Source organism: Rhipicephalus microplus, chromosome 2, assembly GCF_043290135.1.
Source record: "Rhipicephalus microplus isolate Deutch F79 chromosome 2, USDA_Rmic, whole genome shotgun sequence".
Lineage (NCBI taxonomy): Eukaryota > Metazoa > Arthropoda > Arachnida > Ixodida > Ixodidae > Rhipicephalus > Rhipicephalus microplus.
The window spans coordinates 56,966,162-57,038,250 of NC_134701.1; positions in this window are offsets into that span (position 1 = coordinate 56,966,162).

The window sequence follows — 72,089 nt, forward strand, 5'->3', positions numbered from 1 at the left end:
CGATGCTGGTAGTGCCTGTTCAATGAGTTTTCCTTGTTTGAAGAAAGAGAGGTTGGAGCCAAGTCCACTTCCCTCTAATTTGGCCCCTAATCCTTGTAGGTACATCAGGAATAACAAGGGTGACAGAGGACACCCCTGCATAAGCTCCCGTTTCACCTCTGTGGGCTTAGATACCTGTTTTCCCACTTTATAACTACCTTATTACTTTTATATATCTCCTTTAAAAATGAGTGTACATCTTCCACGCCTTTTGTGTCCAGTATTCACCACCAGTACTCTTCAACCACGTTATCGTAAGCTCCCTTGATGTCAAAAATGCTTGCCACAGGGGCCTGTGTTCTTTTTCTGCTATTTCTATGCACTGCGTCAGTGAGAACAGATTGTCTTCCAACCTCCTGTGTTTTCGAAATTCATTCTGCAGTTACCCCAGCACGCCCTCATCCTCTATCTATGCTTGCAATCTTTCCTTCATAATTTGCATTGCCAGCATGTAGACCACTGATGTCACTGTTATTGGACGGTAGTTTTTTATGTCAGCTTTGTCCCCCTTTTCTTTATATATTGTGCTAATCCTGCTAAGTTTCCATCCATCGGGGAATTCCCCATTGATTATTGTTTTGCTCACTGCCTCTCTCAAAGTCTGTTTAGACTTCGAAGCCAATGTCTTTATCAACATAATTGAAATGCCATCTGGGCCTGTTGATGTACTACAAGAAACCATCTTCTCAGCCCTTTGCCACTCTCGTTGTGAAAATGGAGACATTGCGCCGCTTGCTTTATCCATGTCTACTGTGGTGCATAAGGCACTTCTTTGTTGAAATTTTTCTGTCACCCTTGTTCCTATACATTCAATAGCTTCGCCCGTTCTAGCCTAGCACCTTTAGCTGTTGTTATAAACCTCTGCTCGAGGCTCGTCTCATTTCTTAAGGAGTTTAGATGGTTCCGAAATTTCGCAGCTGCCTTTCTATTTTTTTCGCGAACGTCTTCCAGCCACTGATCTCTCTTTTTGTTCTAATCTTTTCATTGATCAGAAGGGATGCTTCCCTTCTAGAGCTTAGAAAGATTTCCCAATTTCTTTCAACATCATAGGTCGGTTCACCCCACTGCTTAGCACGTCTGTGTTCCCAAGGGCTACCTGACGTTTTGCTATGGCTCTCTTAACGTCCTCATTCCACAAACTCTTGGGTTTGTGTTTTTTTCTGGGGTGACTTGTCGCGTGTCTTAGCAAGCTCTCGCTTCATCTAATTAGATTCGTGTATGTCCACACTGTATTATTATCTTCATTGATTATTTTTTCAAATTGTTTAGTACCTATTTCTATTTGCTTTTCTGAATAAATTTTTTCCTGTAGTTGCTCATCTTGTCTCTTTTCATTTTCACTGCTCTTCCAAAACTTACCTTGATACGTTTGTGGCCACTACGCAGACATCTGGAGCCACATTCGTCTATGTGCATTCCCCTGTGCCAATCATACATCATAAGTGACATCAGTGCATAGTCTATCGTCGACTGCAGCCTTCCTACCTCTCAAGTTATTTACCCTTCACACTTCTCAGTACTGTTGCAAATGATCCAATCATGCCTTTCACGCAGAGCCATGATCAATTGGCCTGTTGGGTCAGTATACCCATCTATACCTTGTGTGTGCACATTCATACCTCCTATTATTATTATGTCGCACTCTCCTCTTAATTCCTCAATGCCCTTTGATATACACTAAACCATTGCCTAGCTTTCCTCTCTGTCCTTTGCTCCCGTCCACGAGTACACCAAATTTGAGCGAGCGATCAGAGCCTGTGGACAGCTGCATTTCGGTTTTCTAACCCGTCTACCTTTCCTACACAGGCCACGCTGCTGTATCTACGGGTCGGTTACATAACGCCCTCCTGGTGAACCGACAATCCGGCAACTTCAACACGTGTTTTTCAAGCAACTGGATTCTATCAACTACTGCTATCTGCTGTCTCTGGCACTGGTGTCGCTGCTGTGCCTGTATTCAGGATACTTAAACTGCGCCGTGGGCATCTAGCAGCATAATTTGAGCGAGCGATCAGAGCCTGCGGACTGCTGTATTTCGATCTTCTAATCCGTTTACCTTTCCTACACAGGCCACGCTGCTGTATCTACGGGTGGGTTACATATCGCCCTCCTGGTGAACCAGCAATCCGGCAACTTCAACGCGTGTTTTGCAGGCAACTGGATTCTATCAACTACTGCTATCTGCTGTCTCCGGCACTGGTGTCGCTGCTGTGCTTGTATTCAGGATACTTGAGATGTTCTGTGTCCATCTAGCAGCATCATTTGAGTGAGCGATCAGAGCCTGGAGACTGCTGTATTTCGGTCTTCTAATCCGTCTACCTTTCCTACACAGGTGATTCAAGTGCTTCATTCTTATGTTTTATTTTAGTTTATTTTCCCCCTTGGCTGCAGGGCTCTGATCGCTCGTTTTGATATGGCTCCTACCGTTGCATCGCTTTCTAAAGAGTTTGAAGACTTTAGTGTGTCAATTGAAAAAAAATTAGCTACCGTTCATAACACGTTGGAATCAGTAAAATCTGCAGTAACTGGGTGTCACCCTGAAAGTGTGAACAAACTGCAATCCGAGGTCGATGATATCAGAAAAGCCATGAATTTCATGAGCAGTAAGTTTGAGGCTGGGAAGTCAGAAAACAGCGGCCTCGTGTCTGACAATAAGCACCAAAAAGAAAATAATCAAATGCTTCTGCAAAAGATTACACATTTGGAACAGTACTCTCGCCTCAATAATTTAGATTTAAGAGGTGTTCCAACAACGCAAGGCAAAAACTGCAGAAAGTCGAGCTTCTCGGTGAAAAGGTCGGTTGTCCTATGAAACCTGAGGACATCGATACTGTACACAGAGTACCAACGTGCGACATAAATAACAAAAACATCATTGTGCGCTTCTTCTCGCGCGACATGCGCACAGAGTTTTTGAAGAAGGCTTGGAATTTTCGCCCAAAAACAGACTTGCTCGGTTTTTCGGCAGCGCAAGAAAAGCCAATATACGTTGATGAGCACCTGACGTCTGATAATAAGCCGCTGTTTTCTAAAGCACTCGCACTCAAGAAACAAATGAAGTGGGCTTTTCTTTGGACTGACAATTGTGTATTAAGGCAAGACAAACTCTCGATAGAGTGGTGCACAGAATTGTCAGTGATGTTGATCTACATGTGTTCAACGCATAGGCGTGAAATAACGTAAGCTTAGAAAAAAAGAAAACGTAATGGCTTATTTTCTTCCGGGTGACATTAATAACATATTTTCGCAGAACTGGGGTTTTTCTTAGATTCATTTCAATGCTCGTAGCCTTCCTAAATATCATAACAATATTACCGCTCTACTAGCTTCCCTTAATCATCTGTTCTCGGATATCTGTTGCTCCGAAACTTGGTTATCGCCTGGTCATGTCGACTTGTATGGCTTTCCCGGTTATGTAAGCGAATATGCTCACCGAACTGATACACTTCATGGTGGCTCCGTCATTTTTATATCAAACAACATTCTGTATAAAAGGCGCAATGATTTAAACTTAAATACGGCAAAATGTAAATCTCTTTTGTTGTAAATTGATCTGCCGGGTCTTTTTCAGAATCAACGAAAAACTATTCTTGCTACTGTATATCGATCCCCTTCCAGTGACCCCTCTGCTTTTTGTAATGCACTTCATCACTTGCTTGATAAACTTCCTGCTGAGCGCTAGAATATAATAACTATGGGTGATATGAACTTGGACTTACTAGATTCCTCTAACCATTCTGCTCTCGAGTATAAGACTTGTTCTCATAGTTTTGGCTTTAAATCGCTAATATCTGTACCAACACGCTGTTCTGATAGCGGCTCACGATCATCAATCGATCACATCTTCACAAACATTGATGACGTCAGTCATGCTGGTATCATTGAGAGTGACATCACAGGTCACTTTCCTGTATTCCTATATATTGAACAGGTCATCACTCGTAGCAACACAATACGTCAAAAGTATCGCTTTGATTCAGTGAAGGACTGGAGGCTCGTTGCCGATGAAGCTTGGTCCAGTGTATATGCCGCGAATAATACTGAAGAGGCCTTGACCAGGTTCGACGACGCTATTTATTCAGCAGTTGAGCGTTCAACTACGTTGAAATCATCTAAAAGACGCTACTTCGCCCCATGGTGCCCTTGGTTATCACAATCACTCATACAATCTTTTCGCAAAATAGAAAACCTATATAAAAAGACAAAACGTCAGCCTTTTAATTCATGCTTAAAATCACGCTATAAAACATACTCCAGCACATTAGCTACACTTTTGAGAAAGGTTAAACAAAGTGTTTATGAGTGGGAACTATAAAATTGTGGACATAACTCAGAGAAAAAATGGCCGCTTTTAAAGAATTTTTAAAGTCCACTCAGTCGCGCAGAATAGTGACCTCTATTCGTGTCGACAACGTCACTCTCACTGCGGCCAGTGACGTGGCCAACGCCTTTAATGTACACTTTTCCACTAGCCTTGCAGTCCCCTTCTCCTTAGAATATGTACCTGCATTTTCACACAGTCCTCAGTCGATGTTTCTTTTTCCAACATGTGCTTCAGAAATTTCCTCAAATATTTCTGGATTAAAATCTACCAGAGCTGGGTTAGACAACATCCATTCAAAACACATTAAACTTGTAAGATCTCTCGTAGCGCCTATATTAAGCCACGTTTTTAACCACTGTTTGACGAATGGTGTTTTCCCGAATAAATTAAAAGTTGCGAAGGTAGTGCCAGTATTTAAAAAAGGTGATCCTCTCAGCATGTGCGATTACAAGCCCATATCTCTCCTTTTCTTCTTGTAAAAATTTTTGAAAAAACGAATTGAAGTAATATTATCTGAATATTTGAGCAAATTTTACATACTTTCTTCTTGTCAGTTTGGTTTTAGGGCTGGTCTTTTCACTGATACTGCAATTGCTTGTTTCACTGACAAAATCAGATCATTCATTGATAATGGTAACATTGCAGGATCTGTTTTCGTCGACTTTACAAAAGCAATTGACAGTATTGATCATTTCATCCTATTTCACAAACTCCAGTACTATGGCATAACTGGTCCCGCATTAACTCTATTACAGAGCTTTCTTCTTAAAAGTTTTCACGTGGTCTCGGTCGAAAATTTTACATCCAGTCCCAACCCCATTACAAGAGGTGTTCCGCAAGGTTCCAATTTGGGTTCGTTATTATTTTTATTATTCATAAATGATTTATCACGTCGCCTTAATTATTCTTCTTGTTTACGCCGATGAAACGACTCTCTTTTCTCATCACTTGGATTTAGCGACTCTCGTGTCAAGACTTCAAGCTGACCTTAATTGTCTTGCTGACTGGTGCAACTATATCATATTGTTGATTATTCCTTTCAAAACCTGTTTTATGCTTTTTTTATTCACCAAACAAAAAACTGGCATTCATTCCTTACCTTTATGTGAACTCAGTAGTTATGTCTTCAAGCGATTACATGTCATTTTTAGGAGTTATAATGGACACACATCTGAAATTCAGCAACATATCAATTCTGTTTGTAAAAAGATTTCATACGGTATCAGGGCATGGCTCAAGTCACGAATGTGTTTTAACATCAAAACTCTGAAAGCATTGTATAAGCATTCATACACAGTCATATCAGTTATTGCATTACATTATAGGGTAATTCATATTCGGTGCACATTTGTCCGTTAAAGGTATTGGAAAAACAAGGAATTCTACTCCTAAATTTCGCTTCACGTCAAGTGCCATCACATGCGATTTTTCGCCAGCTTGACGTATTACCCATCTCCCAAATGTACGTTTATAATGTCTGTGTTTTGTTTTTCAAAATTTTCCACTGCACCTTCACTATCGACATATTTCCTACTACCTTGTTGGATAATTCCAATAATACTAGATTCGCGGTCGCCCATACCATGTTGTCACCTAAAGTTTGCTGTAATTATGGAAACATGAGCAATGTTTTTTTCAATTTTATTACGAAATTATTTATCAAATGATGTGAAAGACTTATTGCACATTCATGTTTTTAAGAGAAAATTGAAAAAGGATTTAATAAACGTATAACTGCTAGATTTTGTAAATTTTCGATATCAAGCTTTGTTTGTGAATAAAAAGGTCTAAATGTTCCGTGACTTGCTCTTCCAGTATTCATAATTCAGCTTTTTCATTGTATTAACCTAGCAGGTCCGGCTGCGGTTTACTACCCTGGGACCTTCTCCTGCATACTTACTCACAATGTACATTTCTGATGCTAATGAAGAAGCATTGATTTATTGATTGATTGATAATTTGATTGAAAAACCAAGAAGTGTCATCTGCCCAGCTACTTCTCTTGACCAGAAATGTTCCATGCATCCCTGCTTGACTCTTTGCCAACCCATACTTTTATGTATGAATCCACTAATTCGACCCCCTTTTTGCTGCCTTCTGTTCTATTGCAATAATTCATACGTAGTCCGGATCGCAAGGTGGTTGTTCCATGTCCCAGAGATGTCTCTCCACAACCCCATTTACCATCAGCTCCTCCTGTCTCAAGTGCTCTTCTATCTCTTCCCACTTTAACCTATTCCTGCCACCCTTCATGTTAATATAGCCTAAGTCTGACTTAGCTCAGCTCTTGTGCTTACGTCGATTTCTTCTCTGACGGACACCATGTGGCTTGAATATTTGTGCCCCTAAGAACCGTCTTTGGCCACACTGTTGTCCTCAGGGCTCTGAATTACCCTAAAAGGCTGTGGCTTGATGACCCATTCTATTACCGACGCTCCTGCCCGTCGCACCACTGTAGTGAAGCCCATCCTGTACAAAGGGGTGAACGCCGGACTCGTACACGTCTTGGTTTACTTCCATCACACTGTATCCGAGTTTCCGGCTTATACCCTTGATCATGCAGTTAGCCTCCACTACACTCCTTTCAATCCCACAAGACTACCCCAGACCTCTGGGAATGTAGGTATGGTCACATGCACAATCCCAGGGGCTTTTCAGAGCTTACGCATCCTATCCTCTCTCTCTCTCTGAAGGTTCTGATCCTTGCCCTTCAACACAGCATAGAGCCCATCATGAATAATGACGAGATTTTCGCCCTTCATGCTGTCTTCTACAACCTCCTGAGCTTTGGCCAGTGCTTTCATCATGATCTTTCCTGACTGGGCCTTCGCCCTCACTCTCCCATCTTCTCTCACTGTCGTGAAGACTCCAACCCTAACCTTGGCCACGCTAGAGCCCCCACTATTAGGACCCTTCTACACTCCAATCGCTGGCTTCCTGTTGGTGATGGCGCCCGTGTTTGCTTCATCTGTTTCTCTCTCTGCCGTCTGTCCTGTGTTTCTGCCCGGCTCAGAGACTGCCACGCCACCGAGCTGTATTTTCTCGGAAGCTCCGTGCTGTGGCATGACACTGCGGCCCCCTGACCTTCCTTCTCGCCTGTTCCTTCCCGCCTGACGCCTTCTCCGCTACCCACGCCTTTCGTCTCACATCGCTCGGGGCCGGGGCAAAGCGCCATTAGCTCCTTTACACGCTGTTCGAGCTCGGTCCACCCTTCCCATTCATTTTGTAGGTTACCCTTCGTTTGCTCTAATACACTGGCGATAACATCCTTCCGCTCTCACGACACTCCGAGCTGTTTTTGGAAATGTATCCTCTGCTCCCATTCCGTCCTAAGCTCCCCCTGAAGCCCCTCGATGCTAGCCTTCATGCACTGCAAGACCGCCTTCAGTGCCTCGTACAGTCTGCACACGAAGCTCGCATTCTGCGCGTCGGCCAAACTAGAGAATTCTGTCTCGTGCAAGTAGCACCAGTGCTTTCATCCTTCGCACTGCACCAGCTCACTCTCGACCGTGGTTTTCCTAGCCTCCTTAGCCATCGCCCGCCCGACCATCGGAGCAAGCACCCGACAGCCCTAAGCTCAACCCTAATTCCGCTATCCAGCCTCCTCCGCTGACTCTCCAACCTCCACAACTGTTAGAAGCTGCCGCCTACACCGCAAACACGTGTTCAATTTCCCTAGGGGCCTCTCTGTAGGTCGCCTTCCTTTTTAGCTGTAGCTGTTTAACAACTAACCGGGTGCCTCAAACTTTTTTGAAAGAGCCGCCTGTCCTGTTCACGTGGTCAACGTCAATGCGACGTTGCCCGTGTCCCACACCTGCAGTACTCGCAACGCAAGTTATTGATTGCGACAGAAAAAATAACAATGGTGTTCACAAACACAAATCAATAAAGAAAAACTTATCTCTCGTTGCGCGCTGTGCCTGCGCCAACCGACCTGCTCGACCTTGCATGACCTGAGCAATGTTCATATACTGTCACGCTGCTTAGCGGAATTCAGGAGCATCTTCTTAAGGATGTTCAGTGGGCAGACTCTCCAATTGCTGCCTTTTCGGCAGTGCTAGCCGCAGTGCTAAAGCATTAGCAAGAAACCAACACAAACCACTTTGTATGTTTCGTGCATCAGTGAATATATCGGACCACGAATATACAGTGGCACGCGAAATCTGGTTCGTTCAAGCGAGACGCAATGTTTTCGTTTAAATACGTGGTAACTCGCGCTTTCAATTACAACCCGCAGTGTACACATACCAACTTCACTAGATTTTCTGCAGCGACTTTAGATAGTTCAATGTTAACGTCGGACCATTTCAGTTAAAACGTGCCTTGTTTTACGTGTGTTTAGCTTTCATCAGTGCTGGAATCACATAACATTCATTTTACGCGGAATGTAGCGCAGGCGCGCTGTTTGCGCTTCCAAAACATGGCCTACGCTACGCCGTTTGCTTTTTACGTACGTTGACAGATGGCTGCAGACTTCAAGTGGTTCTTTTTTTTTTGCCGCGTATCGAAGCGAAATAACCTCCACCCTCCCCCTCCCCAGTTATGCGTGGTGAGTGACACCGTGTTGGTGTTGTGCGTGCTGAATGACGCTTTGTTTGCTTTCGATGTCTTTTGGCGGAAAGTATTCCTCAGATTACTTTCAGCAGTGATGTTCAAAGAAACTGTCTTAACGACGAGGATTTTTTACTGGACGTAGACGGTTGTCAACGCGCTGAGATTGACAGTGACGATGAACGATCAGCTGCTAGCTCACAAGTAGGAATGCACTTCACGTTCCGTCGTGAGTTAATATATTGTGACGCTCGTAAATCACTTTGATTGTAAGTATTGTATATTATTTTTCAGCGAGCTCAAAATGAAAGCATAAATTTCTTGTTCATTGATTGTTTTGCGATTGAGGTGAATATTACAAAACGCTGCATGCCGCCAACACGCTCGAGATCAACAAGCGAAGGGAATTTGTTAGATGAATGAAATATGCAGTTATGACTACAGTCCACGCTAGCGTCTGCTGTACTTCTCTGCTGCCGTCTGAACGATGTCTGTTTGACTAATTTTCGCAGTTGTGATGTTGCGAAAAGCGTACGCCTGTCGATATTCTTGTTTCGTTTGCGCTATTACAACCTGCAACATCAGAGTGAGCGGAATTGCACACTGTTAGAGTCTGATCATGGCTGTGACTCAAGCGCTACCTAATAGGAAGGTAAATGTTTGTGTTCTGTTGAAGAAGCAGCTGCATAACGCTCATCGCGCAAGTAATGACGTCGGCGTAATAAATTTGCAAACAATTGCTACGTTCCACATTGGCTGCTGTGCAGTGGCGATGGCACGCTACTCGCTAGTGGCATACTACTGCGGCAACTCTGCCAGGCAGGCTCGGCACCAATGATCTCGGAGTGGCGTTCAATTCATACGTGAATTCTAGTTCGCGCAGTTTTCTGTAGCGCGCACATAATTACGCAAAACATTGTTGATTATGGTCGATCAGCTGACACCACACCATTTGCACTGTGGGGAGAAATGACGTAATAAACATTCAGCAGTTCCTATTGGTTAGAAAAGTACTTTGGCTGGATATAGATTCCTGTGACGATCAAGTTCATCCGGTTCAAGCGGCACGAGGAGTATGTCTGTGCGTCCTATCTTTTTTAATGCGAGTTCATGAGTTGATGATACGTTCGTAGCCATCTTGGATTGCACGGTGCACCACCTATAGGCCATGGGCAGTGCGTATGCTGGCTAGGAAATTTCGAGGTTTCCTCAGGTCAACTAATCAAGATGGAACTTCAGGCTGCAGGAGTATAACATTACTGTAGTATACAAACTTGGGAAAAAACACAGCGATGCTGACAGCCTGCACGCGCCCCCGTCAATACAAATGTATCTGAAAAGGAAGACTTTCTGTTTCTAGGCATTGTCGACGCATCCGAAATCGCTCAACAACAACGATATGACCCGGATTTGCTGGCATCTATACAGCACCTGCCGGGTCTCGACGTTCAAATCCCTCGTTTTTTCTCCAGAGGGATCTCCACGTTCTGCCTTCGAGGAAGTGTCCTTCATAAGAAGGACTTCGAGCCCTAATGGTTAAATGTTTTTACTATTCGTACCTGCAGCAACGCAAAAGGAAACTCTGCATGTCATGACGAGCCAACATCTTGACAGATGGGTATGAGCAGAACACTTGCCAGGACTCGTCTGAAATGCTATCAGAGCACGTTACTGCATCACTGCAGTGCTGTGCAAAAACTTTTCAATCTGAAATGCACAAAATTCCAATCGTAATAGCAGCCAGTCTTCTTCAGCCAAAAGATCCTCTGGATGCCACTTTCCAGCAAGTCGGCATGGACATCCTAGGAATTTCTCCGACATCGTGTGCAGGCAAGAAGTCACTTACTCACTCTCACTTTATTTCCTTAAAGTCCCCTCAAGGGGGTATTACATAAGGGGTGGGTATACAGTGTAGCCAGGTGACTACACTCGGTAAGAAAGTTTGTTACATTGTCCAAGAAGTTTGATGGATTAGTTATGGCTGCAAAGGTGTGAAAAACGCCATTCCAATGTGTTGCTGCTCGTGGGAAAATGAAGAGAAAAATGTGAGGGTGCAAGCACGTTGGCATGACACTTGCAATTCATGTCCGCGGCGATGAGGTATGCGCGTATGGTGAACGATGTAACGTGGATGACTGTAATCACTGTAATAAAATTTGTGGAATAAAAATAGTGTGGCGATACGACGACGAAGACAGAGAATAATAAACCAGATTCCGCTTTCAATGATGATACGCTAGCTTGGTAATAATAAATGTTTGGAATGAATCTAGCAGCACGGTTTTGGACTGCTTCCAGGGCAGATGCGAGGTAGTACCAGTGTGGGCTCTAGACAGCGCATGCGTATTCCATATTAGGTCTGATGAGTTATTTGAAGGCTAGTAGGTTTACATGTGAGGGGCATCATGAAGGTGGCGTTTCAGGAACTTTAGTGTTCTATTGCAGATGCTTCGATATAGGTAATAAGAGTGCGCCAATGGTCATTGCATGAGGTTACCGCCAATTATTGAAACGAGTTAACGTTCTCAGTGCGGACACGGGAAAATGAATACGGAAAAAAGGGGAGCAGAACGTCGAGAAAAAGTTACAGATTAACATTTTACTAGGAGTTAGTCGTTAGCCGTTGCTGGCACCAGTCTACGACGTGGTTAAGATCAGTTTGTAAAGCCTGTTGGTTGAGAGGGTCGTTTATAGTTGAATAGACGACGCAGATATCTGTAAATTTTTTGATGTTAGCTGAAACTGTTAAAGGCAAATCAATAATATAAATCAAGAACAGAAGGGACCCAAGTACAGATCTTTGTGGCACACCTGAGGTTACTGGGAGCGGGAAAGATGCCAAAAGATGGGCAAGCAAGAGGCCTTAGGCAGGTTTGACGTAGCACTAATGACACAGGGGGGCTAGAACACGGGTCCACTGGTGCCAGCCCAGTATTCTACTACTGAGCTAGAGTGGTGCTTGTGACTTGTTGTCAAAGTTGCCTTAGACAGGCTTGATGTCGGGAAAGTAATCACGTTAATACGACTTATAAAGCGTTTTAAAACAGCGAAAGGACAACCAGTCGTCGCACAATGCGAATAGCGTTACGAGTGGGCCGTTTAAAGTTCCGACGCATCACAAAAGTTTGTTCTTGTTTCCCTAATAACTGTAGCGCATGCCCACTTCAGTCATAATTCATGAACGTCGTCAGCCACTGAATGAACGATAGGGAAAAAATTTCTTGCCAGTGTTTAGTGGATCCCACGCTTCTCAAACGAATGACGAAAAACAGCATAGCAAAAGCCAGCCTACTACACAATTAAATTTATTAATAATGACCCAGTGGGTATCAAGCAAGTGTGGTTGCAGTAGTTACCCCTTGAGTTTGTTGAGGAACGAGAGACAACACGATGGCGATGAGGCCATGCTGTTGTCTCAGCTTTTACTTGGGACGAGGGCATAGGTGAGTTCACAGCCGCAGCGTGCTGACAGGCCAGGAGTTAGGCGATTCTGCAATTCCTCGTGGCTCGCGCCACATGATCCACGTGGCTCGTTCATTTTCGGCGTTGCCAGCTGGCCAAATCTAGCGAGGTGCCACCCATGCTCCCCCCTAGCACTTTGCGTGATCTAAAACTTATGTACAAACAAAAAAGAGGAAAACAGACTAAATACATGAACGACAGTCCGCCAAGTGTCCGTTTAGGAAGTCCAGGTTGTCAACAGGAAAAACGTTGGGTGTCCAACAGTTCCAGTGGGCGACACTGGGAGCAGCGGAGTGGGCGATGGTTGCGAGGGATAAACCAGCTTGAAGCAAGGGTGGCTGTCCGCATGGGCGGGTAACGCGAGTCAAGTGCCTACGACGTAGGTGTGACTGTCGGCGATGACCTCACGCCAAATGGCGCGTTGCGTGGCATTCATGCTGAAGGCATGCGGACACGGGCCGAAATTTGAAGCAACGTGGCTTAGTAATGCTGCCACAACACCTACCGTATGTGGTGAGCTGCACCTGAAAGGGCTAGGTGGCGTTGGGAATACGGCGTTCATGCTGCTGATGCTGCGCACGACGTCGGTGGCGCAATGCCGACTGCTAATGTATGGAGCACTGATACCAGCCTGTCTTTTGCATTTCACGACATGTGAGAGGGTGCCTTTGGCGTACATCTGCATTCTTGGGGTGGATGCTTGCACATTAGGGTACTTCGGGAGGGCAAGTTGAAAGGTATGGCTATGGGTATGCTGACATCGCCGTGTTTAAATCACAACTCGGCGATGTGCAAGGTCGTGGCCAGGGGTTGGCACATTAGGAGCCAGGGCGCTTGCATTTTCGAGACTGGTCACTGGCATGTGCGGGCCCCGTCCCGGAAGATGTCGCACAGAGAAGGTACAGATCCATGGTAAGACTGGACTTTGGGCCAGTGGCCGTGGTCGCCTGAGAGTCCGGTGACGAGCAGCAAGCGGGCAGGAGAGCATGTTCAATGATTGCTTCCGTGTCTGTTGAGGCAGGCGCGGATGGTTCCAAGTCTGGCTGGCCCGATGCGTTGTACGCTTTCGTCACCGTCTTAATGTGAGGCTTGGCAGTTGTGCCCGAGAAGTCATCAATTGGATCAGCTGGCTAATGTGTCATCGGCAATTCGGGGGTTGTGCAGCAGGACACGATTGTGCTAGGAATCCGATGGAGTGCGATGCTGTAAGTGGCGTCGAATCTATCTAGGAAAAAGGTGAAAGTGGCCCTGAAGGGAGAACCAACACCTCAGAGACAGAAAGCAGAGACAGCGGAGTGGCGGGCATTTCGGTAGATGGGCTGCTTGAAGCGACAGGGTGTTCTCTGTTACCTGTGTAGCCGGCAGTTGTTGGCAAGACGATAGTGTGCACCGGCCATGATGCCGGAGGTGTAGTAGGCGCAGCGGTGTCGCTTTTTTGAACTGCTAATTGCGAAGGTTGGATAGCGGTACATTGCTGTCTTCCGTACTTTGTCGGAGGTGCTTTTTTGCACCGCAAAACTTTAGGACGGTTTCCGTAGCCCGTCGTATTGGCGGGAGCTCTGAGAGAAGTAGTTGAGGTGGCGCTTGAGGTCAGGTGGGAGTACGTACTCGAAGACGTCAAACATATATTCCCGGAGCCTGATGCAGTTGAGCTCCAAGGCAGCTTAGAACACTTGGAACCATGACTCGATGTCGGAAGGCAGGTCAAAGTGTGGCTGCAAGGCTTGAGCTAGCTGGAACATGGTCACGAAGCTCAGTGGCCGCAGTACAGCGCTGGTCGCTTGTCTGTGGGTCTGTGATCCCCATATGTAGAGTAACGAGAGACGAGACGGCGGTGACGAGCCCTTGCCGAGGTCGCAGTTTTTATTAGACACGTGGGCGTAGGCGGAGTCGCCGCTTCTGCGTCCAACTAGGCCGTCAGCAAGGCCATTCTGCAATTCCACGCGGCTCGCTTCTTTTCTGGCGTGGCCAGCTTGCCAAATCTAGCGGAATGCTACAGGTGTTTCGAAAAGACTCTAAAAGACCACTCTTCTAGCTTTCGCTGTGACTTTGCTACGCCTTCTGCACAGGCCTCTTGTTTTTTTGTTTTGTTAAGAGGTGTAAGGAAAATATGTTTGAGACCTTTGTGCTAGAAGGTGCGCGTTCAAAAACCACAGACAGCTGACATTTCCAGTAAGGCGTCTCTCATAAAAATATCATTGTTTCAAAACGTTGAATCCAACCAATTAATATGACAACGTTCAACACACTTCAATTTGCGGTTGCGCGTAGGTGAACAAGGACGTGCTTCACCGCTGTTGGCCATGAGATATAGGGGAATCACCGCCTGGGAAGCAGCTTACTGAAGCGCGCCTATGGTACAATTGCCTCCGAAATGGCGGACGCGCGGAGTGTAGATCGATGTCTGCTTTGCCTTCTAGCTAGGTCGTGTTTTCGTGTGTGAGCACGTAATGCACATTTAAAAAAAATGGTTTGTTCGGTTATGTTAGCGCGAGCTTATAACTGCTCGCACGTAGGCTTGAAACGATGTGCGAAAGAATTTGGCCTTGCTCGGTTGTTAATACAACTTTACCAGAAAAGTGAGTACAGCTTTCCACACCGCTGTGTATTGTTCTGGTACCCTTGATTCACCAGATAATTTCAGTGTGGTTACCGCTTTTTGCTCCAAGAACATCCTAATATACCAGTACTTGTTATCGCCCAAACATGAAGGGTAACTATTAGCTGGTGTATAAATGCATCGTTTATTCGCTCGGTTGTAAACGAAAACGAGGCTCTAGGCTGCGCACTCACGTGTTGTTGTTAGGTGCATAACTACGTCACTGTAGTTTATCGAATATACGATGAGTTTTGTTGGGCTTATTTGGCCATAGTACCACTACAGAAAAATATTACTATGAAGTAAGTGTGACATTTTGGTGCCTAAACTGTACTTAAAACAGCGTTGTGGTGCGCAATTTTAGGTTGTTGTGCAATTTACGCAGAAACACTTGTTAACTAACATTTAATGCAGATGACGTGCGCTATATTTATGTTGTGTAATTTTAGACAAATTCTTCCCTTTTTTTACCTTGTGTTGAATATTTGTGTGACAATGTCTGTAACAGCAGGAAGGAAGCGGTCATGTTTTTTAAAAAAAACTTGCTCATTCCATAAATAGCCCGAACCTATTGTATCACTGTCATGCACGTAATCGATCAATAGAATCTATCTAATCAGCCTTTATTTTAAGATTTTAAAGTTTTACTGGCACAAGAACATGTGCGTACTTGGTAAACGTTAGCGTAGGGCAAAGGGCTGCCTGCCACTCAGCTCTCCTGACTAGCCTTTGACGGCCCACATTTAATGAACAACAAATTAAGAAATAAATGACCCCACCTTGTGAGGAATTGCGAATGCATAGCGTACCCTGTTAGCGGTGTTTCGCACGGGAGGACCCAGCGTTATACTCGGCGGCAACTTATTTTATCGAAGACCATAGAGCTAAATTTCTTGAGTAACCGTAGCTTCACAATATCGCGTGCATTTTCAACGTAAAATACAAAAGTTATCCCTGAATTTTCTACGTGTAGCTTGTTGAGACAGAACGCAGCTCACATCAGTAAAATGTTTGTATTTATTTTAATTTATTTGTTGTGACTTCTTGTTTTTGAACGCGTGAGAAAATGCCGAGAAACGCGGAGCAGCATCTGCGTCTACATGAAACGCTGATGGTACTACCCCGTCACTTTCCAAAGCGTGACGAAACGGGTGCCACATCAGACTGAACTTTATATGCCTTCTTGAGCGAGTCCCTTGTATTACCTATACCCATACGTCAAAAATTTGCCCAGTGTCCTAGATACTTCAATCACAGCTCAAAAGGTCCGCTCCGTTTTAGAAGATATCCGCGAGAATTCAGCGCCGGCTCCTGACCACATCCGGTACACGACACATCGAAACCTCAACGACGCAGATCTTACGTTAGTAGACACGTTTAACGAGCATTGGCGGAACGGCACGCTACCCCAAGCATGGCAACATGCAGAAATTTCTCCTATTTTAAAACCCGGGAAACCCTTCTCCGTCGAAAACTTACTACCGCTTTCCGTCACGTCATGTACAGGCAAGCTCATGGAACATGTTGTCTAGCGGCACTTTCAGCCGTTTCTCGAGAGCCAGTCTTTCTTCTCGCATACGCAATTCGGCTTTCGCTCGCACTTATCCACGCAAGATGTGTTCCTCCAGTTGAAAGAGCAGGGCTGCGTCCATGGCGGGGTATCCCAACTCACGCTTTACTTGCGCTGAACCTTAAGTCGGCCTTTGACTATGTGGAGCATAAATTCATTTTCATTAACCTCGCCTAATCACGCTGCGGCGTTCGCGTTTATAACAACGTCACAGCTTTTCTTCGTGATCGCACTGCAACAATTGGTATCGGCCCGAATCACTAGAGTATCATCCACCTCCCTCGCCGGGCACCTCTCAAGGAGCTGTGGTTTCACCTGCATCATTTAATATTGCTGTCAGGTCTCCCCAAAACAACTTGACTAAATTGAGGACCTGCACCATGCCATTTATGCTGACGATATCACGTTTTGAATGTTTCGTGGTTCCGACGGTGAATTTCTAGATCGGTTTCAACAAGCGGTAGAGGTCGCGTGAGGCTATGCTTGACGGGGTGGCGTCACTTGTGCCCCAAACAAGTCTGAGGTCCTTGTCTTTCGCGGCCGCCGTGAAAATACGCCACCCCACATCAATGTACTCTTTGAAGGAACACCTATCCCACAGGTAGACTTAACATACATCCCTGGACTTTACGTTGATGCAGATTGCAGGGCACGACACACCTTCTCCATACTCTCCCTCCAGATGGAGCAGATCATCGCCATGTTCTGACGTGTAACTAATAGACGCTCGGGACTTGGGGAGCGGCACATGCTTTGACAAGGGGGTGCGTGCATTATAAGCCACTTCACTTATCACTAGCCATTTCTCCAGCTGACGCAAGGACAGCATGAACGTGTAGACACACTCATCCCTAAGGCCATCAAAGTCGCTATGGACTTTCAACACCATACTTCCACACAGTGCATTTTGTCAGGAGGAGTGCACAATACCTTCAATGAAGTACTCGAGGCCCAGTGAATTAGTCAGTGCCAACGCCTTTTTTTCTCACACCGACGGGTTGAGACGAACTCCAAGACCTGGTTCACCCAGCCCCCCAGCACCTACGAAAACGCAAGGTACTTCCATGCCACTCGAGATAGCTCGAGCGCTTCGCGTACATTCTTTGTCACGCAACAAGCACCCTGAGCGTAACATCAGTCGTCGGCGGGCATGGGTGAGATACCAGAACCACACTCTCAATAACGTTGAGGAGAATAGGGTGTACTACATGAACGCGGCTCGCACGACAAACGGACACACAGAGGTGGTTGTTCGCGGCACTCATGAGATCATAATTACGGCCTCAATATCTTCCCCATCTTCAGCCATTTATTCGGGCGAGATCCTGGTGGTTACTTTGACCATACAACACACCTTGTGCTGCTTCCCCGCCAAAACATACTATATACTAACCGATTCGCAAGCAGCATGCCGGGCTTTTCTAACAGGTCGTGGCATTCCTAAATCTCGCATTCTATTTTCTTAGCACATCCAAAGTTGCTTCATACGACAGCCACAATTGTACAACTGCTCTAGATTCCTGGTCATGCCTCCCTCTCGGGTAACGAACTCGCTCTTGTGGCTGCCCCAGAACTCACCCTCCAAGCGGCCCCACGCAGTGAAATGGCCAACACAGAGCCAGGTTCCCCACTTCTCACATATTACGAAGTCAATCAACATTATGTACGCGAACACTACAGCAATACAAACTCCCACCAGACTCCTTCACACACGAGGAGGCTGTCGCACTTCGCCAATTTCAAACCCGAACTTTTCCGAACTTTCATTTCATAGATAAAGTATGCCTGACTCGTTTTACTGACGCCTGTTCAGGCTATGGAACAATCCCCACAACTTTCCACGTTACTGTAGAGTGCTCCGCCACTTACGTTCCTCCCTTCTCTCCCATCCTTAGGTCCACGAGTACCCCAGAGGAGGTTACGCCCAGCGAGTATAACGTAGGAACCATTTCTTGTCTCCTGTGCCTTTTTGAACAGCAAAAAATTTGCGGCGTGCGCATTAACTAAAAGCCGAATTCTCCTGTCTCTCATTCCCCCTTAGCAGCCAGTGGCATGTACATTGAGCACTATCTTTTATTGTTCAACAACGCACGCAGAATTCTCTCACCAACCCCACCTTGGAGGTCAATTTGTTATGCTTGTTACACACTACAACAACGGCTAGAGGGAACAACAAGTGCCGCTATAAAGAGCTTCGCCCCTAAAAACGAGCGCGTGTTTCTGCCATCTCTGATTTCCATGGCGCAATGATCTGTTTATTCATGCGGCTCTTGTTTGCCAAAGTGTTTTATGGAATTATGGCGAGATTTCACAATGAAGTGGGCACTAACTATTTCAGAGGTAAATACCCTATCTTACCTGACATCGTAAAAACGAAGGGCGTATATGAATATAAGTGCTATTACATGCTAAATCACTTACAAGGCACGCCATGGTGAAGTGCTCCGGAAAGTTTCCCCATATATTGTTTTTTACCTTGCGTGCACATCGCACAGTACGCGGTTTACTATCATTTCACCGCCATGGAAATGTGACCCTGCCACCCTTCAATATCAGAGTTTATATACGAAGCAATTTTTTGTGCTTTTTTACTGCACTTCATAAAATGACTACGGCTATCTTTCGATAAAAATTATACTCCACCACTGTGGCCAAGGTTCGAACCCGCGTTCGCTATGTTAGTAGCTGAGCACCGGAATCGCTGTACTGCTGCGGCAGATCGATGTGAACGTCTGCTGCATGGGTAGCCGTAATGAAGATTTCACACAGACCGGAACCATCACACAAATGTGATTTAAGCATACTATGAGGAGCAAAAAGCACTTCAGTAAAAGCAAAGTCGCATGATTAGGGCAGAGATGACGCTAATATTGTTTTATCAAATTCTTCCGTATTTACAGCAAAAGATGACATCGCGAAGAGCATGGCACGCATGGCTCGCACAGTATTTTGTTTTTAAAAGCAAAGCTCCTTAAAGGGGCCCTGCAACACTTTCTGCGCATGGACAGAAAACACTGCTGATCGGCCGTAGAGGCTCCCGACAAAACGCGAGACAAATATTATAGCGCAGCACGCGGACTCGAATTCGCTATAAATTATAACATTCAGCCTAAAATAGCTTTCTATTCTTTGGAAATCACGGAATAAGCCCGAAAATACCTCACAGTAAGCCCATTTACCAGCCATTGGCTGATTTGAACATGGTGCGCTTGGTTGTCCCAGAAGTCACCGCGAGAGGCCGTCACTTGTCCAAGCGTGCGCGCGCGATCGTACTGAGAAGGCCGCGCATTCGAAAAGCGAAAAAGCAGAATGAAAAAAGTGCTTTAGGTCACGAGGCGCGAGTAACGTTTTTTTGTTTGTTTGTTTGCCCCTCTCGTTCCTCCCTGCTCGCCTTCTAGTGCTTGCGTTGGGACGAGAGAATGCGATTGCAGCCTATGACAATTCTTTGTAACTCCGGTCGTACTGGATGAATTCTTAAATCTTTTGCGGCATTGAATTTGTACGGTAATATGCTTTTCTAGTGAATTAATTTTATGGTTACTCAAAAAGTATTTCATGGCCTCTTGAAGGCGTTGGTTGAGCGTTCCGTCGTAATACTATATAGCCACCTCTCGTCAGTTCTTTGACCGGCCGTGAAGGTGTTTCTTTTGCGTATAACGAAATGCATATACGCTGAAAAGTGCAAATGGTACGGTACTAGAGTATGGTACTTGTAAAACGACAAATAATGAAAATTCCAGCATATCTATGGAGTGAATGATAATGAGTGGCGCAAAGCGTTCGTCGTTTCGTCCAAGCTTCCAGCCGCCCATTCGTTCTTAATTCCGTCATTCCGTGCGTCCATCCACCCGTCCATTCGTTCGTTCGTCCATCTGTTCATCCGTGCATCCATCAATTCGCACATTCGTTAATGCGTTCACCCGTCCATGCGTCTGTTCGTACGTCTATCTGTGCGTCCGTCCGTTCACGCGTCCGTCCCTGCGTTCGTCAATGCATCCATTCGTCCATCCGTCGGTACGTGTGCCCATTCGTTTTTGCTTGAAATAGACAAATAGACAGACAATGAATGGACACGGCCATCGGATTATTCACGGTTTGCCGATAAAAAGTATGATACGCGCAAGGCAGCGGCGGCTCGCGCTCGAAAATAGAACACCAATGTGTGTAGAGTGCGAGAAAATAGGAAGGACGTCACATGAAGACGTTGGCGATCACGTGTTCATCGGCGACGCCCTATGCTGAGGGGTGCCGTGTAGTAAAATATAAGCTGTTTTGACGTGCGCGCACACTTGAAAGATCGACCGATGGACAAGGCGGCACAGCGGCGTACGCGCAAGGCGGCGGTGGCTCGCACTCGGAGACGAAACCACAATGTGTGAGCGCGTGAGGCAGAAGCTTCCCTGAAGCTGCGCAGTGGTGATGATTGATTGATTAAAGCTTTATTTTGTTCTTGACAAGACGCAGGGAAGACCCCTCGCCACCCGGTTAATCCCACTTAGGAACCGGCAAGCCGATCTCGGCGGCCTGTTGATAGCCACTCTGGAAGGCCAGGGTTTGATCGTTAAGTTCGGGGCTGCGTAAGAGCACAGCCCACCTGTCCTCACTGAGGGCGGAGCTGATGGATTCACATTCCCACAACACAAGGTTGAATGTTCCTAACAGTCCGCAGGTAGGGCAATTCGCGCTTGGATACCGTTCTGGGCACATGGCATGAAGAGCCGCAGGGCTAGGATACGCATTAGCTTGCAATAGTTTAAGGATAGCTGCCTGCGTCCTGCACAAGGAAGAGGGCCGACAAGATCCTGGCGTAGGAGAACGGGAGGCCAAAGCAGCGTGGCAGCGGCGTGCGGACCCAGCTTCGCTCCACTTTCCATAAGTCAGACCGTGGATATGCTATCATTTTCTTTGGTTACGCCCAGTGACAACTGACATTTGAAACCGACTTGCCTTTTATATCGCTGGTGGCCAGAAGCACTTCATGTGTCTTGTTTGTCTTTCTCTGTAGTTGTCTTGAGCTGTAAACACGGGAGCTAAATACCAATTAGCTCAATTAGCCACCCCAACATTGCTTCGAAAAGGTAGGAAGCTTCTAAAAGCGAAGATCCGCTACGAAGCAAAAGACGTTTCAGGTTTATTTCGGCTTGCTGCAACTCACAATGTAACTGCAAGAGAGCATCGCATGACGTTCAGTTCAACGCAAACACTTTGACTTGCGTTCTGGAACGCCTAAATACATTAAATTTGGACATGCGCACGATACTAAGGACGACGTATACACGCGAGCGATGTATTTTACGATCAGTGGTACAAAGTTTGCTTTGTCAGAAGGCTGAGGCAATGTTCGTTTTAGCAGTTACATTCCTGATACATCTCTCGCATCTTGTGCGTTTAACTGTTAAAGCACGCATCCTAGAATGTTACGTTCAAGTTTGCTTTCGGTTTGTATATACTGCAAACGGAGATACAAAAGTGTCCAAGTTTTCAGTGTACATTGATAGGCATAACCAAGGCCTCTGAGATGGTAGAACCTGAATGTGGCCACTACCAACATTTCGCAGTTTACCTGCATTATGTACGTGTTAGCATGTGGTAGTTGAAGCCTGAACTTAGAGCGTTCAGAGCCCTACGTGCGCGATGCTGTGTGTTGGCAACAATTTCAGATTATCGGTTGGTGCGGCATGTGCGACGCTTGTCGTGCGCGTCAACCGTCTGCATTTACGACGGTGTGAATAAGGTTGATTGATTGATACGTAGGATTTAACGTCCCTAAACCACCACATGATTATGAAAGACGCCGTAATGGAGTGCTCAGAAATTCTTTACAACCTGGGGTTCTTTAACATGCACCCAAATATGAGCGCATGAGCCTACAACATTTCCGCCTCTGTCGGAAATGCTGCCACCGCGGTGATTCGATCCCGCGACCTGCGGGTCAGCAGCCGAGTACCTTAGCCACCAGACAACTGCGACGGGGCCCGCACCGTGGTCAGAGGCTCTGTGGAGCTTCATATTTGAAGTTATCGCTGTTCTCAGTCAAGGAAACTCAGAGTGATAAATAGACACGTAATTTATCAAACTTTGTTATGCGACTGGCTCTGAAAAACGAAAAGTAATTCACTGACCCAGCAGATTCGCAAGGGTACGTATCCAGAACTCTCACCCCTATACTTCGCGGCAACTACGGAAAGCGGTACGAATGAAGTCCTTTATAGTCGTGGCAATACACAGCCCAACAATAGCATAAATTGACACCTGTCTTGCTTAAGTGAAGAGCTCTTGCGTCCACTCTTGTTTACGCCGTACTTCCGGTGAGTGAACCAGCAAGCACTGCATGGCTTTGCGGTGACACGTTTGACTAGCAAAGATAAATTCGTAGCTCCGTTTGGCAATGTTCAATGTGCAAGCACACCTGAGATTTAGCTGAATCGTTGCTTCACGTACGCTTGATGCACGTGAATGCGCAGCCGACTTTGAAAGGAGTAACGCTTTGCATTGCCAAAAACTCAGCCGACAGGAGAACTACGTGTCTTTAAAACTCTAAAGTATGACGTCTATATCCGATAGATGGTTGCGTCTGTCTGTTTCACGGTACCCTTCTTTTTTGTCTCTTCATTTTGGCCATAGCGACACAATAGTATCTTCCTACAAGTGCTTGCTCGGCAAGCGTTGCTGGATAGCGAAGTGTTTAGAACGCTCGTTGTTGACTCCTTGATAAATTGGTGTGAATCGCACCTCGCCAACAACTTTTGCTTCCTTTCATCTCTACATCTCCCGCTAAAGGGAGCCATGTGTAGATGCGTAGAAACGGTTGCTGAGGCTTTCAATAACGGCTACGTTGAAGCTGGCTCGCATCAAACGAAATGCAAGTAAAGACGTCATTGAGTGAATTCCTAATGTGCGATACAGTGCTTTCACGTTTTCAAGCATTAAGAGCCATAGAGACTCGACAGGAACACTGAGGCAGAAAGACAATAACGTGCATTGTCCTTGTTCTTGTCTCCTAGAAGATCTTGGTTCATACATACAAGGAGGATTGGCCATACTGTATTTTATAATGTAACATCTTTTATGCAATATTTGCTAAAAGAACGAGAAAACAGATAAGAACATTAATAACGTTCCGTAAATAAAGGGGAAAGGGCAAACGGATTCAATAAACCAGAATTAGAAAAAAATTGCGAAAAGAAGGGAGACAAGAATTTAATTCATTTGGCAGTACCCGTAGCAGCGTATCCTTCTGGTTGCCTGAATGAATTTATGTAGCGCTGACAGAATAGCGCTGCGGCCCGCACCCAAATGATTGGCTTGCAACAACAACAGGGTGATTGTATTGGCTGCCCATCTCAGCGTAGCAATCAGCCTTTCAAGAATTATTCAGCGTAGTGAGGCGAAATGGCGCCAAGTGATAAGTAAGAACTAAGATTGGGATGATGAAAGTAAGCCCGATAGTTCAGATGATCACGACAATACGTTGAACAACTGGGCTGCTTGCTCACTTCTAGGCAAGCTTCGGTTTATTACACACTGACTTTTACTTACAAACAAAGGCCGGGGTGGCCACTAAATCAACCGCACAGTAATCACTAGCATGTATTGTTATCAACATCGGCGTTACTTGCCGAGCCCTTCGTATACTGCACACATTGAAACGCACTTCTCGATGTATTATCAAACTTGGATCAGAGTCTGCGCTAAGCACGACCTCTGTCCCCGCTTCCCAATCTCGTTTCCGAGCACCAAGCACCCCTTCTTTCCATTCTCCCGTCTCATCTAAGACAGCCTCGTTGGACGAACCCCTACGCGATATTCCACCAATGGAGCAAACAACTGCCCTTTCCTAAGAGATGGGTCTCCACCTCTGCGTTTCCACACTTTGCTACCCTCCGAGCATCGGCTAAGAAGAAATCCGTCATTTCAACGACGTACAGCTTAAATGATACTTTCGTACGACAACAAGCCTGTCTAGACGGCCGGTCGGCTGGTTGGCATTACTAGACACGATTCTGTCGTATATCCACACATATTGTTACAGCATGGGGCCTCATTATCTTGTCGGGAGCCGTATCGCGTGTAGCGATACGGCTCCCGACAAGATAATGAGCGACCACTTAATTCTCAGTCTGGCTCACCGTGAGACCACTACCACCGTGCGGGAGACTCCCCAGCACAAGGTGCGGTGAACAAAGGCTCACGCGGTTCAACGACAAAACACGCGTTCCAAGGAGAACGGCTTAGTCCGCGTCTGCAGCTGTGTGCAACCTCTTTTCATTGACTTCCCTTTTTGTCGGGCGCCGTCTATCGACTGGCCATCCTTCGCGTGCCCCAAACATAACTCCTTCCAACCCAAGAATATTTTATGCATGCTTGTTGTACATACAACTTCAAGAACCGTATGGGGAAAGGGGGTGTCCTACTAGGTGCACTGCCGGCGCATCGAGTCATGCGTAAACAACATACAAAAGTAACTAAAACAACAACAAAAACATGTTACAAGGGATTCACTATAACGTCAATACACCTTTAAAAAGCACTATCACGCAAGTGTCCTTTCCAAAATTGTTTGTGGTCATCCAAATACACAAAGTCATGCAGAAGACCACGAGGAAAAGCACACACTCGAAAATAAAAAAACATGCAGAGAACCGCACTCCAGTAATCAGACCCGTACACAAGTCGGATCGTAAGTCGCAGGTTGGACGCTGTCCCGTACATTCCTTGGTGCACCATGGCAATTAATTGATTGATATGTGGGGTTTAACGTCCCAAAACCACTATATGATTATGAGAGACGCCGTAGTGGAGGGCTCCGGAAATTTAGACCACCTGGGGTTCTTTAACGTGCACCCAAATCTGAGCACACGGGCCTACAACATTTCCGCCTCCATCGGAAATGCAGCCGCCGCAGCCGGGATTCGAACCCGCGCCTTGCGGGTCAGCAGCCGAGTACCTTAGCCACTAGACCACCGCGGCGGGGCACCATGGCAATTAATTAACATTCAGACATCATGCTCTTGCAACCTGCCTAAATCTAACAAACCTCCATACTGCTATACTTCAAACGTGCCATTTTGTAGTAGTAGTCAAAAAAAAATCCCACCCATCTTCCTAGGCTTACTCTACTGATCCCCACTGTGCAATCGCCACAAGGCATTGGCGCACTTATTAAGAGATCTCTTTATGTGAGAAAATGAGATGTCGTACTTCTGTAATGCCACAGCAGGCGTTTGGTGTGTAGCGACACCACGGACCCGAAATAACTAGGGATTTTGACGCCCTCCCATGCCTAGCCATGCGTATCTTTGCCGTGTCCGGGGAAAAGGGGATCCTGGGGGTTGAGAGGATGATTGAATTGTGGGGTTTAACGTCCCAAAACCACTATTTGATTATGAGAGATGCCGTAGTGGAGGGCTTCAGAAATTTTGACCACCTTGGGTTCTTTAACGTGCAACCAAATCTGAGTACACGGGGCTACAACATTTCCGCCTCCATCGGAAATGCAGCCGCCACAGCCGGGATTTGATCCCGCGATCAGCGGGTAGGTAGCCGAGTATCTTAGCCACTAGACCACCGTGGCGGGGCAGGGGAAGGGTGAGTTGAGAGGACGCCGGGTGATAGGACTTTGAAGGCTCCGCGGCAGGGGCAACACACTCCTTTTGCCCTACCCTCACGCAGATGGAACCCCTGGCCTGACCCACACAGGGGAAATCGGCAGTCCCCTTTTTCTTTTTCTCCCTCCTTGCATCTTCGTCTTTATCTCTCACTTTTGATCTGTCCTGTCTTCTACTCCCTTCTATTTGCTTCCAAACTCCCTGGTGGCTAGGGTTAACCCTGTGCAAATAGCCTACCGTGGCCTAGGCGCATTGATTATAGCAGTGTTGTACGGTGAATGCTGCAAGCTTTCTGCATCTGCAAACTTGCAGCATCCCCTCGTTTGGCTCCTTGGTGGGTGGTTGCCAACGCTGCCGAATGAAAATAAAACCGGCATGCTTAGAGCAATCTCTTTACATACTGATCGTACTGGCTTCAAGCAAATACGCACCGATGACATAAACTTTTTCAACAAGCCAATCGAAACAAATTCTCACTTTCATGCCAATCACTCTGAGAAAACTGGAAAGCAAGCCAGGACCATCTTTTTCTTCGTAGTTGGTAAATGTCTTACCGAAACTCTTTGGGCCGAGTACAAATTTACCAAAATGGCCAGCGGAGACCTCCTCCTCGAAGTTTGAGATGAAAAAAAGTTTGAGAAACTACACAATCTTACAACAATTCGTGACACTTCGATCATTGTAACACCACACAGATCAATGAACACATTTCGTGGAGTAGTATCTGACACTGAACTAATTGAGCTGACCGAGACTGACCTTTTGGAGGGGTGAAAGAGCCAAAATGTGACCAGTGTACAGAGAATTGTCATCAGAAGAAACAATAAGGAAACATCATCAAAACACCTAATACTCACGTTTACGTCTAGTAAATTGCCAGAAACCATTTAAACAGGGTACACGAAGATCTTTTTCAGGCAATACATATCACAGCCCCGTCGTTGCTTCCAGTGTCAGCCTCTAAAAGCTGTCGTGGTCACCAGACCTGTGCACAATGTGGGGCCCTAGTCCACATGCCTGAGAACTGCAAAGAGCAGCCGCACTGTGTAAACTGTGACGGAAGACATGCTGCATGTTCACGTTCGTCTTCATACTGGAAGAAAGAAAAAGAGATAATAACGCTGAAGGTGAAAGAAAGCATTTCTTTTAAGGAAGCAAGGAAAAGGGTCTCACCATTCTATGGCCCAACATATGCTGATGTGGTGTGTCAGGGGGCACCTCTGCACCAGCCCTCGCCACTCCCTCGGCCCGCACATGTCCAACAGGTGGTTGTGGCACCTGCCCCTAAGGCGGCTGTAGTCCAGCCTACTGTGCTTACTCCCGAACAGAGGCCGGAGAGTCCAGGGTCCTCATGTCTCGAGACGTCACCTCACCAGGCGAGGTTCGGAATTCGAACAACCAGCTCGCACGTGTGGGCCCTCAGTGCTTCCGATGAGGCAATGGATACGTCAGAAACTTTAGTGCCGAAAAAGCGGCGTGGCTCCTTAGAGCGCGTTAAAATAACTAAAAAGCCTATAACGGGGCCTGGTGATGGACGTGTTACTTAAAATCAAACTCCCCACCTAAACAGCCGTTTTTTCTTCGTATACACAGCACTACATTACTTTCACCATGAACACTCAAATAATAAAATGAAATGTCAGGGGCCTTCTCAGAAACCTTGACGATATTCAAGAACATTTACGCGAACACTCACCAGAAGTGTTGTGTGTACAAGAAACACACTTCAATCCAAAACACCAACTTTTTACGTAAATACGCTATTTTCTGGAAGGACTGTGATGATGCCGTGACATGATCTGGAGGTGTTGCCGTTATAGTGAATCAAGGAATTGCATGCACACATAATCAACTCCAAACCTCCCTTGGGGGAGTGGCTGTTCGAGTTGTGCTTCTCGACAAACTGATCACAATTTGTACTCTTTATGTAGCTCAGAGCTATCTCCTCCAAAACCATGACTTCCAGTCCCTAATTGATAAACTTCCGGAGCGTTGTGCTTTTCTTGGAGACTTGAATGTGCATAGCAGGCTATGGAGCGAGTCTCGTTGTGACGCCCGAGGCCGAGAGATAGAACAGTTTCTTCTCTCTTCCAGCACGTGTCTCCTGAATCGAAAAGAACCAACATGTTATAACCTCGCTAACAATACCTATTTCTCCATAGACCTCACGATAATATCTCCATCGCTTGTGCCTCTACTTCACTGGAAAGTCATCACTAATCCCTTCGGAAGTGACCATTTTCCCATAGTTTTGAGCAGACCTACACTAACTGAATGCCCGCCACAGGTTCCAAAATGGCTATTTAGCAAAGCCGACGGGGAACAGTTTTATACCATCACTAATTTGAGTTGGCGCGACATATGCACTTTAAGCATTGATGTGGCTCTCAACTACTTCACAGCGTGTCTGATTGATGCAGCAACAAAATGTAACCCACAAACGAATGGACACCCTGCAAAACGACGTGTGCTTTGGTGAAACTCTGTGTGCCGAAATGCGAGCATGCAGCAAAACAAAGCATGGAGGTTGCTTCGGAACTCACCGACAGCCGGAGATCTTGAAATCTTTAAGAAAAGAAAGTCTCAGGCCAGGAGAACGTGTCGGCAGGCCAGAACAAACGTTCGCAGAAGTTTTTATCAGGAATCAACTCATGTACACAGGAGGCAAAAGTCTGGAGCATGGTTGGTAGGGTAGCAGGAAGAGAAGTACACACACTCCCACTTGTAAACACAAAGAGGGACACCTTATAAGATTAGGCGAACTTCCTCAGAGCACACTTCAAACGGGTGACCAGCTCGTCTCATTGTATGTATGCTTTTCAAAAATACAGAACAAAATCAGAAAAGCAAAAACTCGAACACAACTGTACAAAATCCGAGGCGTACAACCAAACTTTCGGCTTAGCTGAGCTTCAAACATCACTGAACTCCTGCAGTGATTAGGCTCCAGGTTATGACCATGTGGTTTACGAAATGGTAAAAAATCTAGAAATCGAAATGCAAAAAAACTTACTTTGTGCAATGCTATCTGGTTCTCTGGCGCTATCCCCACTACCTCGAAAGAGGCTATTGTTATTCACATTTTGAAACAAGGCAAGGACCCTTCTTCAGTTTCGAGTTATAGGTCTATTGTGTTTACAAGCTGCCTGTGCTTTAAAAAATCATAAACTGCAGACATGTACATTTTCTCGAAACAAACAATTTTCTCGGCCAATTCCAGTGCGGGTTTTGAGACGGTAGCTTCACCACCGACCACCTTGTTCGTATTGAGGCACAGATCAGAGAATCTTTCGTCCACAAGCAAATCTTTCTGTGTCCCTCGACATCGAAAAGACTGTGATACAACATGGCGCTTTGTAATAATAACAGACCTGTTTCACCTTAGCGTGAGTGGCAGAATGTTTACTACTATAATGGAAAATTACTTGGCGAACCGGACATTCAACGCTCGAGTGAACAGCGTTCTTTCTCAAACATTTGTCCAAGTAACAGGCGTGCCACAAGACGGTGTACTTAGTTGCACACTTTTTATAAACAAAATGAATTCTTTGCGCTTGTACATTTCTCGCGATATTTTTTGTACATATGTGGATGACGTCCTGTTTGGTTTTAAGTCTTGTAATCTGGCTATGTGTGAGCGGCAGGTTCAGCTTGGTTTGAACAAAGTCTCCAATTAGGCAGAAAAAACGGGTTTGACTGAATGCCCAGAAAAGCACGTGTGTCTTGTTCTCGAAAAAAAGAGGCATTCATTCGGAACCCGATATTCACCTGCACGAGCAACGTCTTTCTGTTAATACTGAACAGAAATTCTTAGGCCTTATATTGGACACTAAGCTAACCTTCATACCACACATCGAAACTTAAAAAAAACACGTGCACAAAAGCCATGACCATTCGAAAAGTGTTGTCACGCTCTACGTGGGGAAGCGACAAGAAGTGTTTAATGAATTTGTATAAACGCCTCATGCGTACCCGCCTTGATTATGGGACATCAGCTTATCAGTCTGCGACACCTACTGCCCTTAAATTGCTGACCTTGTTCATCATCTAGGCATCCGTCTCTCTACGGGTGATTTTCGCACTAGCCCTATGGAAAGCCTGTACGTGGAATCGAACAAATGGTCGCTCCACCTAAAGAGATGATACATGTCTTTAAAATATCGTCTTATTGTAAACGCAGACAAGAATCACCCATCACATTCCACAATTATTAACATGTCAAGCCTTGCTTTGTTTGAGAAACGACCTTTTATGAGACAGCCCTACTCACTCCGTGTGAGGGGCCTTGCGAAGGAAACCGGTGTGCCACTTGAACTCCGTTTGACGGCTCCCGCAGTAGTCTGCCACCATGGCAGTGGCAGGCGATAGATTGTGACATCTCTTTCTTAGAGATTACGAAGCACGCGCCAATCGCAAATATTCAGACCTAGTTCTTAGAACTGCAACACAAATACAAATGTCATGAATTCTTTATGAATGCTTCAAAGTCTGACACTTCTGTCTCGTACGCAGCTGTCGGCCTATAATTTTCGGAAGCTGGCGTTCTGCACTCCCAAACAAGCATTTTCACCGACGAAGCGTATGCGATATTTGCGGCTGTTAAACACAATAAGCAAATAAAACTACAGAAGGCCATAATATATACAGATTTTCTAAGTTTTCTAAAAGCTCTGAAAACACTTAAAAAGCACGAAAACCCTGTCCTTGTCTCGCTTTATTCACTCTTATGCTCAGTGTGCTCATCCAAGCAGCATGTTGTAGCCTGCTTGGTGCGAGGACACCGCGAAATACAAGGCAATGTTATGTTGAACGAGCTATCTTGATCTGCCAACAAAACTTCTACCAAATACATCGATACTAGTTCCTGAACTCGACTTGAAACCTTTTTTAAAATGAAAGCTCAGGCGTTATTGGCAGAGCACCTGGGACACACATACAGGTAATAAATTGCATGTCATCAAGCCGCAACTTGGTCATTGGCTGCCAGTATAAAAATCACGCTTCACAGAAGTAATACATACAAGGTTAAGAACAAGACATACATACACTACAAATTCATTTCTTATGTCTGGTGGCGATTCACCTTTGTGTGATAGATGTGGAGAAGAGCTCACCGTACTCCACGTTCTGATCCAATGCAAAGAATTAGACACGTTAAGAAGACAACACTTTCCACTACCCTACCGACAACAGATACCACTTCATCCAGCAATGTTCGTCCGTCGGTAGGGAACCACTTTTCACACATAAATTATTGTTAGCTTTCATACAAAACGTTCGTACTTTTCATATCATATACCCGGGCATTCCGTAGCACGACCTCTCAAGAGAATTCTCCGCTGTGGGGGCTATACTCAAAAAAGCACTTGCCTCACGGCCCTTGAACGCAAGGGTGTGAACGATCGAGGCACTAGTGCTTATGCCATACATGTTCATCATAGTTTTTTTTATTATCACAAACATTCGCATTCCAATAGCACCAGCTGCTTTCGACCGGGTATATCAAGCCCCATTCCTTCAACTCCAATATCTGTCTTTCTACTTCTCCTATCAGTGCTACCGGCATTTGGTAGGAATCGGACTTCGCCGGCGTCGCGCCTTGGAGCAAAGTGATTCTTTTTTTCCCGACTTTAGATATTCCAGGCTTTTCTGAAAAAAGTTTTTTCATACTTTTCCACTACGTCTTTTGATTCCCGTGCCTGAGATTTCGACTGGTATTAACTTCGCTGGAGTGCTATAATTACACCTTTTTCTGCTTGTCTACGCTGCCGTGCTGTTTTTAACTGACCTACCTCTTCGTCTGTCTCAAATACTGTGTTACTGTGTTATGTACCCCGACATAGTACTTCCTGAGGTGATTGGCGTGAACCCATTTATCAGCACCCTCCAGAAACCTAATGATGTAGCTGTCTTGTCTCACCTGCCGCACTACCTCAGCCGGTCCATTTTATTTGGACTTCATCTTCTCTACGTGTCCTGTCTCAAGGACGAATACTTGCTCCCCCACGTCACACCATTTAGACCTGGCCCGGAGATGGTAGTTCTGAGTATACATCTGCTGTATTAGTTCTGCGCGGCTGTCAGCTGCGCGAGCTGCTTCTGCCATTCGAGCACGTAGCTTCATCAAGTAAGCAGTCGCACATTTAATTGGACCTATTGGAGGTTGCCAATCTCCCGTTCCGCTTTTTCGTAGTATTTTTTAACGGGCCGTGGGCCAAACGACCATACATTAGCTCAAATTGTGACACCCCTGTTATTTCATGAAGGACCTCACGATACGCCCACAGAACCCACAGGTCTCCACTTCTGCGTTCCCACACATTGCTATCCTCCGAGCATCGGCTAAGCAGAAATCCGTCGTTTCAACGTGCAGCCTAAATGATACTTTCGTACGACAACAAGCCTGTCTACACGGCTGGTCGGCTGTGTGGCATTACTAGACACGATTCTGCCGTATATCCACACATATTGTTAAAGCATGGCGCCACATGCTGTGCTGTAACATCTTGTCGGGAGCCGTGTCACGTGTCGCGACAGCTACCACATATTTCTCAGTTTCGCTCTCCTTGAGAGCGCTACCGCCGTGCGGGAGACTCCCCAGCACAAATTTCGTTGAAAAAAGAGTCCCGGGGTTGGACGACAAAAGATGCGTTCCGAGGAGAATGGCTCAGTCCACATCTGGCAGCCTCTTTTCATTACCTTCCTTTTTTTATAGTGCGCTGTCTACCAGCTGGCCATCCTTCGCGTGTCCCACACATAACTTAAGTGATCTTTTGTTTCTGTTCATTGCGAACAGCACATGGATTCGTCAATGAATATCCCGACTAGTGACAATAATAACTAACCGTAGAATTCTGCAGCGCAAGTTTGTGAGGGTCACGTACTTTGTCTTTGTCCTCTTTGCCCTTTCCAGCTGGCCACAGTTTGCCAGCTCACAACACCAGGTGTCCATATTTCCCCTCCCATTCGAGCATAGACTTGATGTTTCTACGCAAGAGGACACCAGGCCCCATAAAAAAGAGCAATACTTGTAAAGCACATGACGTATGCACGTAAATAAATGTAGTGTGTTGCCGGCCATAAGAAAAAAAATCGCAGCATATGTATGGGTAGAATAATGATTAGTGACTAAATGTGTTCGTAAGTCTGCCGGTATGTCCGTTCATCTAGTGAGCACTACAAATACCACTATCTCGCATCTTTTCAAGTTATTCGTAATATATGAGTATAAAAGTGAGGTGGTTACCAACTACTACTACTACTAATCCTACATCAAGGTCGCACGACTCGCGGCTTGAGGAGCTTCACCCCTAAAAAAATTGTTTCAGTTCAGAGTTTTCTGGAGACCCAATGGACATCGTCAAAAAAAAAACTGCTAGCTGCCGGACTCAATAGAGTGAGTATCATTGCATAAAAAAACATGATTTTAGGCGGACGATATGCAGAGTCTGTGCGTGGTGTAGCGCTGCATCGTTGCCGTGCTTTCGTTGAAGATAACTTCATAGTTGACCTCGTTCAACCACCGTAATACTTTGTAGGGTCCAAAGTGCTTGGTCGGAATTCGCTCGCTGAGACCTTGTCGTTTAACAGGAGCCCGAACCCAAGCTTGGTCGTCAGGTTGGCAGGTAACTTCTTTATGGGGGATAATGTACCTTCGGGCGTCTGCACATTGGTGCGAACTTATCCGCACCAGAGCTCGTTGACGCGCTTCCTCTACACACAGAATGTAATCCTCGACATCGAGGGTTGGCTGCTCTTGCTGGTAGATGTCACAAAGAACCATGGTGTCTAGCATGGTGTGCACGTCGCGACAGTAAACGAAGTGGAAGCGGGCGAACTTTGTGGTTTGCTGGCTTGCGGTGTTGTACATTAATAATGAGGTAGGGAACATTCAGTAGTTCCAGTCGTTTCAGAAAGTACTTTGGTCTGGTGTACATTATTTGACTTTTAAGAGTTCATTCAGTGAAAGCGGCATGGGGAGTATGTCCGCGCGTCCTATCTTTTTCTACGAGAATCCACGGGTTCATCATTTCTCAGTCATCTTGAATTTCATAGCGCACCACCTATAAGCCGACGGCACTGTGAAAACGTTTGTCCTGGGATCTAGAAGCTTTTTAGGCACACTGCACAGCGAAAGCTAAGGATGGGTCGAGGCTTTTCGAGAACTCCCCTGACCTATGTCGTTACCAGGGGGTGACTTATGCATTCCTTCTCGGATCTTCCGGTGTTCGCTAGGTGATAGGTGCGAGTAGGTTGGTCAGCGTATAGCTATGACGCTTTTCGATTTGGAGAGGCGGCATGCCCGAGTAGTCCTTTGATGCTTGTTTTTATCTTTTACGCTGGCTTCTAGACCGTCCGAACAACACTGGAGTAAAATAAACGAAATGACTCAAGCAGAGTAATCCCAACCTGAACAAATGGCGTCCGCGGTGGGTTGACGAATTGTAGGAGACTTGTGGACTACAGGTGGCGTCTTGTCACGCAGAAATTCGCGGAACCCTTTCACGTAACGCTTTGCGCAAGCTCCAGGCTTAGGCAAGAAATATAACTGATATACCCTGTCAAGCGTTCCAGAATAGACAAGATGGCCGGGTGTCGGCTCATCGCGGCAGGCTAATAGGACTCTTTCGCGAAGGTATCGGAGAACGACTGGAAAACAAGATATGCTGCCGACACCGGTGTTTTTATATAGTATGATATGCCGTCTTGCATGCAAAATGGCGGACAATGAATGTTGCTGTTCCGCAAAGGCAGTCGCTTAGTTGTTCGTCAGTCCACAGAAATGATATGTCAATACGCGAAAGTCTGATTAGCGGCTCCGCAATCATACAGAAGTTTTCAATAATGTGGCGATAATATGCACGGAGCCTCAAAAATCGTTGAAGATTTTTCTTGACTGTTGGAGCTTGAAAAACGTCTACAGTGGCAGCCGCCTCGCCATCTGTCCGAACGCCTGTAGCACTCACAACACGACTAAGAAACTTTAGTTCTTCGTATACTGAGTGGCATTTTTTACGCTTGAGGGTGAATCTGATAGCTTCAATAACACTCTGAAGGTGACTAAGATGCTCGTCAAACTTTTTCGAGAAGATAACGATATCATTGAGATAGACAAGTCATCTTTATTATATGTGGTCAGCGATAACGGTATCTATCAATTGTCGGAATATGGCCGGAGTGGAAGAGAGGCCAAATTGGAGACCTGGGAATTATTACAGACCATCAGGACTCACAATAGCCATTTTTTGTGGTCCCGTTTCTCGATTTCACTTTGCAACTAACCATTTTCGAGGTCCATTGAGGAAAAGTACTTTGCTCGTCTAAGCCTGTCTAGAAAATTGCCCACTCGAGGCAATGGGTAGATGTATTGTTGGTGACGTTATTCAGCTTCTTGTAATCCACAGAACAGCAAAGTGTACTATTCTTCTTATTTACAAGTATGACTGTCGATGACCATGGAGTGCTCGAGGGCTGTATTACACCGTCTTGAATCATTTACTTTACTTGCATTTGAACCTCGCATCGTTCGGTTGATGAAACGAGGTATGGTTGTTGCCATATAAAGTGCGTGTCGTCATAGGTGGTGATGCGGTGGTTGGTAATCGACTTCAGACGGATTTTCGATGATCGTGCAAAGCAGGCGTATAACTCCACAAACAGGTCGCACAGCCTTCGTTTGTGTTAGTGAGGAAGCTTTGGATTTATGTCAACACCACTGAGGGGCTCCGGCATTGTCGGTTGCCTGCAAATTACTGTCACATTGGCCACTTGGTTGGCGTACACAATGACAGTACCAGAGAAAAGGCGTTAGCGGCCGTAGCAAAAGTTTGTAACAAAAACCTCGCAGTGGCCATCCTGGAGTTACACTAGGCTTCGTGCTTCGCAGACACCTTGAAAAAGGAGAAGGGATCTATTGCTCTCAGTGACCACTTTACTGTGTGCGAATTTGTTACACGCCTCTTGAACCATATCACTTTCGCACGGTAGCATCATCAGGCACCCTCAATTACACGCACACATACTCGATCATGGCTTGAATCATGCGCGTGTGTGTCGTTTTTTGTTGAAAACGTCATGAGGCGCTATCGAATGGCGATGATAGCACCATGCTTACTCAGGAAATCTATGCTAATGATCAAGGTTCGAGAACTCAGAAGGGGTACGCTCGAGCTGACAACAAAGGTAGAACACCCGAAATTGAAATATTCGCTGATGGCACAAGTATAATTTTACGCGCTCCATGACTCGGGAAGTAGAAGCTTCAACAAGTCTAAACCTCTAAAAGCTCTCAAGTTGACTAACAAAAAACAAACTAAAATAAACACGCAGAATACTAAATTTATAATAGTAAGGCCTATAAAACAGCGGATCAATGATAATATAATCGGTTCGTTCGGCGATCAGCGACTCGAACATATCAGTACACGAAAATTCCTCGGAGTCTCGTTTCTCTAGCACCTTTCATGGACGCCTCACGTTCATTGTCTCGTAATAGATCTAGCTCCATCGGTAGGGGGCTTGAGTAAAATTGCTTTCTCCTTCCCTCATTGTTATTTTCTTTGCTGTATCATCGCTTGTTCTACTCCAAACTTTTATATGAAATGTTGGTGTTGGAATCAACAGCTAAAAGAAATTTTGATAGATTATTAGTTTTACAGAAGCGCGCGTTTCGTATTATAAAAAAATATAAAGGTCATTCAAAGTACATAGACACTGAACACCTTTTCCTCAAACACGAAACTCTGCTTGTTAGAAAATTTTATAATTTTAAGCTGATGTAACGAATTCATAAGCAAAAAAGTACAGAACACCTACCCACGAACTATATAATATAAATATGGCATCAGTAATTTTTCCCGCAAAATTAACAAATTACGCAAGAATAACAAAAAGCAGGACAATGTTTACAAAGCAAATCAGTTGCTAAATATTCAGGAATCGAATACAAACTTTACACTGAAATATTGAGCGATTAACTCTCATCTGGAACCACTTATTTTCTCGACTGACGTCACTGTACACACATAGTAATTTACACGTAAGAGTAAATATCCGTTTTGTTTTGGTTTATTTTTATTTTTGTTCAGTGTGATTTTAAAATGGGATTGGTTCCAAAGGTGTTTATATTTTCTCTGAACTGAGTGCATTTTGAATATATATTATGCGGAGCGAAGCGTGTTTTAAAATATGTGCTTTTTGTATATGCCAAAAATGCATGTTCTGAATGTTTGATTACATTTTTTATAAAATATATTATGACATGTCAGTATCGTCTACCAATGAAATATGTAAGTATGTGTGAAATATGTAACAGACGTATATAGAAGTGTTGGTGGTGTGTAAATGTATATGCCATTGATGCAGAATGTTTTGATTTATAGGCGGTGAGACCTCGTCAGTCTTTTAGCGTTTAGTCATTGCCTCCCGTAGAGAAAATCTGTATTTCGTTCCTGCAGATAAGCAATGTTGAATATTGAATTTTGAACTACGAATTCATATTCGTGCCATGGAAACTCCGATTGGCGTTCCAAGACATCATCACTTTGTGCCGGAGGGTGGCCTGCGTTTGCTTGTTATAGAAAAATCAGCACCTATGTACACTAAGGCACTGACTTTGCAAGAGTCGAGCAGCACTAGATTGTCTAATGAGATGTTTGTGGTACCAGCTCGCGTCGTGATCATCAAGAAATAATCGCTTGGCGGAAGCTTCGATGGGAGGCCTTGAGCTTCTCTAGTCTGCGTGGCCTTGCCCTCGAGGGGCTGTGGTTAGTTTTCTCGGTGTGGAATGGGTGACCGACTCTGCACAACGCTCCGATAGGTATGAAGATTAGGAGAAATTGGCCACGTGATGGAGAGCATGATTGGTGCAATAATGACGAAGGTCCATTTTGCTGAGCCACAAGATCTTCAATTTCAGGGGACCGCTGACCAAACCTGGGTGGCGGTGAGTTCGCCGAAAATCCACGTAGTTTAGATTGTCGGTAAGAGCACTGTCGGTACAGATGCACAGCTTGGCCACAATATGAGAAGAGGGGACATCAGTCTGGCGGACGCCAGACGTTTGACTTCGGCAAAGCCAGACGAGGTGCATTGTATTATGGTGCCACTTGGATCATCTTCAGCCTGACTGAGTTCGCAGTGGGATGCAGCATTGCAGGTGTAACCAGTTTCCGCAAAGTTTCAGCATACAATATGCGGGAATTGTTAATGGGGAGTGGTTATTCTGACATAAAACGCACTTCTTTTGAGGCATGTAGGACTTCATCTCGCACAACGCTAGACAACGAGGAGATCGTTGGCAACGAGGGCACAGACAGCTTCGGAAGTTCTTTGCAGATTACTGAGCGTATAAGCTCTCGGAAAATTTATTTCGCCACCGAAAATCTCCCAGGTTGTCCGTAGTTGAGACGTTGACGCACCGTTCATATGACAGGGCCCGGTGCCTAAGAGTGCTTTTGATGGTGTCGGCTTCGGTGAGAAATTCTGACACAGCCTTCAGTGGACTGCGCACAAGCCTACTTTGTCTTGTCTTGTCTCCTTGGAGATCTTGGCTCATACCCACATGGGGGATTGGCCACACTGTCTACCTAAAAGCAGCTCATTCATCTCGTGCATGAGGGACCACATCTTCTTTTCTTCTAGCATACCGGCGTAAGGTCAATGAAAAGAAGCGAGATGTCATCTGCATACATCGGAACCCCTTCCTTTTGCATTTGTATGCGGAACTGAAGATTGCACTGTTCTATCCCGACGGCGGAATATTTCAAAAGAACCCAATATTTGAAGTCTTTCTATTTCGTTAGGACAACTGCCCGCTTCTCATATTGTACACGTGACCCATCCAAAAGACTGAAATAGACGTCCTGCAGTTTTTCGCCGTCATTCTACTGGTTATACGCGGTAACAAACTCGTAGCGAACAAGCCAGTTTTGGCGTCCTCAAGGGCGGTGAAAATAAAAGGTTTTGGCGTTCGCGGTGTCAATAACGTGCAATCAAGTGGCGTTGCGCCGTTCGTACCGGTTGGGTTGGAGTTGGTAGGGCTGATCGGAGCCGCCTTGTTGTCTGGGAGCAGTCCAAACTCGGGTTATCGTCCCGGATTCATATGCTCGCGCGGTGCACAGGAGTGACCCTCAGTACAGCGTTTGAGTTCCGCTATGTGTAGGAGTATGGTGCATAGATTCCTTGCACCTCCATCACTTCGTCACTTACTAAGGGCCGTAAGGACAAAATAGGAACAGCGCAGCACAAAGACACGAACGTGTATTGTAAACAAAGAGCTCAAACACTTTTTGTCTTAGTGCTTTTCACGCTTTCCAGCTCACCAGGGCTTGCAGGATCACAACACCAGGCGGCCAGTGAACGCTTGTGCAGCGTGAGCAGTCAGCTTTTTACCAACAGACGCTCCCTGCTTCGGCCTTGCGAAGCAGGAGAGGAGGAAGGAAGCGACAGTTTTGTTGGTGTCTTCTTGGGCCGGCACGAGACGCGAGCATGCGCACTGTGGGTGCACAGAGGAATAGTGTTACAAAGGCTAGTCAAAGAGCTGCTTCGCATCTAATGGTTGTCATCCTCCTCTCCACACTTTTCCTCTATGCTTCGTTGCTAAAACACGTTGCTATGTCAGGCACCCGGGGAAGTCGGGAGCAGCTGAGCCAGAAGCTTGCTAGAAACATTAGTTTCTGCGAGACTTCTGCCGGATTTTGACGTGGACTCTAGGACCACGCTGATACCATTCTTCTTGACAAGCGGACCCGGCCTCTTCTATTAACATAAGAGGAACATGCCGGCCTGCAGGAGCATGCTGGCCCGCCACGCTAAGCCTACCGGTGGAGTAAAGCCCTGAGCCCCGGCAGCCACCTTCCTCCGCAAGTGCGGGACATCGATTACCGACGTGCCAACGGAAAACAACCCAGCACAGGCCCAGGATACCACAAACAGGGCTGACCAAGGCATTTAAACTCAAGGAACATATATGGCTGACGCTGAAGCAGACTTCCTCTCACCTGACGAGGAGACACGGAGCGTTGACTAGTGATGTCGACGACGAAAAAGACTCAGCAAAGAAAGATGCTACCAACGGCCAGTGGCAACTTGCATTGTCACTGCAAGAGGAAAACGCGTAATAAATCAAAAATAAGCAGCTTCGGATGACAGCGGAGCTCGGAACACTGGAATTATCGACGGCCACAGCAGCTACGCCTGCAGGACAGCAAGCCAACCGCAGGGGGGCATCTAAATGACGTCGGCAGAAAACGCACGCAGTGCCGCTCTCCAGAAACGACATAAAGATCATCGTGCGACCCAAGCCAGGGCTATTTGTGAAAGAACCTAAACCCTACGCTGTTGCGCGAGCAGGAGAACGTGCAATTGTGATGAGCCAGAGACCTCCAAGAGCGATAAATTTCTGCTCCACCTTCGCAACGGGTCAAGCATACTCATAGCAAGTACGCCCTATGAAGAAGTGGCCGAGAAGATCTTCAAGATCAAAAACACTAGAGCCTAATGGTACTAAACACCCGATGAACACTTAAATATCAGCACCTGAAGGATACCTTGAAGTTGTGCTACATGAACTGGAGTGTGGAACTCCTAAACCTAAACACTCAAGGCATCTTCCAGTGCGCACAATAGGTGTATAAATTGTTCAAGCTAGGATGCTCGGCAAGTTTAAAACCGCAGTGATAACGTCCGACGGAGCGATGGTGTCACGCTTCGTGTACTATTACGGCGGCGAGATGCGGTGTGTCTCTTAACTACCCACCCGACAATGCTGCCACGGGCTCGTGACGTGGACCAAGAGAGCAGACTGCAGGTTGGATACTAAACTGTTTATTTGGGCCTAACCTGTCGCCACGTAAATAGAAAGTCAGAATATAGCAAGACGCTCGCACTCATAGCAGCGGGCAGAGCGTCGGACGTCGATCAACTGACAAGCCGCGACGCGCGTTGACAGTTATGCTTTGCCATCGAATGTTCTAGCGTTATCGCTATCGGTGATGTAGGTTCAAGAATAATCTGTAACGTTCACGAGGTGGCAATATTCTGAACTAGACGATCTACTACAGCCTTGAGGCTTTTCGACCATCGTTGGCGTGGTTCGCGCTGAACGTAGTGTAACCGGATCATCACAAAACTTAAGGAAAGGGACGTGGCATTGCTCCCCTCAGAAAAAGGCATCGTGGCAAGGCTTTAACAAAAGACGAAGGTACGATATAGGCCATAAGCAGTAAATGCGAGCATGAAAAACAGTAACAACAACAAAACACAGTCCTAAGTCTCGTGCACGAATCGGCTTGAGGCGTACGACATGGACGACTTCAGGTCGAGCACGGCGCCGTTGAAAGTTCGTAATGCGATCGGGAACAACCTCGTAGTCGAGGGGCCGAGATGTTGAACAACTCTGCACTGCACGGTTTGAAATACCGTTGTAAAAGTTTTTTACTGCGTCTATGTCGGCATATCGGTGTCCATACCCAGAAACGGTCACCAAGCTGGTACTTCATGAAACTTCGTCGATGGTTGTAACTGCGGCTGTCAGCTGCTGATTCTAGGTGGGCTAGTTGACGAGCTTCTTCCGCGCGCTGAGGGTACACGGTGACCCCGAGGTTTTCTTAGTATACCAACTTCATATACCAACCGTATACCAACTTGTACGGCGTCATCTGCGTCGTTTATTGTACGGCCGCGTTATATGCGAAGGTTACGTACAGAAGGATGACATCCCATGTCTTGTGTTCGACGTCGATGTACATGGCCAGCATTTCAGCGATGGTTGTTTAGGCGCTCGGTGCGACCATTGGTCTGTGGGTGGTATGCTGTTGTACGGTGGTAACTTGTCTGGCTGTATGCAAAAATCGCTTTGGTTAGCTTAGCTGTAAGCACCCTACTTCTGTCAATATGTCGACCTCCAAGACGCCGGGCCACAGGACAATGTTTTCGACAAAACATTTCGCTACCTTAGACGCACACATTTCGGCAGGGCTTTTGTCTCAGCGTAGCGGGTAAGGTAGTCGTAAGCTACGATAATCGCCCCGCCGTGGTGGTCTAGTGGCTAAGGTACTCGGCTGCTGACCCACAGGTCGCGGGTTCGATTCCCGGCTGTGGCGGCTGCATTTTCGTTGGAGGCGGAAATGTTGTAGGCCTGTGTACTCAGATTTAGTTGCACGTTAAAGAACCCCAGGTGGTCAAAATTTCCGGAGCCCTCTACTACGGCGTCTCTCATAATCAAATGGTGGTTTCTGGACGTTAAACCCCACAAATCTATCAATCAGCACCGACGATCCATTTGTTTCCCAAAGCCCGCATCAGGAACGGCCCAAGTAAGATAATACCGATTTGCTGGAACGGGCGGCGAGATGATTCAACGGGCTGCAGAAGTCCTGCTGGCCTAATCGGCGGTGTCTTTTGTCGCTGGCAGTCCCGACATGTCCCCACGTAATGAGCGATGTCGGTGACAAAGCGTGGCCAATAGTGTTTCTCTTGTATTCATGCCAGTGTGCGAGAAAAACCAAGATGGCCAGCTGTTGGGTCATCGTGCAGGACCTGCACAATTTTTGTCGCATTCTCGAAGGCACGACCATAAGGTAGCTGGCTTGGGAAGGAGAGAAGTTGTTCTGCACGAGGACGTTGTTCTTAAAACAATGACGCCAGTCCTCGCCTGAAGACTTTAGGAACGACGCTGATTCAGCCCTGGAGGAGGAGGAAGAAACTTTATTCAGAAAAAAAATTGAAATGCAGGCAGTTTGGTCGGGCCCTCAGTCCAGGGCTCCGCTGGCACGAGCGGCTCGCTGGACCTGGTCAAGCAAAGCTATTTGGCTCTGCTTGTCCTCGTCCGCAAGCCATGCCTCCCACTGCCTGTGAAACATGTGTGGTTGCTTCGTGATGTGTAGGCTGTCGATGTGTGTGGGCCTCTGGGTGCACTCCCATGTTATGTGGCTGAGTGTTGGCACTTTTGAACACCACGGACAGGTGTCTTTATATCTTGCGGGATATATTCTACTTAGATGGTACAAATTGGGAAAGCTATTGGTTTGTATGCGTCTCCAATCCCTGCTTTACTGGCTATCCAAGTCCTTATGTGGAAGCCCATATTCCTTTCGTTGCTTCCTTTGTTGCAGGAGGATGTCACGCGAATTGGAAAGAGGTTCAACGTCGTAGCCTGCCGTCGCTCGGTTGGTGATGCCTCGAGCTCTACGGTCTGCCACGACGTTCCCCTCCAAACCTTCGTGAGCAAGACACCATATATTGTGATGGTCTCCTGTTATGGGTTTATTTAAAAATTTATACGCTATTTTAAGTAGCGTTTCTCGGAGAAACATTCGGCATGCCGCCTGTGAACCAGAGAGCACAACCACTGATTCTCCCCTGATTTCTGCGTTGGATATGGCTATGGCTATTGCTGCCGCCTCTGCCACTCGTGTGAAACAAGTTTTAACCGACGCCATTGTGGTGTGATTTTGTGCTACAATTGCCACTACATGTGACCCTCTGCTCGCTTTACTTACGTCTGTAAAGACGGCTTCTGAGCTATTCTGAAATGCTTTGCGTAAGGAGTCTGCTCTCGCTTTCCTCCTTCCTGCGTGATACGTCGGATGCATATTTCTGGGAATAGGCGCCACAGTTGAATGTGTGCGTTTTTCCGCATCTATTAGCACCGTTTCCTCGTCACAATATAAAGGTCGCAATGTATATCCCAACATTTCCAGAATTCTTCTCCCATGATAGCTTGAATTGAGCCTTTCCTTTTGAGATAAAAGCACCGCATTCGCATACTCCTCAAAGGTATTGTATATGCCCAATTTCTCTACCCTCTCGGTTTTGGCATTTTCCGGAATCCCCAATGCTGCTTTGAATGCTTTCCTTATTATTGTGTTTATTTGCTTTGTCTCCTGGTTTGTCATTGTCTGGTACGGTAGCGCGTACGTAACTTGGCTGATCACAAATGCATGAACGAGTGCAATGGTTTCTTTCTCCTCTAGTCCCATTTCGCTATTTGCTATCCGCCTGATCATCCGGGCCACATTCGCCGTGGTTCCCCGTAGCCTTTGTAGTGTGTGTGACGTTCCCGAATTTCCTTGTATCCACATGCCAAGCACGCGTATTACATCTGCCTCCCTGATTTGTCTCCCATCCAGCAGTACTGCTACCGGTATTAAGTCCTTTTTCTTTGCGTATCTTGCCCTAATTCTAACCATTTCAGTTTTTTCCGGCGAGCATTGCATTCCTGCAGCTGTCACGAAAGCTTGTATTTTATCTACTGCCTCCTGGAGGGCGTTTTCTTTGTCCGCATAAGAGCCACCCTTTGTCCATAAGGTGACATCGTCTGCGTAAAGAGCTGCTCCTAGATCTTTTATATTTTCCAGCTCACATGCGAGCTTTCTCAGGCCGATATTAAATAGTATCGGGGATAGCATGGCTCCCTGGGGGGTGCCTTTATTTGGGTAGTCGAAGGTTTCAGATGTAACCGAGCCTAAAGAAATGGTAGCTTTCCTGCTTGTCAGAAATGACCGGACATACTCATATATTCATTGGCCGCAGTTAATCGATTCGAGGCCTTTCATTGTCACCTTGTGTGATATTGTATCGAATGCTTTCTTGATATCTAGTGCTAGTACGAATTCGTCGCTTGAACCTCTGTTTGGGTTCATGACGTCATTTTGCAACAGAAGGAAAACATCCTGGGCCGATACATGTGGTCGGAAACCGAACATATTCACCGGCGGTAGCAGACCCTCTCTCTCTACATAGTCTGTCAATCTAGTCAATATTGTTTTTTCAAAAAGCTTACCCAAGCATGAGGTAAGAGAGATTGGTCGGAGGTTCTTAATATCTCTTGGTTTCCGTGGTTTTGGTATTAACATGATGTTTGAGTCCTTCCATTCTACTGGAAGGTTTCCTCCATCTACCCATACCTTTTCATTAAAGAAATCCGTGATTCATCGAAGGGCCGCATCACTCAAATTTCTAAGCATAGAGTTTGTTATTTTGTCTCGTCCTGGGGCGGTCTTCTTTTTGAAAGACTGGGCCGCCGCATAAACCTCTTCAAATGTTATGGGAGCGCCTAACTCTCGTTGTTCTTTTCCTGCATATTTGCCATGTACCACTTCACATGCGTCTTGTCCGACATATAATTTCTTGACTTCGTAGATAAGTGCGTCATCGTTACCTTTAAATTCATTCTCCAGAATTCTTAAAGCCCTGTTCGTCATTGTTTTTGTTGCCCCTGGATCGATCATACTCCTCAGGATGTGCCAGGTCTATTTGGTTCCTAACGTCCCTCTAAGTGAGTTACTAAATTGCCTCCAGTTACTGTTATTTAGTTGACGTGCGTAGTCATTGGCTTCCTGTGACAACTGAGCTATCCTTATCTTCAATTTGCGATTAAGCTTTTGCTTCCGCCATCGCTTTGTGAGGCTTCTCCGCGCGTCCCACAAATGTAGCAGGTGCTTGTCGACTGCTGGGATTTCCACGCTTGTTTCTATTTCCTTTGTCACTTTCCTGTGTGCCTCCTTTATCTGTGTCACCCAGTTACCTAGATCTATTATTTCCCCTTGGTCTCCTACGTTCTCCCTAAATTTGTTCCAATCAGATATTGTCGCTTTCCCCATTCTTCTTGTCGTGGCGGCATTAATAGTTATTCCGAGAATGTAGTGGTCGCTTCCCAAGTTTTCTCCGAGGTGCGCCCATGAGACGTTTCCTTCAGAATTTGTAAACGTTAAGTCCGGTGACGTGTCTTTTGTTAAGCTATTCCCGACCCGTGTCGGTAGGTCTGGTTGTGTAAGTTGGCAGAGATCATACCGTTCAACAAGGTCTACAAGGAGTTTGCCCTTAGGGCTGTCCTGCTTATATCCCCAATTTCTGTGTGCCACATAAAATCCCCAATGATAACTAACCTGTCTTTCTCTTTCAATAAAGCCATCGCATGTGCTATAATGTTCTCAAAGTCGGCTCGTCTCTCTTTAGGTGGGCTATATATATTGAACCCCACTGTTTTTGGTCCTCCACGTTTTTTGGGCCACACTGTTATTATCTGGTGTTGCACTGCCTCATTGCTCACGTAGCTGCCACTCAATGCTATATCTTTTTTGGTAAATGTCGCCACTTGTGGGTACTTTGGGTTAACATGTTTTATGTACCCTCTCAAATTTATCTGAAATTTGCCTACTTCCTGAAGGCAGATTATATCAGGAGAGATTGGAGATGCTCCAATAAATTGTTTGAACTTTTCAAGTTTTGTTCTCAATGAGCAGCAGTTCCACTGCCATATTTCCGTTTGCTCGGTCTTTTTATTGTTACGGTGTCTAGCCATGATTGGTATTCTCGGAATCTGTTATTCCACTTTCTTTAGGTTGTCTGGTGGGGGCACCCGGGCTCTGACAAGATCTCTTGCGAGGATTCTGCGCCTGACTCAAGTCGCTTATGGTGCGTTCCATCTGGCCTAGTTTGGCAAAAACAACTTGAATTTGTTGAACTAGGAACGCTATCGGCGGTGTTTGTGGTAGTTGCGTTTCCACGGGCTGCGCAACGGGCTGCGAGACAACAGGTGTGCTCGCTGGGCTTTGTGTGTTGCTCGACTGGTTTAGTAGTGACTCCAGGCACACCATTCGAGACTTAACCTCCTGTAGTTCTGTTCTAAGTTGTCTGTTTTCAGCTACTGCCCGCTTGTATTCTGGGTGTTCTGTGATCGTTGGTGTAACGGGTTTATGTTTGGTAGTGGGAGATACGGCTTGCGCATAGCTTACCGCGTCCGCCTGTGGGTTGCTATGTGCAGGACACGCCCCCGGTGGCTTGCTTCTCGGAAGGGCTTGCGCGTTCGGATTGTCTTGGGAGATTGCTCTCGGCGTCGAAGTCGACTTTGGATGCCGCTGTCCTGGTTGTCCTGTCTCCACGGCACGGTTTTTCGACGGCGTGCGGGTTCTGGAACGGCTCTTTTGGGTCCCGCCTCGTCCGTACTCCCATTCTGATTCCTCTTCCTCCGACTGAAACCAGCGAGGGGCTGGCTTGTGTGGTTTTTTGGGTGGTTTCGCTGCTTGAGGCGTTTCAGACAACTGCGGTCTCCAGTGATATGGTTTCCCGTGCAAATTGCGCATGTCGGAGTGCAATTATGGTTTACTTCGGGGTTGCGCATTCCACAGGTATGGCACGCGGGTGAGTCTGGCTGCGGACACACGTCGGTGCGGTGGCCAACCTCCCCCCACGCTCGGCAGAATTGGACGGTGTTACGAAAAGGAATACACTCCTTCTCACCTCCTCTGTAGTAAACATATCTTGGTAGAATGTCCTCGAAGAAAGTCAAGACGGCACTCTGAGAGTCTCCCAACATCCGAGCGTCGACCAGCGTCACGCTCTGGGTGCGAAAACGGATGCTCGCTTTGATGGTCTCAGACGGTGTGTGCGGCTCTATACCGTGAATAACACCTTTTTTGGTTCCTTCACCTGCCGTGACGTAGACGTTGACCGGGTGTGGTCTTCCGTTGATATTCAAAGACGTGACGCCTCTCATCGCCATCGCGACGGTCGTGTCTGGAGTCGACGCTAGCGCAATGTTGGACCCCGGTCGGATGCGGAGAATAAACTGATCCCACCTGACTTTTCCTTGGCAAGCCTCCACTATAGCGTCGGAGATCGCTTGGGTGGTCACATTCTTCAGAGGCAGTCCCTGGTGAGGTCGGAAGACTACTTTCAGATCGTCCTTGGGTAGTGCTGGGGGCCTCCGTCTTGTAGGTCGACCCCGGCGCTTTGGCTGGTTGTCCGTCGTAGGTCTGCTGCCTGCGGAGAAGTCCCCTCCTTGTTGAAATTTCCTCTCCTTCGCCTGTTTCTTCTTCGCTCTGAGCGATTGGGATATTTGCCATCCCTCCTCTGTGCGGTCGGTCTCCATTGGGGCGGAAAAATCTGCGTCGGCGTGCGTGGACGCCGCGTTGCAGTTCCCAGGCAGTGCTGCTTCATCCCGGTTTTGCGCGACAAAGTCCATGACTTCTTCACCCAAACCTGGTTCGGATTGTCGTACGGACGCTGTTTGCGACTTCCCAGTCGAGTCCATAGCCGTCAGCAACCGCGGCAACGCCGTGGTTGTCGTCTTCGGGCGAGCGTCTCCCGGCGTCGTCGCCGCCGCTCCTCTACTGGACGCTAGAGGTAGCGAAGGCTCCACATGGGCGAACGAAGAAGTGGCCGTAAAAACAAGAAAAATGGTCCGATTTCAGTGAAACTGGAGTCCACCAATACCGGAGTATCTCCCCTACACGCCTGTGGCAATTTCTGGACGATTCAAGGGTTGAACCCTACAGAAAAGACAAGAACATACGGAGCTCGATGTGCACGCGTCTGCACTCATCGGCATCCCAGCAGCGTCCTCAGCCCTGGAGGCATTCTACTATCCCTCCCAGTTCCGGCTCACCTCGCTGTCGCTCGCTGAAGTCGTCGGCAGCTATGATGCCGAAGAAGTACTCATCATCCTGGTCGTCCCCTGGTGATGAATCAACTGGGACACGAGACAAGCAGTCGGCTTATGAGTATTTTCTTCCAGACTTGTACACGACGGTAATGTAAAATTTTTGAAGTCTGAGGCTTCATCGTGCGAGGTGACTTGAAACGTCCTTCAAGTTAGCTGGCCCACAAAGGGCGTAGTGGTCGCTCACAACTTTGCAAGGCCTGCCGCAGAGATAAGGGCGCAATTTCGACGCTGCCAAGATGAAGGCAAGGCACTGTTTTTCTGTTGTGGAATAGTTGGCCTTGGCCTTAGATATCGACCGCCTAGAATAACTGATAACCCTTCTCAGGCCGTCCGTCTTTTTTACAAGGACGGCGCCGAGTCCTACGCTGCTTGCATAGGCGGGTCCATCTGTTTCGGCGTATTCGTCATATGCGCAAGTACCGTTTGAGTTGCTGAAGTGTTTAATCTGGGCTGTTTTCTGGGTTGAAGTGTTCAATCTGGGTGGTGAAGTGTTCAATCTGGGCGTGCATGTAGTCATATTGTTACATGACACACATCTCATTAGTATCATGTTTGCACACGTCACATACATTCGTCAACCATTCACGTACCGTGACACCAAAGTTGGTATATGTGATGCTAGCGAAACGGCCACGAGCGCATCATGAGCGTGCATGGCTTATAGTCATGTTGTTACATGACACGCGTATGATGACTTTTATGTTAGTGTCTGCTACTTCTGTTCGCCATGCAATCGTATCATACCATTCCAGTCTTGCAACATGCCACGTAAATGAAACCACCGCAAAAGCTGCAGGACCATGAAAAGTAAATCATGACATTCATGAAATATATATCCTAATTTTTCATGTGATGACTAGTCAAATAAGTTCTTCATACAGTCATGTTATGACATACCAAGTTTGGTGTCGATTCCAATCATGTCTATTGTACGTTGTTGAACAATAAAACATTTGCAGCGTGCGCGCTAACTAAAAGCCGAATGCTCCAGTCTGTCATTCCCCATTAGCAGCCATTGGCATGTACATTGACCATTATCTTTTATCGTTCAACAACGCACAGAATAAATCTCTCACTAGCACCACCTTGGATGTCAAAATGTTACACACTACAACGGCTACGAGAGACGAACGGCTGCGGCTATAAGGAGCTTCGCCCTGAAACCGACTGCTCGCGCTGCACGACCATTCAGTGGCCACAATATATCCCGCGTTCGGATTTCAGTCAAGGGCGTCCTTTCTTGGCTTTCGCTTGACTTTACGTTTTGCTCAAGTCGAGTAGATGCAATGAAAGCAGCAGTATTCTGTTTCCTAAACCAGTAGTGAGGCACAACCCCACATACGCGTTCCACCACTCGTTGTAGGGAGCGCTTCTCCTTCAATAAGTAATCAAGAATAACGAAGACATAATTACAATTGAGTAATCCGAATTTAGACTCAATTACGCAACATTCACGCGTTACCCCCCCCCGTTCTGCGGCACATTTACTCAAGTTCCCCGTGGTGGAAAATTGTGGCCTACTTTTTACATGTGAAGCATTTGTTAGCGAACATCGGCGACTCTGAGCGAATCTATCTATCTATCTATCTATCTATCTATCTATCTATCTATCTATCTTTCTATCTATCTATCTATCTATCTATCTATCTATCTATCTATCTATCTATCTGTTTGTCTAAAACTGCTTACGACGCTTAGCTCTCTTGGCCGTCTCAATATTTTTATTGATACCGAAACTGGTTTGGCTTAGCATGGCTCTATGACGAGCACAATGACCGAATTGTAGGGTTTAGCGTCCCAAAACTACGTTATGTAAATGAGAGACACCGTGGTGGAGGGCTCCGAAAATTTTGACCACCTGGGGTTTTTTTACGTGCCCCAAATCTGACCACACGGGCCTACAACGTTTCCGCCTCCATTGGAATACAGCCACCGCAGCCGGGATTCGATCCCACGACCTGCGAGTCAGTACCCGAGTACCTTAGCCTCTAGTTCACCGCGGCAAGGCATGACGAGCATAACTGATTAGTGATAGCATGAAAATCATTAAATGTATGTCCTGAAGGTCATGATTTACATTTCATGATCTTGCTGCGCTTGAAGTGGTTTCATTCACATTACATTTTCTAAAACTGGTATATCTTAACTGCATAGCCAACGCAAGTGACAGACCCTAACCGGAAAATTATGACATGCATGTGATAATTTTCATGTTATCACTAGTCATGACTACACGCGACGCTCATGGTGCTCTCGCTGTTGTTACACTAGTGTCACATATACCAAATTTGGTATTACAGGACTTGGATGGAGGACGAATGTATGTAAGTGGTGTAAACATCATAATCGTGGCATATCTATCGTGTCATGTAAAACATGGATGGATGGATGGAAAAGATTATTTTAAAAAAGAAAAAATTCTGCAGGGTTAACGGCCCGGGCTCAGGCCACCCCGCCGTTTATTGCAGTGAGGCGTAGCCTTTCCACCGCTGTCCGGGCCCACTGGATTGCCCACTGTCGGTCGTGCAGATCTGAGCTAGTCAGCGCCCTTAGCCAACGCTCCTCGAAAAGGTCCATTTTTTTACTGTCCTCTCGGTATATTACTGTCACCTGTGTCATTGCCATAGAATAAGTGCCATATCGGCGTGTTCGTGCTTACAGAGGATACAGCTTGTTTGCGGGTATTGTCTGGATTTTACTCTGTTCAGGTGTACTGGAAATGAAAAGGTTCTGGTTTGCAATCTCCGCCAATCTGTTTCTTGAGATTTGTCTAGCTGTTTGTGTGGTGGGGGATATTCTTCTCGTTGTCGCTGATAATGTGTCACTAAGTCATCATACGTGACCAGTCTGTCTCTGTCGTCATGTATTGCATATTCATTATTGTCATCACCTCCATCCCCATCACCTCCACCAGAGTCGTCCCCCCTTCTGTGGTCGGTGCGGGTGGCCGGGCCGTCGCTAATCTAGCTGTGATGGGTTAGTTCTCGCACGGCTCGGTGGGCCTTCTCGTTGAGGTTTGGAGAGATGATCGTGTCTTCGTCGTTTAATTCTCCAATGTGCGCCGGGATCCACTTGAGGTATTTGGGTACAATTTCGCCGCTCTAGAAGTCTTCTGCTCCATGGTTCAGGATTTTGGCTGCTTCGGTGGAGACCCATCCCTTTGTGAAATTCCTAATGGCCATCTTGGAGTCACTGATTACTAATCTGTCGTATTTTCGACCATTGACTACGGCAAGTGAATTGGCTATTTCTTCCGCTGCCTCCGACGATCTGGTCCTTACGGAGCCCGCGGTCAAGGTCTTCCCTTTTGTGTCTATGACCGCCATTGCGAAGAAGGAGCCATGCACAACCTATTACTGTTCATATTATTTCGGGAATGCCGGGCGGCGTCTACAAAAAGCGCTCCCACCCGCGTGCCATGGTTTTTAAGGATCATTTTCGTGCGGCATTGTCGTCTCTCAACGTTGTGTGCAGGATGCATATATTTTGGGATGTTTTCCGTAATTACCACAGACCGGACGTCCGGGTGAATCTGCGTATTAGGACCTTTCATTCCATGATAATTAATGGAGATCTTTTCCATAATTTCTCTACCCGCCACGGTTCCAGACAATCGTTCGAGTTGCACTATTCTTTGTGCTTCAGCGATCTCGTCCAGCGTGTTATGTACTCCGAGTTGTAGCAGCTTTTCGTTCTTTGTGTATTGCGGTAGACCGAGCGCAGCTCTGCTCGCTTTTCTAATCAGCGCGTTGACTTTGTCTTTCTCGGCTTTGTTTTAGTGCACGAACGCCGCTACGTACGCGGACAGCTGATCGCGAAGGCCTGGATGAGTCGTACAACGTTTCTTTTTTTAATGCCCCTGCTTTTATTGAATACTCTATGTATTAGCCTAACAGCTGCCTTGACTTTCTTTTCCAGGCACGTTTTAGTTTCACCGTTCGTTTCGCTGGCTTCGATACAGGGACCCAGGACTCTGATCTTCTGAACCAAGGGTATCGCCGTGCCATTTCTAGTGGTTATCCTGATTCTTTTGTGTAATTCTGCTGTGTTGCTGCAATATATGCCTAATCGTTTGGGGTGGTATAGTAGCAGTTCTGATTTGCCCGGTGAGCATTTCAATCCGGTACCATGCAAATGACTCTCGACTGCATCCACTGCCTCTTGAAGTCTATTCTACATTTCGCAGTCACTGGTGTCTTGCGTGGTCCAAATCGTGATGTCTCCATAATTTGTGTGATTGATGCTTTCGGTTCGCTCTAATTTTTCTGATAGTTCAATCATGACGAGGTTAAACAGCATCGGTGACACGACGGACCCTTGCGGTGTGCCAGTGCTGCTCATGCCCACTTGGATGCTCTCCTCCTCGTCCAGTCTAACCATGGCAGTTCTTTCCGTAAGAAAATTTCTGATGTACTTGTACGTGCGCTCGCCTAGGCTGAGTTGCGCGATTCGTTTTAGAATGGCGGCGTGCTCGACCATGTCGAAGGCCTTCCTTAGATCTAGCCCGATTATTGTCATGCCTCGTCCAATGGGATCTATGACTTGCTCGTTTAGTTGTATCATGGCATCTTGTATGGAGAGCCCTCTTCTGAAGCCGATCATGTTGCTGCGCGATACGTTGTTAGCCTCAAGGTAGCCGTTAAGCCTGTTCAGGCAAGCATGCTCCATTACTTTCCCGACGCAAGAAGTGAGGGACATGGGCCACATGTTCTGGATTTCTAGGGGTGTACCCGGCTTAGGAATGAAAATCACGTCGGATTTCTTCCATTCGTCGGTATCTCCCCGTTTCCCCTGCACTCGTTGATGAAGTGTGTCAAACGACTCGTTCCCTGGTAATCCAGGTTCCGGAGCATCTTGTTGGACACTTTGTTGGGACCTAGAGCTGACTTTGTCTTGATAGTCTCCAGGACTGCCCTGAGTTCTTGCTGTGAAAAGTCTCTGTCAAGATCTTCGTTGGGAGAGCCCGAGTATTCCGAGTGTTCGACTGCCGGGGGTCTGCCGAGGTAGAGCTTGACGATTTCATTACCCATCTGATGGATGTTCCCTTCATACCTGTGTCTTATCTTGGTCATTTCTACTTTCACCGCCGTTTCGGTGGCCGACGGCTCCAGCAGGTGCTTGAGAATTTTCCATGTCTTGCCTGTGTTTAGGTTGCCGTCCATGGCGCCACACACTTCGTCCCATTCCTGATGGCATAGCTTGGTACAGTGTGTTTCGATGTGCTTGTTTAGCTCGGCGAGTTTTCTCCTTTTCTATTGTGGTTTTGCCTATGCAACCGTTTCTGAATATAATTTTTGGCTTCGACAAGGTGTGCGAGCCTGCTGTCCATCCGCATTGAGAGGGTTCCGTCACACTCATCTTCCTCTTCTCATCGAGTCAACCAGTCATCCCACTCCATTTTGGTTGTGGCTTTTTCTACGTCTTGTAGAAGCTCACTGCTCCATTCTTCTATGCTTTCAATGGGAACCTGTCTTTCTTGTTTCTGCTTTTGAGGAATTAGTAATAATCTACGCACCTGACTGTCCGTTTGCAATTCCTGGTAGGAGGATTGCCTAGGGTGATTCAGAGGATCCTGTGATCACTTCCCAGGTCTTCAATGGTGTTTTTTACGTGATTCGCCCGATCTTCTTGCAGAGGGTCAAGTCCGGCGTGGTGTCCCTGGGAGGACCTACACCGATTCTGGTGTGCAAGGCTGGCCCATTCAGAATGGCTAGTCCGGCCTTTTCGAATAGGTGGCCAAGGTTTTTTCCTTTCTTCGACGAGTGCCCATATCCCCACTGCATGTGTGGAGTGTCAAAATCTTCTCCTAAACAAGTCGGTTGTCGCTTGCGATTTTCGTCATTTCGTTAATTAGTTTTAGAAATTATGCTTTAGGCCCTTTTAGACGGGCTGCTGTATACGTTTAGGACAAAAGTTCTGCTCTCCTTTTTGCTACATGGCACGACTGCTATAAGAATGTGGTTGATATCCGTGACTTGTTTTATAATGTGTGGGATAGCAACTAGCCACTTCTTCACTAATGTGGTCACGACTATGTCTCTCTCTTTTCTTTGTGTGCGTTGTTTGTGGGTGGCATACCTGGTAATTTTGGCGTGGTCGAATGTCTCCTGCAAAATGATCGGGTCAGGTTTTTTTCTTTTTGTGGCGAGTTTCAATAGTTGCGGCATCGATGCTTTTTTCTTAGACAAGCCACGGCAATTCCACTGCCAGATGACGAGTTTTCTCATTTTAATGCCCGCAATGTCTAAGAAATTTTCTTTTATAGCTTTTCGAGCAGCTTGTCGTGTTTTAGTACCAGTGCGTTACTCTCCGCCTCACTGTCGCTAAGTCGTACGACCAGCATCTCGAACATTTTCTCCACTTTGTCCGACAGTTTGTTTATCATGTCCTCGAGGACCTCTGCTTTTTTCGGGCAAAGACGGGGCCTCTTGACCTCTTTTTTGTGAGTTGTTTTGCTCTTTGGTCTTTGTCAGCGAGATTTTTCGCTTCGCGCCTGGTTGGTGTGTTTCAGACGCTACCATTTCTATCTACTCATTCTCTCCCGCCCCTGCGGTTTGGGTCACTGACGTGGAGACGGCCGCGATGGCGGTCGATGGAGGTGATGTCTGTATCTGCATTTTCATGAGTATTTCATGAGGTGTTTGCTGTAGATCATCATTTTTTAGCAGATTAACTGTTTTGCTATCTTGCTTTTTCTAGCTCCTGTCCGAGTAGCTTGTTTTCTGTTCTGTATTCCTCTACGCGTTTCTCTATGTCTGTAATTATCCCTAGCATTACTAATATTGCTGGACTTTGCCTAATCGCGATTGGCCAGCCCACCTTGTCTGGCGTCTTCTGTTTTCCTTGCCGCTTCGTTGTCGCTTCGGGCGTCCTTCCCCTTGAGGTGGATCTCGGGCCGCTCCTGGTTCTGGGTCTGCTTCTGGACCTTGACCCCAAGTGACGTAGTCCCCAGGCTCCCAGCCTGGACTTGGATCTGAATCTGGACCTTGATTTGGGTTCACGGGCTCGTTGTGTGTTGCTGCTTCCCAGGTGTTCTGGTCTGGTGAGTCGGCTTCCCGCTGGAGTTCTTTCTCGTTTCTCTTCGCAGCCCGCCTTCGTTGCTTTACGAAGTATGGAGTCTTAAATTTAGCTCTGCAAGTCCGGTCTGCCGTGGGGTGTGCGTCTCCGCCGAGCTTGCACTTGCGTGTGCATTCATGGTCTCTGGTAGGATTTTTGGCACCACATGCCAAGCACAACTTGTCTGTCGGTCTTGGGCACACATCGGGCCTGTGTCCGAGCTTCCCTAACTCGTTAAAAAATTCTATTTGCTTCTGGTAGAGGAAAACTTTCATCATGATGCTGTTGAAGTAAGCCCACAAGGGGACCCTGTTGCCTTCGTAGAGTAGTATCACGGTGGTCTTGCTCCCCAGTCTCTTGGCGAACGCCAATGAAGGTTTCCTCGCGTTTACCAGTGCATGCATGAGCTGATCATGTGGGTACTTCAAGGGAATGTTGTGAATTATCCTCTTGGCCATGTGTTCCGGTGCCGAGACGTACGCGTTCGTCTTGTACTTCTTCCCGTTGATTTTTTAATCATTGATTTTGACGAATTTCGTCGCCGTCTTCTCATCCTGTTTGCTGATCACCAGAATATTTTGTGTGGTGTTGGGGCAGATTGGGAAGATTTCGTCGTTGCTCACCCCTGCTTCTTGGCGTGTCGCTTCGTCGAGGCTGGCTCTGCACGTGTGTCTAATGCTCAGCCCGTCTTATGGTCTGACGATTATGTTGATGTAATCTGCAGGTAACCTTGGCATCTTGCTTGCGTGTAAAATCTTGTTTACGATGCTCTTCCCACCTCTGCTCGTCGGGATTCTTGAGCGAGTGCTTTTCTGTGCTGTCTCTTCGCCAGGGCTCACACGGCCCTTCCTTTTATACGTGACTTCGATCCAGCCCACCGCGTCGCGGTCAGCAACTCGTCTCGTCGGATCGCTAACGTCCTCTTCAGAATCATTACTTGGAGTTTCCCCCACTTCTGCATCATCTACGCCCATTTCGGAAGTGCGTCCGATCCTTTGGCTTACAACTCGGCACTGTTGATCACCCTTCCCGAGGCCGGCGTCGGCCTCGCCGGTGAAGGTTTAGCTGAACACACTTGTATCTCGGGCGGGTTTTCACATCAAAAAAGCTTCAAAAAAGGTCTCTCACCTATGTTTTAGTGTTGAAGCGTTCGGATGTACCCGCTCTATCCAGTGGTGGTCAATTGCCAGGTATTTCACTTGATAAAACTGCGGAAAACATTCATAAAAAGCTGAGCCGACGTTAAGCGCGTCCACAGCGTTGCATTGCCCGGCAGCGTCTCCTGTAATATATGATTACATGCTGCGCTCATGGCGTGCTCGCGGCCGTTTCGGTAGCTCCTCATGTACCAAATTCGGCATGGGGTGATGTAAATACACGCAAAAGTAAATCACATGTCAAAACATAATTATCGTTATATGCACGTTATGTGAAACATATTGAAATGTTATGCTCTTAACGTGCTCGCGTCCTTTTCGCTAGCTCCACATAAACGAAATTTGGTATCACGTGACTATTAGACGATGAAAGTAAAAGACACGTTTAAACATGAACAACATGATATGTGTATCATGTAAACCATGAATACAAGCTACGCAAATGCGTGCTGATGGCCGTTTCGCTAGCTCCACATAAAAGCTTGGTATCAGGTTACATGAAAGGGTGAGGAAGAAAAATGGCAAAGTGTGAGTCTGAGTCTTCAGTTCAGACAAGCATACAAAAAATACATGGCTGAGGAGAAAGAAAAAAAAGCCACACAGGCGCGACTTGGCGTTGCTTCCTTCCCCCCCGGATACATTAGAACTGTGGTATGCACGAAAACAGAAATAGTCACAGGCTAATGTGTAACTATAAAAAAGAAAAAAACTCAAAAGCTGAAAACCTTGATGCACAGTATAATGGTCAATACTACAAAACATTTTCTCTTGATATATTCATATAAGCTTACATACACAAAATTTATTTCCAGTGGTGCGGAAACGCACAGAATATCGAAATAAGTTTCGAAGAGAATTAAAAAAAAGTTCGCGTATTGAGGTGTGAGAAAACCCAAACTTCTAAAGAAAAAAAGGCAATGTATTGCTTAGGGCTTGAAAGTCTAGTTAGTCTGTAGGAGAGGCACAGACGAATACTCGTGGTACCTTGTAAAGTAGTAAAAATCGTTGGTGTGAAATTTAGCGACCTTACTTAAGAACAATATGCCGTGTTCAATCTGTGATTTTTAGATCTGTAAAAGACGATGATGGTACATGTTGGTTAAGCGCATGATACGATAGATGGCAACCAGTGGTTCAAAATGCGTTTTTAGTACACGTCAGCAATCGCTCTAAGTGCAATATCAGCATTTGGATTACTTCACTCACAATTTTTTGTTGGACTTCCCCATACCAATGCACAGTCGTTTGAGTGTCGTTCAAACAAGGCGTTGTAAAACGTGAGCTTTGCCTTTTCATGCAATAGATGCTGGAATTTTCTCAAAACTTCAACTACACGTGCAATTGATTTGTGGGGTTTAACGTCCCAAAACCACCATATGATTATGAGAGACGCCGTAGAGGAGGGCTCCGGAAATTTCGGCCCCCTGGGGTTCTTTAACGTGAACCCAAATCTGAGCACACGGGCCTCGACATTTCCGCCTCCATCGGAAATGCAGCCGCCGAAGCCGGGATTTGAACCCGCGACCTGCGGGTCAGCAGCCGAGTACCTTAGCCACTGGACCACCGCGGCGGGGTGACTACACGTGCAAGCTTACTTTGAATATGTTCTGTGTGACTATACCTATATCTATTATCATACATTATATTCATTCATTTATTTATTTATATATACCCTCAGGGCTTACAAGAAGCATTATAGAGCGGAGGGGCTAAGGTGCATCGATACATGCAAAAAATATGTATAATGTACCAAAATATAAAGCAAGAAACTATGAAAAAGAAAAATATAATAGTGTAGGTAATGAAGTACAATATGATTGATTGATATGTTGTGTTTAACGTCCCAAAACCACCATATGATTATAAGAGACGCCGTAGTGAAGGGCTCCGGAGATTTTGACCACCTGGGTTTCTTTAACGTGCACCCAAATCTGAGCACGCGGGCCTACAACATTTCCGCCTCCATCGAAAATGGAGCCACCGCAGCCGGGATTTGATCACGCGACCTGTGATGAAGAAAAAGCAGCAATTGAAAATATATTTCTACATGTGCTAACGAAATTGCAACGCAAGATAAGAACCGTGATTATAGAAAAATGGCAGTGGATAATAAAATACAAGAATCTAAATATGCACTTTGGTGAATAAATATAGCTACAAAAAGTAATGGTACTAGAAAAGAAACGAAAACATAACGAGTATAAAGGATCATTAGAAAATGAATACAAAGTACCGGAGCAAAACACAATTGCATATTGACTAACAACAACATAAAGATCTAGCATAAAAAGTAAGAGGCAAACAAACAATAAATCAAAATTGCAGTAGCGAAGCAGCTTGGTGCAAGCTTATAATTAGTTTGTTAGTGCTTTGCGGAAGCGATCTGGGTCTCTGATAGCGACAAGAGACGCAGGCAGGCAATTTCACTCGTGACAAGTTTTCGGCAAGAATGAGTGTGAGTAGGTGAGTGTGAACTGTGACGGTACATAAACTTTACAAGGGTGATAAACACGGGGGTAGATATAAGATGCTGGTGTAATGTATTGGGACTTGAGCTCGTGGTTATAATAATAGATCTGATGAAAGAAGTAAAGACGAGCTAACTTCCTACTAGAAGAAAGAAGAGGAAGGCCAAGTTTAGTTTCATATTAGTGATGCTAGCAGATCTATGGTAATTGTTAAGGATGGACAGGCCGCTCGATTTTGTACAATTTTGATTATATTTTTCAGAGTAGCATGGCCAGGGTCCCACATCGAGCATGCATATTCAAGGGTACATCTAACATAACCGATGTAAAGGTGTTGTTTTAAATTCAGTGGAGTCAAAGAAAAGTTTTCTTTAAGAAAACCAAGAATGCGGTTAGCTTTTGAAGTTATGTGTTCAATGTGTGTTTTTTCATAAGGGATTGTTAGTAATATGCACAACGAGGTATTTAGAGGATTGTACTTGATCAAGGGGAGTGTTGTTAAGTAAGTAGGGCATGCTTACTGATTACGAGAAATTCTCATTGTTTTGTATCTGGACGTGTTAGGTTCGATTAGCCAGAGCTTACACCATGTTGAAGTGTTATTTAGGTCATATTGTAGCGTTGAAGTATTCTTAGGGGTTTCAATAACGCGATATATGGTGCAAGTGCCGGCAAAGAGGCAAATAATACTTGCGATTTGGTTAGGAAGGTCAGTGACGTAAATTAAAAAAAGTAAGGGTGCTAGAACAGAGCCTTGGGGTACGCCTTAGCTTACCGGTAGTTTAGGAGAGTCAGTGTCATTAGGGCTCACATATTGAGTTCGGTTAGAAAGAAACTCTCAAATTCAATGAAAGACCAAGAGATCAATATTTAGTTGGTGGAATTTTAGTATGAGTAAGTGGTGGTTAGCTCTGTCAAAAGCCTTTGCAAAGCCTAAAAATATACAGTCCACGATAAATTCGGCGTCTAAAAAAGTGTGAAAGTCCTTAAAAATGTTAGTAATTGCGTTTCGCATGAGAAGTAGTTACGGAACCGATACTGACAGCTGAAAAAACCTATTTGATTCTAAAAACATTAACTAGATGTAAAAAAATCAGGCGTTCAAATATTTTACAAGGTATTGATATCAAAGAAACAGGTCTGTAGGTACGAGTGTTGTGAATATCGCCGGATTTGTGAAGTAAAATCACCTTGCCTGTTTTCCAGTCTCTGAGTAGGAAGCTTTTGTCGAGCAATTTTGTGAAAACGAAGTTCAATGTAATGGAGCTATATTCGACAGTCGCCGGCAAAAATTTTGACGTGACACGATCGATACCGCACGAGGAGGATAATTTGTTTTTAATAATGAAGACGATACAAGACGGGTCGAATAAAATGGGTTTTATTGGAAGGTAGCGAAGTGCAGTAAATAGCGGAGAGATGCCAGACTGAGTGTAGCAAAATGAACGGGAAAAAACGATGTTAAGTACAGAAGCACTGTGGCTTTTATGATTGTTTCACCCGATTCATCAGTAAGCGTTATAACTTGATTATCATGGGTTTTCACAACATTCCAAAAGCATTTTGGGTTGGTTCTGAGTAGTGATAGAAGTGTAGTGTGATAGAAATACACTTCGTTTCCCTCAAAGCACTGCAGTATGCTTTACCTGCGGCGGCATCAGCAGATGTCCATTCTAGCGGCATGAAAAAGCCTGCCTTTTTTGTTAAATAGCCATTTCTGGTGTCTTGTTTAACATGGCGCGTTAGTAGACTGAGACACCTTCCTTAGAGGGATGTGTTTTTTTATCAAAAGCATTATTTTTTTTTAAACACGCCCGCCAATTCTTCAACTGACGTGGCAGTGTACAAAGGACAAAAGCTGTCGAGGATTGTAAAATGTTCTGTGTTTACAGTGTCAAAATTAGCCTTTTGTAATCTTTTGTAAGTTTAAAGCGCTTGCTCCTTTTAGTCGTCGGTAAACAGATTGAAACATGCAGTGCTTCATGGTTACTGAGTCCGGGCAAGTGAGTTATTTCGGATGTAGTATCATGTGATGATGTTAGTATCAAATCTAGTAAGGATGATGTAGTGGAAGTAACGCGAGTAGGAAGACTGACTAGTTTTGATAGACTGAAATCCAAGCACGTGGTTAGAAAGCAACTAGTTAAAGATGAAACAGGCTCCGCAAACGGGCATGAATGAGACCACTTGATTGAAGAAAAATTAAAATCACCTAGAAGGAGAACTAGAATACCGGTAAACAATGCCGAGATATGGTTTAGGCAATCATGAATTTCCTCACAAAAGAATCGATGGAATTAGGCGGGTGGCAACAAATGCCAAAAACTATCTTTTGAAAACATATGGTTACGCAGCACCACACTATTTCTAAATTACATGAGATTTTCAAGCACGAACATTCAAAACAGTAATTCACGGCAATGAGGACACCACCACCTGTTCTCTCAGAACGATCCTAACGATGTATGGCGAATGTTTTCTGGCACTGAAAAAGCTCACACGAGGAAATTTGGTCGGATAGCCAGATTTTAGTCAACAGAGTTTTATCTGCATCCGTGTCCTTAATTATGACACTTAGACTCTCTCTTTTTGGAATAAGGCTGCGTACATTGGCATAGAGTATTGAGAGAACTAATATTGAGCCAACACCCTTCGCACTATTCTAGCTAGTGGCAGAATAAAGATGGCCTGATCGGGTCGCCCTTGGTGTAGCGGCAATAGCGACTGAGGGTGAAGATACCTCACAAACGAAATTAGTGTGAGCATCAAACACATAACACTTTTTGTTGATACATAATAGCCTTCTGTACTGCAGCTTGAAAGGCACCTTTAAGCCAGTGCCGTTTTTTGTCAGCTTCTTAGGTTTAGAGAAGGTGATTTTAGCGCGGTTTTCATCGTTTACTGATCACTTTGGTATCATAAGTCCTGCACAGTTCAGTTTTCGTAAAAACAGGTCAATTGAATCAGCCCTAATGACCCAAAAAGAGTTTATATTGCAAAAATTTGAGAAAAAAAGTGGTGGCTGAAATTTTTATCAATTTTTCCAAGGCCTTTGATCTTATCAGTCATGATTTTTTGCTTAAAAAACTTGACCTCTACGGTATTCGCGGCGTAGCTCACTCTCTTATTACGTCGCACCTTCAGCACAGAACCCAGTTCGTAGCTATAGCCGGGGACCAATCGGAGTTGAAATCTGTAAGAACCGGCGTCCCACAGGGGAGCATATTGGGTCCGTATCTCTTCATATTGTACATCAACGACATAGTCAATGTTGATTCCTCTGTTAAGTGCGTAATTTACGCAGACGACACAAGTCTGTTTTTTGACAGTGACTTAGGTGCTTAAATGTAAAATCGAGCCAATAAGACGCTTGCAAGTATACAAAAGTGGGCTACAAATAATTATCTTAAGATTAATGTAGAAAAAACAAAAGCAGTGATGTTTCATTCACGTAACAAACAATTTCAACTAACCCCCATTAAATTGAATAATACTGAAATAGAAATACTATCGTATTTCAAATCGCTTGGCGTATATTTATCTGCAACTATGTCGTGGGATTGCCAAGTGAATCACTTAGTAAATTATCTAGAGCAATAGGTACTATGCGTCGCCATTGTAACCAACTTCCTACATCCAATAATATGATGTTATATAATTCAATGTTTCTTTCCCTAGTTCAATACGGAATTCTAGTCTGGGGGACGACTTCAGCTGAAAACATTCACAAGCTGGTAGTATTACAAAGAGAAATACGCCTTGTCTGCAGGGTGCCATATTTTTGGCATACTGCTGCTTTGCTTATAAAGCTTACAACAATAAGAATTGAATCTTTGTACACATATAGGCTATGTCACATGTATAGAATGGAAAAATTTAAGAATGATAACGCTTTAACAAAACTGGCATCCTTACAGCAACAGTATTCTTTTTATAAGTTTCGTCATACCGAGCCTTAGATTGTTAACAAAAACAGAACTACATACGGTGACCAAATGCTACAATCCTGTTTACCTACTGTGCTAAATCAACTACACAAAGAAAATGGTCTCAGTGTATCAACTCTGTCGCTAAAAAAGCTACGTGACGTATTTATGTGATTGCTTGTGCTGCTAAGGGCTTATTCGTTTGTCCTTTTCTCTGTCTTTAGCACTTCGCTTATTTTTTCCCCTTTTTTTCAAATGTTTCTATAATGACCTTGTTTATTCATTCCGACCATGAATGTTTACTGCTTTGTGTTTTTTAAGTTAGTTCATTCATGATGTATACCATGTTTTTGTGTGACCGCTGTGAAGCTGCCCAGTGTATGAGCTGGCCAGGTTCCCCTCAAGCTGCTCAATGCAGATTTTTGCCTAGGCATCCTCGTAACTTTGTTGTTGTGAATAAACAATTCAATTCAATTCAATTCTTACGAGCATGTCGAGTTGATGCAGAGAAGTTTTCTGAAACACCAATGCCACTAACCCGCAAAGTAGAATTCTTAGACAGTAGGGTTATTTTTGAAATGAAAATGCTAGATTTAGCGATGAGTGGTCTATTTTTGCCTGCCACTTATTTGCCTATTCGACGCGCCCATGCCATGTCTCCAGATGATAAGTGAACGTCCAGTTTGTCTCGGGCCATCACAATAATTTTTTTTTCAGACTGGTGGGCGTTTTCATCTGAAACGTCTTTTAAGCCGTAAAATAGCAGGTTATGACGCCGGTACCTGTCTTCATCCTCATCAAGTAGGGCTCGTAGTTCACTCGCCGCTTGTTGCACACGAATTAATGACTGGCAGCCGATAGATAGTTCTCGTTGCACATCTGGAAGATCGTTAACTATGTTTTTTTCTATAGCTTGTAGTCGCACGGTGATGTCCGCCATAGCACTAGCAACCGTCTCGTGCGAAACTTTAGGGTGTGCCATTGCCCGTGACATTCTGGTCTGGTTAGTCTCTATTTGAATACAACGTCATTAGTCTCTTTAACCATCTGGATTAGTTTTGTAACGGCCTTGTCCGGCCCTAGGCTTTCTTCAAAGTCGCCACAAAGTTAAAGCAGTAAGGGAGAAAAAGGTTCAAGCAATGCTTCAGGGCACGGAAGCACAATCGTAAACGGGTCACTAGTCTTGTAACGTTTGTAAGGTAAGAGAAAGGGACCACCAACCTGCACAACAAGAAAGATGTGCCATCAGTCCTTCATTCTGTTCGTGCCAGCGTGCCCACTGGCGGGGTAGGAGGTGGCTTGTGCTTTTAAACCCTCCGCTGTCGCCTTTGACGATGGCGCTCACGTTGCACTGCGTTGATCGTGGTCAGTGCAGGCCGTGACGCTGTTGAGAAAGCTGCGAGGTCCGCTTTCAAACGCATGAGCAGATGATATCTGTGTCATGTGAAACACTACTACATATCATGCTCATAGCGCGCTCGTGGCCGTTTCGCATACCTCACATATACGAAATTTGGTATCACATGACGTTATACATGACGAAGGTGATTGACACGTCTAAACATGATAGTCATAATATGCAGGTCTTGTGAAACATGATTACACGTTACACTCATAGCGTGCTCGCGGCCGTTTCGCTAGCTCGACATATACAATATTTGACATTACATGACGTCAATAGACAACGAAGGTAAATGACACATTCCGACATGATGATCGTGGAATGAAAGTCATGTACAGCGCAATTTAAGACCAACTTGTAAGGTAGTGCTGATTTTTTAGTGACATATTGACCTGCCTCATTCTGTCTTCGCATATCATCGATTACCACAGTACGTGGGATGTGCCAATTTTTTTGCATCATGAGAACGCAACCGAAATTTTTTTACCGTGTCCTAATATAATTGAATTAGGTGATGGCGACTGATTGCTGACCATTACAAATGTTTTCTAAGCTGGGTGATATGGCACGTTGTAGACCTCAAGCTCCGTTTCTGCAGGCCTTTCAATTTAGAAATCCATACAACCAATCTTTGCGTTTTTGGCATGACTACCACAGCACTGAAGTATGAAAATGAGCCCAGAAGACATATTGCCGCTCGCAGTACCCTTATATTTATAAAGCGTTTACCTAGCATGCGTTCAGTATTATGTCTTTACCAATTATTCATAATATCCTATAATCAAAACTCTTGCTCTCCTATATAGAGCCCCCACCAAGCAGTGGGACTCAAATGAATAGCATAGAACATGAAAATTGAGTGTTTTTACGTCAAGTGAAACACGAAAAGTGGATTCAGCTAACGTTTTTTTCCTCCTCATTTTGTTCATGCAGCTGTGTGCCCTTAAATCAAAATTCCTCAAATTGGACTTCGACATCTCGGTGTATGACATCGACGCAGACATGGAGGACAAGAGCTGTGCAACAGTCCAATACCGTGGCCGGTATGAACGGCTCAAGCTGCTCAAGCGGATACTAGACTTTATGAAACGTTACACGGCAGCGAATATGAAAACGGAGTGTGAAAATCTGTGAAGGTGATGGACAGTGACTCTCGAATGCAGTGCCCACATTATGTCGGAAAACGTTTTAGTTGGGGGCATCCATGCCTGTTTTGGTATTAACTTTTATTATATATATTATAGTAATAAATATGTGTCCTACAGTAACGTTCCTATACTTCTCACAAAATGTGTGCGCGTGTAGTTTGTCTAGTCAGGAGTATGTTCTTTCCCTGATTTGGAGTTTACCATGTTACTATGTCTGTTACTGTATATCTGTGTGACCAACCTTAGATGGCACCATTTAACGTGTGGCTTGCCAGTTATGGCTAGCATGTATAAAATGCATGAATGGCGATGAATGGCCACTTTAGCTGCAGATATATTTTGCGAAGTAAAACGAAATGACCGCGATTCCCTAAAGCCGTGGTCCACAGAAAAAGATAAGGTGGAGACTGTGCTTCATTCTACTTTACCCACAAGAAACCACTTCAGGCACTTACGTTTATTTCTAGACAGAAAAAAATGTGGGAAATAGTTCTCACTAGGTTGCGTGAAGCATGGTACTGCGAAGCGTTGCCCCGTCGCCGCGAGCAGAAAAACTCATTTCTTTATATTTAGTATACGACATGGTGGCATTCTGTATTTCTGCGTAACCCGATAAGGTGGCCTTGTAGCTAAGCCATAGTCGGCTGCTGACCCGCAGGTCGCAAGATTGAATCCCGGCCATGGCGGCCACATTTTCGATGCAGGCAAAAATAATGTATGCCGGTGTGCTTACAGTTGGGTGCACGTTAAAAAACACCAGGTGGTCGGTAATCTCGGAATCCTGCACACCTCACCTCTCATAATCATTTAGTGGTTTATTCATTTATTTCTTTCAAGTTTTTTTCTTATTTTCTACCGCTTTATTTTTTCCTTGTTTTAATTCTGTTTCGCTCTATCTCTCTTTCCTTACTGATTCTTTTACGTTCCTAGGTTTCTGTGCCTCCTTCTCTCTCTCTTTCTGTTTATTGCATACTTCCTCTGTATTTCTGTTGCCTGTCTCTGCAACCTTTTTTTTCTTTTTTCTTTTATTCCTCTTATCCAGTTTTCTTCGTAACTCCGTATTTCTCTTGATTCGGTCTTTCTGATTAACAAGATTGTCTTACCCCCTCTTCCCCACCAACACATATTTATTCATCCCCCTCAGTTCTCTTTTTAATCCCTTAGCTATAAGTTGCACAACAACGCTAAGCTATGCTCTCTCAGTTTGTCGGGATAGCCAAGTGGTCAAAGTGCTCGGCTTCGGATCCTAGGTAGGTGGGTTGAAATGTCACCCTACCACGAAAAAAGTTGTTTTTCACCTTGGCTTTCTCTTTACAACTTCATGTCGGAACTTTCATTTATTTTTCTTTTTTTCCTAAAGGAGCACTGACATCAAATTTCAAGATAGGGATGTGTCCTTCATTCAATTGCTTAGTATGAATAGGTCTTCCTGACTAAATTTGATTGGCATCCATCGCATGAAAGTCATTTTAAATCGATGTCAAACAGCGTAGAAAAGCTAAAGAGAAAAAACAGAAAATAGACTGCTCTGCGAAATCGACACTAGTGCTACGTGCTCGGTGTGATACATTCCACAAATGCCATCCTGAGTGACGATGTCCTAGTAGCGATGGCGTGTACGATTTCAGTGGCCTTAACGTGACGCCGATTGGCGCTGAAGCGCAGAAACGCACTCACTCATCGCGTCTGATCTTCGTCGCACCGGCTTGATTGATTTCGTGGAAATATCAAGATAAAAATCAACCTTTAAAAGAACGCCCAAACGTGTGCTTGTCGGTCAGCAGATCGGGAAATAGTTGTGAGTTGCAGTCGTCTCGTTCTAAGCAAAAAAAAGCGCAATGAGGGTGTCTTTTCATTGACGTATGTGTTACACATCAACACGAGTACAAGCCATCAAAATTGGAACAGCGTATAGTTAGATATCATCGCTAACAAGTAGCCCCACCACGGTGGTCAGTGGCTAAGGTACTCGGCTGCTGACTCGCAGGTCGCAGGATAAAATCCCGGCTTTGGCGGCTGCATTTCCGATGGAGGAGAAAATGTTGCAGGCCCGTGTGCTCAGATTTGGGTGCACGTTAAAGAACTCGAGGTGGTCGAAATTTCCGGAGCCCTCCACTACGTCGCCTCTCGTAATCTTATGGTGGTTTTGGGACGTTAAACCCCACAACTCAATCAATCGATCGCTAACAAACAACTCGCAGGTATCATTCAATTAAAGTTTATCTGTAGACTTTGCGTCCACGTAAAAGCGGTAATACCGTGTTAACCGCGAGAGGCTGCATAGGCGGGGCCATCTGGTGTCGCAAAAAAAGAACCTGGGAAACAGTTAACGCATTTTATTTCTCGCCTGATTTTCATTCGCGATAGCATTATTGCATCGACCCCTCTGCGTATACCTGACTCCTTTGCACGCAAAAACACATCAATGTGGGTAATACCCCTGTCACACGTGGCAACTGAAGTGCCGTTTGAGCGAGTGTACTTTCGCTCACAAAGTGCCATTTTGGCGCTTTGCTGCTACACGAGAAAGCGAAGTGTATTTTGAAACGGATGACAGCGGCAATTGTTGGGTTTGTAGCGCAATATATATTTGTTACTTTTGCGCCCGTGTCTCGTCGTCGAACCACGTTGTCTTAGTGGAAGTACACAAGTGACACGCGCTATCGTAAACGACTCGAGAACGACTGGCCTACAAATGTGCAAGTGTGCCTGGAAATAAACAACGCGACGGACACGGCCATTTCACAGCATGTGTGCCGCATCCCCGTAGCGGACGTGGCCGCAAACTGCCCGAGAGTAAGAGTAGCGAGAATGTTTGTTGATTTACGGCTTGTTTTAAAACATAACAAAATCTTTTATAACGAAAACAATAGTTAAAATACTATGAGCGCTGCCTTAGGCAACAGCGTATTTCTGCGCAAGCCACTGGTACCGAGGCTACACACTTGGTGGCAGTGAAGTGTGGGCGCACGCACTTGCCGGCAAGTGTACTTTGCAGCGAGTGGCACTAAACTTGCTCGTGTGACAGCGTGCAAATGGCACTCACGGCTAAGTGTACTCGCTCGAAGTGCACTTAGGTTCCACGTGTGACAGGAGTATTACTGAGACACATGAGCAAAAATGGGTGAAGCGTGCACCTTCGGGCACCTCTGGAGTGCTGCTTGGAACGGCGTTCATTTCGGAATCACTCTTCTGCAAAATGTCCATCAAAGCAAAAATATTTGCGACGTCGAGAATCGTGGGGATTCCAAGCTTCAGACTATCATATTGCACCCGATTCGACACTTTGTATGGCGACGACAGCAAAGCAGGTGACAAGCCATGACTGAATATGTTCGCCTAGCAGACGAAATGTTTGCGGAGGAGCTAAGCTTGACGTCATTATTTTCTGTGGACAAGTGGTCACTGTGGCATTATCTGGAGGTGACCGCGAGGTAGGTGCTGGTGCTCCGGACTATCGTACTGAACCCGAGTAGACACTTTGTATGGCGACGACAGCAAAGCAGGTGACAAGCCATGGCTGAATGTGTCCGCCTAGCAGACGAAATGTTTCCGGAGGAGCTAAGCTTGACGTCATTCTTTTCTGTCGAAAAGTGGTCGTTGCGGCGTTATCTTGAGGTGACCGCGAGGTAGCGCCACTCCTGGTGCTCCCAGTGCTAAAAATAGCGGGATCGCTGGCTGTTTCGGATAGTGCTAGATACCAGTGATATATATCAATAAAAGTGACAGTTATTGATCGCTCAGTTCCGTTTTAGGTCGTCAATCGCTGATACGGGATCTATAGCTACTTGCGGACGCAAAAATCTTGGCATGGGTAAATTTGATGTGAGTGCTCTTTTACATCTGCACTTACCTCTCACATCTCCCCTTCGCTCGTCGCTTCTCCATTGACATTTACCAGACAAATCGACACAGGTTTCAGGTTTTTTTTATTTTGGCACCAACAATTTTGGCACCTATCTATCTAGCCAACTAAGTCCAGGCGTTCCCTAATTCCCTATCCACTTAGGGTACAGCGAAACTAGTACGGAAAAGTAAGATGGTTTGACGAATTCCACGCGCTGGTCAACACATGAATAATGTCACAATCTCGTCAAGTACATTGTCAAACACTTTCCAAAAAAAAAACAGCTGCACACGCCCGGGGGCGTGTTTGTGCCACAAGTGATAGACACTTCATATCTACCTAAAAAACTGCGAGAACACGCAAGAGTAATAATAATGTTTGAATTGTAACAAAAGCTTAAATTGGCAGCCTCGATCGCACAAATACAAAGTTTATTTGTCAGTGTCCCACCAGGAATCAAACTCTAGCCTTCTGCATGGCAATCAAGCATTTTACCGTAAAGCCACGTCAGGTCTTGAAAATATCTTGCAAAAAGACCCAAATGTTCATGAAACGTCCATTCTGGTTGCACTACTGGCTATCAAATTTTATATACAATACGTATGTACACCTATACTACAGCCGTCATGTCGGGCTAACGCCGAGTTAAGCGAGGACCGCTGAAGTTGATTTGTGTAGCAGTGTGGAGGGCTACCATCTTCGTGAGTCCCAGTGCAAACACTAGCGCATCATATTAGCTTGCCGCTTCTGGCGCTGCTAGTATCCATGTTGCTTTTGGCATTGTTATGCAACTGCAAACAATTGCTTCTCTAAAACATATGAGGCTGTTTAACGCATATGCGCACGTGGATTTTTACATATATTGATCATCACCTTATAAAGTGTCGCTCAATAAAAAAAAATCGAAACACATTCGTCTTGCATCCACATGCTTCGCATTACTCTGACTCCCAAGGTACAGTGGCTATGCCGAATTTTCGGTATGAAGCAGAAGATGAGCACAACGAAAAGACAGAGTGTTGATTTATGGTCGTTGTGATTTTCAGCCACCACAATTTAGACCGAGATATAACAGCTTCAGCGTTGCAGAAGGGTCGATAAACAGGATAGTTAGTATCGCAGACTTTAGTGTATTGCACTGCTCTTGCAAGTGCAGATTCTTGCAGCGTCCACCCTGTATTCTGAAGGGTATGTATAAGGCCGGCGTTTTAAATGCGAAGCAATTCTTAGCAAACTTCGGCGACGTTGAGCGTTTCTATCTATCTAACCACCTACGACATTTAGCTCTCCTGGCCGTTTCGATAATGGTATCGGTACCAAACTTGGTATAGCATAACATAACTGTATGAAAAAGATATCTGACTAGTCTTATAAAAATCTAGATATAGATGTCATGAATGTCATAATTTATATTTCATGGTCCTGCAGCTCTTGCGGTGGTTTCACTCACATAGAATGTTGCAAAACTTTATGGTATGACATGATTGCATGGCAAACACAAGTGACAGACCCTAACATGGAAATCATGACATGCGTGTCATGTACCAACATGACTACATGCCAAGGTCATGATGCGCTGGAAGTTGTTTCGCCAGCGTCACATATGCCAAATTTGGTATTACGGTACGTGAAAGAATGACAAAGGTATGCGACTGGTGCAAACATGATAATCATCAAATGCGTGTCATGTAACAACATGACTACAAGTTACGCTAATGACGCGCTGGCGGTCGTTTCACTAGGTTGACTTATACCAAATTTCGGATTACGGGACGTCAATGAATGACTGAGGTATGATACTGGTGCGAACATGATGAACATGAGATGCATGTCATGTAACAACTTGACTACATGCTACGCTCATGATGCACTCGCGGCCGTTTTGCTAGCTTCACATGTGTAAACTCGGTATTAAACGACGCGAGCGAACGAAATATGTAAATGTCACATACAAGCATCATGATCACGACATGCATGTTATGTAACAACATGACTACATGCCACACTCATTATGCACTCACGGCCATTTTTCTAGCTTCACACATGTCAAATTTGGTATTACGTGACGTCAATGAATGACGAAGGAACACTCTAAGACAAAATCACCTGGAAAAGTAGTAACGGAGCCCAATGGGCGTGTGCGATGAACGGATAGACCGTTGAGGAGCAACCACAGACGGAAGCATGCGCCGCGAAACCACTTAGTCTCCACTGGGATGAACCGCCCGGGCATTGCAGGCAGCGCGAAAACCGTTGCCAAGGTGAGCAGCCCTCCTTCTCTACAGGACACATGATCTTCTCCTCCTCTGATGGGTCAGTCTTTCCCCGTATTTTGCTGGCGGCGGTTGCGCACCGTCGCGCTCCGAGTGCTCGACCACGGCCGCCTTGATTCCACGATCTAAGAATTACGACGTGAGGCTTGTGTGTACGCCTGGATGAGTGTGGGCTGTTGCTTTAACGTTTCGCTGCACCCATGAAGTCTGGA